The 72089-nt window shown below is 34.4% G+C and overlaps 3 protein-coding genes and 1 long non-coding RNA gene across 19 annotated transcripts in view; 1 reads left to right on the plus strand and 3 right to left on the minus strand.

Moving 5' to 3' along the window:
• Window positions 1–15020, plus strand: part of LOC110107392 — a 59138-nt gene extending 44118 nt beyond the window's left edge. For 13 of the 16 annotated variants that reach the window (XM_028696980.1, XM_028696981.1, XM_028696982.1 and 10 more), the window contains 8 exons: window positions 631–802; window positions 873–910; window positions 13236–13317; window positions 13391–13480; window positions 13587–13609; window positions 13687–14494; window positions 14602–14651; window positions 14821–15020. In XM_028696980.1, the coding sequence (XP_028552813.1) occupies window positions 631–802; window positions 873–910; window positions 13236–13317; window positions 13391–13480; window positions 13587–13609; window positions 13687–14494; window positions 14602–14651; window positions 14821–14984 (1427 nt within the window). In that variant the 3' untranslated portion in view covers window positions 14985–15020. The remainder of the gene's footprint in view (window positions 1–630; window positions 803–872; window positions 911–13235; window positions 13318–13390; window positions 13481–13586; window positions 13610–13686; window positions 14495–14601; window positions 14652–14820) is intronic. The other 3 variants (XM_020837641.2, XM_028696983.1, XM_028696984.1) reach the window with 3 other exon arrangements.
• A 16690-nt stretch (window positions 15021–31710) lies between these two features.
• LOC110107383 lies at window positions 31711–39468 on the minus strand. The gene is made up of 2 exons (XR_002304365.2): window positions 39156–39468; window positions 31711–31945 (listed from the first exon to the last, which is right to left on the minus strand). It is a non-coding gene; the product is annotated as an uncharacterized LOC110107383 (long non-coding RNA).
• A 2547-nt stretch (window positions 39469–42015) lies between these two features.
• LOC110107417 lies at window positions 42016–56725 on the minus strand. Its single transcript, XM_028696991.1, has 12 exons — window positions 56489–56725; window positions 49570–49733; window positions 49309–49432; window positions 48986–49115; window positions 48707–48768; window positions 48495–48607; window positions 47714–48403; window positions 47258–47449; window positions 42972–45877; window positions 42804–42890; window positions 42621–42728; window positions 42016–42532 (listed from the first exon to the last, which is right to left on the minus strand). Exons 1-12 carry the CDS (start codon window positions 56641–56643, stop codon window positions 42485–42487), a joined length of 4779 nt encoding a protein of 1592 aa, XP_028552824.1. The 5' UTR covers window positions 56644–56725; the 3' UTR covers window positions 42016–42484.
• A 7923-nt stretch (window positions 56726–64648) lies between these two features.
• The window catches only part of LOC110107411, a 7484-nt gene continuing 43 nt past the window's right edge, over window positions 64649–72089 (minus strand). The window contains exons 1-2 of the mRNA XM_020837674.2: window positions 72009–72089; window positions 64649–66474 (exon numbers count right to left, since the gene is read on the minus strand). The exon at window positions 72009–72089 is cut by the window's right edge and continues 43 nt beyond it. Of these exons, the coding sequence (XP_020693333.1) occupies window positions 64866–66440 (1575 nt within the window). The 5' untranslated portion in view covers window positions 66441–66474; window positions 72009–72089 and the 3' untranslated portion in view covers window positions 64649–64865. The remainder of the gene's footprint in view (window positions 66475–72008) is intronic.

The following is a 72089-nucleotide window of genomic DNA, read 5'->3' on the forward strand; positions in this document are numbered from 1 at the left end:
TTAGCTCTGGCAATGAGAAGTGTATAAGAAAATTAGTGGGTGAGAGAGTGTGAATAGGAGAACCACCATGAAATGACTAGCTTTTACATGCACAAAACTAATGAGCAATTCCTTGATGACTATGAGAAACAATAAGCAGAAGTGAACACTTTTGTCTTAGTTATTACAGCATGTGTTGAATTTAACCATGAAATATGGACTTTGGATTTTTCTTTAAGCTGGAGCCAAGTACGAAGTGCTACGATGCTATACTTGCATTTTATTGTACCTGCTACTTTTGTGTTTATGTATCACTTAACGCATATAGTAATCATCTAGTAAGCCTCTCTTCTAGTCGTGGATAAAGAAAATTGTTTCAGGATACACAAGTTGGCCAATTTCACGTGTTTTGTGCATCCGCCTTTTAAAGTTTGTTTGAGTGTAGGAGCTCAAACGCATGCTCACATTCTTGCCTACCCATTATTGTTATGAAGCAATACTTTCCGAAGACTGGCATCTTGTGACTTAAATTTAATAAAATCGGTTTAGTTTGTGATATTTATGTTTCTCTGACTGTTCTGCACACCTTATTTTGAGAGATTTAGAATCACAACCGTATAATTGCAGACTTATTTTTCTGATGTCTGATAGATAGCTTTGGATATTTGGAAAAGCAATTCATTGGGAAAAACTATGATGCTTCATCTCATAATCAAAGATTTTCTTTTGTGGGACATCCCTTCCAGAGCTCCACTACCAAGAAGTTCGAAAAATATGAAGCCTCTGACGTGGGTGTTAGAGATACCTTTCTAGGAAGCAGCAGGTTAGTTACATCAATACTTTTATCTGGCTAGATGAATATTATCGTAGTGATGAGCTTATCTGGAATCTAGGAATTTGTGGGAAGGGGGCGAAATATTTGAGGCTTCAGGTACTACTCTTTCCTTATTTGAAATAGTTAATGCAGTTTTCTGAAGAATTGAAGTATAAAGAATTTGTTCAGGATATCATCATTATCACCCTCCTTATCACAACTATTTGGAATTGGCTTTATGAATACTCATTTTTCATTCATTTATATTATGTGTTGCTTGAGGTTTTAAATTCTATTCTTTGTAAATCATTTTGAACTACTATTCATATTACCTAAGTTCTGTCCCTTCTCATTCTAATCCTTTGATACTAATTTCATATATTTATCTAGTTAGTCCTTTTTATTAAGATTCATTGCACATGTCTAAATCATAGGTTTATTCTCATTTACCTTTATCTTAAATAAATCTCATTTCAACTATTTTTTTAATATAATCAATTCTTAATTTATCCTTCATAATTTTCCATCGCACTCATGTTAATGTTATTAGTTCTGTGCTCAACTTAGCCATCAACGATTTTCTTACTTCTCAACATTAGGATATATACAACATTGCTGATGCAGTTTTATAAATTTTTTCATGATACCCTTTTATCGCATAGGGCACTTTATCATTTTAACAATTCAATTAACTCTAAAAATTATATACTCATTCATATATTTATTCTTTCGTATATTTGATCCAAGACATCTAGACATTACATTATCTTTGATTAATATTGATTGATAATTATTACTATCAATCCCATTGAAATAACGTTACATACCTAATCTTTGTTAATACTATTTATAAATACTCTATCTTCTACTCATTTTCTTTATTGATTTAATTTTTCACTTAGTTTGATGTATATCACACCAATTAGAATTATATTATTTGCAACAATCATACATTAATATGCTTCACTTTGAATATATATTTTTTTAAGAATCTTGTTTAAAACAAGAGGTTTGAGAAGAAGAGGCTTGCTTTATTACATGATTTCTTCCATGTTTATAGATCTATACAAGAAATCTTAACACAAAAATAAATAATTACATAATAAATCTAATAGAATCCTTCCTAAATCAACTACCCGAACATGGAAAGAGTTTTGACGTGAGTCATGCGTTCCACGGATCATGCACTGTAGCTGTTGGATCTTATTTGCACTGAATGGATGGATTCTAACACTCCCCCTCAAGCTGGGAAGTATGGATATGTCATTCTCAGCTTGGCTATCATTATGAGAAAGACAGCATTATCCACTCCTTTTTGGTAAGGATATTTGCAAGTTGATCTTTTGATGGTAGATGGTTGATACATACAAGTCCACTGTCTAATTTTTCTTTTATAAAATATCTGTCAACTTTTATGTGCTTGGTTCTGTCATGTTGATCTGGATTGTGAGCTATGCTAATTGTTGATTTGTTGTCACAATGTAGTTTTATGGGTTTGTCCCATTTGATCTTCATATCTTTTAGAATCTTTTTTATCCATAGTACCTCACATATTCCTAGGGCCATAGCTTTATATTATGCTTATGCATTGGATTTTGCCATCACGTTCTGCTTCTTGCTTCTCCATGTGACTAGGTTTCGTCCAAGGAATGTGTAGTACCAAGAAGAAGATCTTCTGTCCATCGGTGATCCTGCATAATCAACATCAGTGTATGCTTCTAGGGTTATTTCTTGGTCTCTTCTAAAGAGAATCCTTTTTCCTAGGTTTCCTCTAAGGTAGTGCAATATTCTTTCTGCTACTTGCATATGGACCTATTTTAGATTTTGCATAAACTGACTGACCATACTGACATCAAATGTTAAATCTGGTTTGGTGTGAGAAAGGTATATCAATTTTCCTAGAAGTCTTTGATAAATTCTTTTATCTACATCTGGATTTTCTTTAGCTTCTCCCAATTTGAGATTCTGTTCTATTGGTGTCAGTGCTAGCTTACAGGCTAGTTTTTCTGTTTCTTTCAGAAGATTTTTAATGTACTTTTGCTGTGAGATGAAGATTCCTTTGCTGAAGTGAGCTACTTTGATTCCAAGAAAGTATTTTAGTCTACCAAGTTCTTTGATGTCAAATTCCTTAGTAAGAATTTTTCTTATGTTATCTTTCTCCTTTTCATTATTTCCAGTCAAGATAATATCATCCACGTACACTAAAAATGTTGTGACTCCTGAGTTTGAGTGTTTAAAGAATAGTGTATGGGCCCCTTGACTCTGTTGATATCCATTAAGCATGAATTTAGAGAATCTTCCAAACTAGGCTCTAGGTGACTGTTTTAACCCATATAGGGCTGTTTTCAACTTGCATACCTTGTCACCTCCAGATCTTTCTTTAAATCTTGGTGGTATTTCCATAAATATCTCTTCCTCCAAGTACCCATGTAGGAATACAGTTTTTACATCTAATTGTTCCAGATGCCAATTGTACTTAGTTTCTAGTGAAAGTAAGATCATGACGGTGTTCATCTTGGCTAAAGGTGCAAAGGTTTTCTGGTAGTTAATGCCATATGTTTGCGTATAACATTTTGCCACTAATCTTGATTTGTACCTTTCCAGTGTCCCATCTGTCACGACCCGGCCCGATTAGCTCGCAAGTGCGAGGCGGGAACAGAGATTGGACATAAAGAAGATAAAAGAAACTTTACAAAACAATTAATATAACTCCAAAATGAAGCATCAACATAAAGAAAGAGCCACTACAATTTCGGAATTTCCAAACATAAACTTTTTCTTTTCTTTCTTTCAAAGATCACCAATCAATGGATTTAGTATTAAGATTACAAAAGATACAAAAGGGGATCCATAAGTATAACCTTTTCCTCTTACATTTTAATTCTAATCTTTCAATACAAAACACCAAAACACAAAAGAACCTGCCGCCCGTCGTTTAGCAAAAGAATCATCAATCATATAACAAGTTGTGCTCAAAGAAAAAAAACATACCTTTACTTCAACTTTCAAATGCTTAATCTTTCCATAACCTTTCCTTTCTTTCTTGTTAAAATATCATGCCTCAAGGGATAATCTCAATTGCATGTAACATGTGTATGAAACATTCATAATAGTTTAATATATGTATAACTATAACACCCGTCTCAGGAGTATCACTTGTACTGATCAGGTTCATATAAATTGGCCATTTCCTTTTCCATTGGTTCATAGGAACCACCCTTTTCCATGGCTCATAAGAGCCTCCTTTTCCATGGCTCATAAGAGCCTCCTTTTCCATGTGATACTTCCGCGTCAACATGCACATACATTTAGTATTTATATAACCATAAGAAATGCTTGATGTAAATCATTCTTAAACAATCCACTTGTATGTTTCCATAAAGAAAATGCATGCTTGATATGTTTATGTTTGCTTTTGCATGCAAGAGGAAAGACATGTATAGAATAAATAGAGAAATGAGCATGAGATCCATAAGTTGTACTTTTACATAAAGAGAACTTTTGCATTTGCATGAAGAAAACCTTTACCTTTGCTTTTAATGTCCATTACTTTTACAAAGAAGCAAGAATCATAAAAAGATATCATAATAAGCATGAAGGAGTTTATCATTTCTATGTAAATGCAATGAAAGAAAGGTTAGCTATTATTTGTAAAAACTTTCATTCCACCTACCTCAATCCGTGTCCTCCTTTCATTTGTCCGATCAACTCTTTCCCTCCACACGATTTATATCTAAAAGAAACATTTAAAGAAAAACATAAGTGACTAGTTCCTACACAATAAACTAAACCTTAATTCTAAAGTAAATAAAGAGATGCGTATAACATTTTGCCACTAATCTTGATTTGTACCTTTCCAGTGTCCCATCAGCTTTGTATTTTTATAGAGAATACCCAGTTGCAACCAACTGGTTTTTTTCCTTTTGGTAGGTTGATGATTTCCCATGTTTTGTTTATTTCTAGAGCCATTTCATCTTTCATGACATTTTTTCATTTTTCATCAGATAAGGCATCAGATAACTAACAGATAGCCTTAATTTCTAACATCTTTGCATAGCATATATATATAACATCCACGGATCATGCACTGTAGCTGTTGGATCTTATTTGCATTGAACGGTTGGATTCTAACAAATCTTTGGTGCCAATTCTATATAAGATAAACTCAATTTTGATTATTAATGTAATCCAATATATTATAAATTTTATGCCATTTTGAAACTGTTTCTAAAATTAGTGAGTACTTTATCATACATATTTGTGATGAGTTCATTATGCTTTTAAAACAGACCTTTTCTTGTCTGAATGTGCTCCAAATCAATTGTTGTGGCACTCGATCACATGTCTCTTCTCAAGATCAATAAAAATCATATGAAATTTCTTTGATCTCTCATATGGATATTATGCATGTTTATTTCTTTTTGGTTTCTACAAACTGTGCTCTATTTCTCATGTTATTCCTTTAGATTTTTTTTAGCAGTTTTTTATTTGAGCATATAGTTTTTAGATATGACTTTTTTTATTAGATTTAAATGAGAATTTGACTCTTAATAGGATACAATGGAGAAAAAAGATTAATGTAGCCGACCCCATGTAGTGGGATAAAGGGTTGACTTTTTGTTGCATATAGTTTTTAGATAAGAAAAATCTCAAAATAGTTTTCAGACTATTCATGTGTGGCCAATTTAGTTACTCTAAATCACTCTCTCAAAAATATAAAATTGATCCCAATTTAGTCCCAAATGGATCAATTTTATATAGTTGAAAGATTAAATTAGAGCAACGTGATACTCGGGGACTTTAATGGCCATATATGAATAGTTGTGGGACTATTTTGAAGTTTAGCTCGTTTGGGGATTATTTTGAAGTTTATCCCATTTTTGGACATTTTCCTAGTAGCTTGTCTCCAATAGTCAAGTTTTCATTTCTTTCTAGTTACCCTGCTTATCATCAAATTTATTTACCAGTTTTTAATTGAAATTTAAGCAATGACATGTTTCATTTATCTAACTTACTATGATGTAGCACATAAAAGTTCTTTTGTATGCCTTGTTAGTGATAATTTGCAAAAGGAAGGTGAATTAGATTAGCATATCCTGAAGAAGGCAAGAAGGAATTACCCACATTTTGTGAGGGCCTTATTATCTAGGGTTTGTTTACCCATAGGTACAAAACCCTATGGTTAATTATTCCACATGATAACGAGAAAATACTTTTTAATTAAGGTTGGTTTTTAAGACACCAAATACTTAGCATATAGTAGCGCAGTAGCTTCAAAGATTTAAAATTGGATTTTGGGATTTTCTAAGATTTGAAATTTATTACCGTATATTTAAAGCAGTCCCCGATCAATATCATATGGTTTCGTCATTCCAGATTATTATTGTTCTTTGTCTACTTAGTCAGAGGAGGTAGTCGACCTAACTTAACCAAAGGATTCTTGTCAATAGCCATGGGTTGCATCGTGCAAGAGTACCTTGTAGCCTTGGGGTGAATGTTTATCTATGGGGACGGATTTGAGTTCACTTTAGCTAATAAAAGGCTTTGTGCTCTATCATATTTACGATTCATTATTCAAGGGTTTAGAGCCATTGTGGAACATACGAGCTCTGGTTGTGACCATAATTTAGTGGTATTAATTGACTGTGAATTTTTTCTTATAAGAAGTCTTGAAGACCTAATGTTAACGTATAAAATCAAACACTCCGGTTAATTCGATGAGTGTTAGTCCGGAGAATTTGTGTTTTAGCGAGTGAATCTTTCTTATAAGAGGTCTTGAAGGCCTAATGTGAACTTAAAAAACCACATACTTTGATTAATTCAACAAGCGCGAGTCCTGAGAATTCATGTTTTATTGGGTGACTCTTTTTTATAAGAGGCATTGAAGGCCTAATGAGAATGCATAAAATTAAATGATCAGGTCGATGCTACGACAGTGTAGTTGTTTATTGGTTAAAATTATGTCAACTCCGACCCATTCAAGGAGGAGAATCGGACTTGAGCTTTGGTTCACTTTGACCCATGCAACATTCTCAGGCAAGAGTTTAGGGGTGTAATGCATTTGTTAGAGCACATGCGGGTATTTTAAGTTTTATTTTAAATTATATGTGCGCATGTTAGTCAATTTGCTCACTTTTCAAAACGATCGATTTAAAACCCTTTTATTATTTTTACTTCGCGCAACATCCTCATATGTCACACTAGCATATTTATTGCGCTCTTCAAGATACGTGGAAACAATTAAAAATTTCTTTTAAATGTCGTGCAAATTTTCAGTGTATTTGCATAATGCATTCGTAAGATGGCTAATATCTATTATATGATTTGCATAATGGATAATATGCTCATATATGATTTGCATGATGATGATGCATTTACACATTGCTTAGGATGCGTGTATAATTCTGATGTAAAACCAAGCTAGCCATGATTGGGCAATTTAAAATCTGAAATTTAATTTCATATTTTAATGTTTGGAGAGGAGGGAAAAGTTTGAATTTGAATATTCTCCAATTAAAGGAGGGAGGAAGGGTGGACCGACCCCTTGATGGGAATTTAATGAGGTGATTAAGAGCGGTTGCTAAGTTTGGAAATTTAAATTAGAAAATGAGATTTAGAGTATTTTCTTTTCAAAATTTAAATTAATTTGAATGGTGGAGCCTTTCCTAATTTAACCCATATATTTTTGGAAAATAATTTCAGATTTTAAAGAATTTAAAATCTGATTTTGAAAACTTTGATTTTGAATTGGGAGGGAAGCAAATTCAAAATTTATGGAATTAATTTTAGCGAAAAGGGAGGAGGTAATTGGGGAATTGATAGCTTAATTGGGGTTTTAGGGTTTGGGCCGGCGGCTAGGAAGAGGAGGGTTTGAACCGGTGGTGTGAGGAGGAGAGGAGTGGTTTTGGATTTCGGCCAAGGGGGGGGGGGGCTTTAATGGGCCTCTTAATTAAGAGAGAGAGGGGGTGGCCAAGAGGGGAAGGGGAGGGGCCCACATGCATTAAAGAAGATTGGAGGAGATTAGGGGATTTAATTGAGTTTCCAATCTAATTAATTTAATTTAGGAAAGAGAATTTAGTACAAATTATCTTTTCAATTTAAATTCAAATTTAAAAGGCCTTAGTTGGAGGGATTTTCTTAATATAACTTATACTATTTTAGGAAAGAAAATTTAAATTCCAATAGTTTGGAATCTGAATTTAAAAATTCTTCCTAATTTAAAATGCGTTATTTAATGGAAAACATCAATTTTGAGATTTGAAATTTGGAGGCAAATGACCGGGTATTGTGGCCGGCGGCTTGGAGGAGGGGAAGGGTTTTAGGGTTTGGGCCGGCGGCTAGGAAGAGGAGGGTTTTGAACCGGTGGTTGTGAGGAGGAGAGGAGTGGTTTTGGATTTCGGCCTAGGGAGGGGGGTGCGACTAGGAAGGAGGGGAAGTGGCAGAGAAGATAAACCACGAGCCCGGACACTTCCTGCGGCTGATATGTAATACTTTGCCTTCCATTAGGGACTTCAAATCATGAGCCTGGACGCTTCCTGCGACTGGTGGGTAGTACATTTCTCTCATCCAGGGACTTCAACTCTCATAAGAACTCTCAAAGCTCTTAAGAATAAGAGTGCAGAAATTTTTTTCTTAATAATCATCCCTCAAAAAAGAAGAGGGGGTTATAAATAGACAAAATACAATATTAAGATAAATGACAAAAGTGCCCCCTGGGGTCACATAGGCCTACTACCTCAAGTTAGGGTAAAAATGAATAAATAAATCAAAATATAAATAATAACTCAAAATAAAGTCGTACAATCATGGCCCGTCGATCTTCGGCTCATCTGATAAACTTTCATGGTCGGATGTCCTCATCAAATTCCTTTGCATGTTGTGTGGCGTGTATGCCTGCTGCATCTACATGTTGCGTAGTGTATGCATGTGATGTGTTTATATGTAGTGTAGTACCCGCACATGATATATTTTTATATTGAATAGTAAATATGCATGATGCATTTGCATGTTTATATAATATGCATGCATTGTACATTTATATCCTTCATGATACAAGCATATGATGTACATGCATGATACACTTGTATATTTCATTGTGTGCTTGTGTGATGTATTTGTGTGCTCCATTGTATGCTTGCATGGCATACTTGCACGAATCTTGATCCATTTGCATGTTTGCATGAATGTTGGTGCATTTGCATGCTCAACAATATGCATACTTGTTACTTCGTGCATTTGTATGGTGCACGTGTATGTTTTCGACACCTTTGCACTATACGATAGGGGGATGCATAAAAAACATTTTATTTTAATGATTTGATGTCTTATGCATTTTAAATGAGTAATGAGTGCAACTCGTGATGCACAACAATATACTATTTTTAATTTCTTTTCAAAACACATATATTCACGGGGTGTACGGCATGTTCACGAGGAAAATTTTTGAATAAAAAAAAATCTTTGTATCGACTCAGAAGTGTGCCCTCTCCCTAACCCCTACGGGGGGTATTTATAAGTTATTTAGGAAAAAAATTGAGAAAAAAAGTGTTTTAATGATTTTTCATAAATTTTTTGATTTTTTTTGAATTTTTTTGAGGCTGAAAATGACAATTTTCCTTTTTAAATTATTAAAAAAGGAAAATAAATTAAATAAAAAAAAATTCCTGTCCCCTCAGTTGAGACGATACTTTTGCTAACTTTTGCTAAAAGCGGTGATTGAAGAAAGAGAGGGGGATGGGGCATTGTTCATGGCCCCAGTGCACGCGTAGGCGTCGGCTGACCGACCTGCTTCCCAGTTTAGTCATTTACGCGTATTTGGGCCTGATTTTTAGCCCAAACAGTTTGATTTAGATGTTTTAGGGCCCCCAAAATCGTTTTTCAATATTCCACGCTCAAATTTTTGATATTTTTTTTGCTTCGATCAACAAGCTAATTTTGGGATATGCTAAAAATATGATCTAGGGTATTTTAGTTAGTTCATGACCCCAATGGTAGGTCCATATTGACGTCCAGGGAGAGGCTATGCCTTGTAATTATTTGAAAATTATAATTTTACATTGCAATAGTTTGAACGACTTAGGCACTTATTTTCAGACTCCACAAGTTTCGACATCCAAAAATATGAGGGCAATTGATATGTCATCGAAAAATGCCTTGATCAGACACGAATCTCAAAGCATATAGGAGTTGATAACCTCCAAAATTAAATTCGGGTCATCTGAACTCCAATTTTGACAAACTTATAATTACGTTGAATATCTCAAAGAGACGAACCCCATGACACCAAAATCGGTCCAATCCAAGCCCATATGGATCCAAATTGGGGGACTGAAGTACATTTGAAAAGTTTGAAGTATAAATTGGATGATTAAATGGTATCCAAATATAGTATGCTTATAGTCAAATCGAGCGAGTCAATGAGACGAATCTAACGAGACCAAGAACACTTAATTTTAACATCATTAAGGCAATGAAAGGTTGAATCATGAATGAATGCTCTATGATCAAGGAAATCAATATGAGCCATTTAATGGAGCACTCCAAAATTACCTTGAATCTTCTTCATATTTACAGAGCACACCACCACAAAAATCTATCAATAGACCCATGCTCTCTTCATGAAAGGACCCTTTAGCTAGAGATTGGAGAGAGTTCGAAGGCTTCAAGGATCCTAGAGTTTCACTCAAGCACCTCCACTAACGAACTTTCGTCGACTGTCGCTGGACCACTGCATGTCCTTCGACCATTGCCAGACCATCGCCAGACCACCGCTCGTTCGCCTACTACCGCAGGACCTCTTCTTTGTCGCCTACTGCCACCGGACCTACTCTTGGTCGCCCACCGCCGCCAGGCCTTTTCTCGGCTGCCTACAATCGTCCTCCGATCACCGCTGGACCTCCTTTTCTGCCGACTGTCGTCGAAACTTTGCCCGACTATTGAGCGTCGTTGGACCATTGCCTGTCCGTCGATCACCGCTGGATCTCTGCCTAGCCACCGAATGTTGCCGGATCTCCGTCCGGCTGCCATCGACACACCACTTAGATCACATTCGCCTGCCGACTGTGGTCCCACTGACCATCATCATCCACCGACTATGGTCCCTCCGACCTCCGTTGCTCGCCTACTATGGTCCCTTCGACCACCGTTGCCTGTCAACTGCGGTCTCTCTGACCACCATCTCCTGCTAACCTTGGTTCCTCCGACCTTCATTGCTTGCCGACTCTGGTCCCTTCAACATTCGTAGCCCGTCGACTATGGTCTCTCCGACCACCGTCGCACGTCGAATATGGTCTCGCCGACCTCCTTAGCCCGCCAACTACGATCCCTCCGACCACATTTGCACGCCGACTTTCGTTGCATGCCGACTCCCTCTAATCTTCATCGTCTGTCAACTATGGTCCCTCAGCATCCGTCTCCTGTCGACTACGGTCCCTCCGACCTCCATTGCCTGCCAACTACAGTCTCTCCGACTTCCGTAACCCGTTGACCATGGTCTTTCCTACAACCGTTGCCTGACTCCGATCATTCCGACCAAACGAACAAACCAATTCTCTCTTGAGACCAACTCTCATATCAATACATTCTTCCAACTCCCGCCATGTAATGTGCTCTATATGATGTATGTTTGATACATTGAGTCAAGGCCTTCCCCACGAAGAATAGCCTCATTTGTAATCAACAATAAATACTAGTAGAATCATTTTAACTAGGTCAGACCTCACGATTTTTCCCTTTTTCAAGGTTTTCTACATAAAAATCTTGGTGTTTTTTATGACTTTTGCATCCCTCTCTTTTATCTGTCAGTGTGCTGGATCTTCATACAAAGCTTCGATGCTAAATTTTATATCTCTACTGTCGTGAATATTCTCGGATGCAACAGTCTTTGTCCTTCAAATTTTGTATGAAGAGAAATTGTTAATGTACCCCTATTTTGAAGCTTAGTGAAAAATTTGATTTATGTGTTGGCATTGATGTTGGTGGATCCCATCGAACTATGCAAATTTGCGTGCTAAGTTGATTTCACATCTTCTCATGCTTTGCTTTTCACTCATAAATTATTGAGATTTCATTTCATTGGCTACATTGTTCTTAAATCTAAATAAAGCCTTAGTAACAAACAACTTTGCTTAATAATCAAGAGCAAGTTGTTTAGGAAAGTTCTTAATTAAGGAAAATTATTTAAGAAGGTTTCTTAAATCATGTTTAATTATTTAGGAAGGTTTTTTAAAATATGCTTAATTATTTAGGAATGTTTCTTAAATCATGTTTAATTATTTAAAAAGGTTTCCTAAATCATGTTTAATTATTTAGGAAGGTCTTCTAAATTATGTTTATGTTGATTATGAATGTTCTATTTATTTAGAAAGGTTTCCTAAATCATCTTTATGCTGATTAGGAAGGTTCTAATTGTGTTTTTGTGTTATAGGATTGTTTAATGGGGAGTTTGTCATGGCTTAGGGGAGGATTTTGTTGAGTTTATTTTCCTAGTCTTTGTTGTGAGTTCCTAGCAGCGCCTAGGGTTTGTGGGAGAGCTGATCTACCTCTTAAATAGTAGATTAACTATATCTTGTTTAATTATTGAAGGAGAAATCAGAAAATCAATCCTATCTTTGTGTTCCTATGTTGTTCTCTTTTATTTGTTGTTTTTACTTCCAAGACGTATCAAAAACTCAAAAGAGAGATGATCTTATCTTAAAGTGACCTTGTAGTACTTGAGCTCGCAGTTGCCTCGGTGGACTATATGATGGTTTGTCTATTTCTTGCTTTATTCATATATTTCTAGCTGTACAGTAAATCTTTATGATCTATTCAAGATTTGATTGTATTTTATGTTCACAAAAGAGTACTCATTTATCATATCATTATATTAAAGGGGGTGCTAAGAGGAATAATTAAGTTGCCTATAATATGGCCTTGAAGTCACGGATTCAAATCACATACCTCTCTACAAATAGGGGTAAGGAGCCGTACGTCAATTGCTTCAAATTGTATTGATGGAAAACCTTATGCGCTGGATAATCTATATTTGAGGTGCCTCATTATTCTGTGCCATGCTTGGAAATGAACTAAAAATTGTTTTATCAAAAGGGAGAAAAAAACTTTCTCAAAGTCAAACAAAGAAACTAAATGCTCAGCTAGGTTTTTGAAAAGGCAATTCAAAGCTATATTGGTTGGGTTTACGGGACTTCTAACAAAAGGGACTAATTTTTTTACGTATTTTAGAATAACAGAATTGCAAATCACACTATCATTTAGAGACTAACGCTTCATTTGGGACGACTTTCTTACTGCTTTATAAAGCAGCTTTTTAGTACAAAATTAAAATTTTTGTACTTGAAAGCTGCTTTAAGAAGCAAAAAAAAAAGTCAGTCCCAAACAAAGCCTAAATTGCATTTTACCATATTTTTAATATTTATCTTTTTTGGTGCTTACATGACAATATTTATTTGGAGGCCAGCAACTTCTGCACCTCACTTTAGGCATTCATCGTCAGAAAAAGAGAGCACATCGTTTATCTGGGAAAGGTATCTTCACATTTATATTGGAACCTGTTCATTAAGCATAATATTGTTGATGCTAGTGTTACGTTGCTTTTAGTGATGATACGAATGCTGATGGGATGTTCAAACTACCTACCTTGGGCTTTTTATCAACAAAACATTCTGAAGATTACGAAAGTATATTAAGGTTGACTTCCCGCAGTTACATTTTTTGTTAATCTCTATCTTTGTTTCATGAGAAATTCTTTATCAAGGATTTTGACGCATCCTGCTTTCTTCTGCTGACTTTGCAGCGAAGATTTAAACTCCAATGCAGGTTGGTCGTTACTCATTCTTGTTGTAGTTAAAGCTGAATGGTTGATATTGCCTCATTGTCGGTGAAAATCTTTGCAGCGAGGAAGAAAAGCAGTCTAAATTTTGGGATCCATTCCATGAAACTGGGGGAAAACAAAAGAAACTCCAGTGATGAGTTTTATACGTGTTCAGGGGAAGGGAAATTTATGGAAAACTTTTCTCAAATTAAAAACATATTCACTGGGTTTGATGATGAAATTTGGGGAAAAAAAGAAAAGGGCAACAATGCATTTGAAAAGTCAGACGTTGAGAACATATTTTTACCGGGACAAGTTTCTCCATCTGATGACCCCTTCAACAACTTCACAATGAGAAGCACGACATCCTCTGGTAACGAAGCCATGCTTCGAGATGACCATTTTGATATGTTCCCCCCGCCCCAGTCCAATTTTAAAGTTCCTTTTGAGTGCGAAGGCACGAATAATTTCATCAATCAGAATGAAATGTTCGGAAAGAAGATGGCTTTTGAGTTCAATTCGCAGATACCAATGAAGCCTTCAACAAAAGCTAAAAGCTTCGGTCAGTATTCTTCAAATCGTGGAGACTTCTTCAAAGAAACTCATTGTACTCATCTGCCTAAATATCAGGAGTATAATGAAGATAGAGGTAGTTCTGGAAAGCCACCGGTAAAGGACTATGAAAAGAGATCCACATCTTCAGGAAATGCTGAAAGTGCCGCTGGGGAAGAAACTTTGAGCAAAGTTAGTGAACATGAGGAATCAAAGAATGAAATTCCAGTACCTTTTGATAGTCAAAGGGTTGTAAATTCCCACGAGGAAACTGAAGTAATTCCAACTGTGATGGAGGAACTTCCTACTCAGATACAGAAGTATGTGCATAGTAAACTGTAAGTATTATATGCTTATAATGAATCATTGACATCATTTGGTATGTAATACACTCTTTGATAGCATTATAGCAATAAGGATCTATCGTGCTCCATTGTCTTTTCAGTAATCAATTTCAAGGACGTTCACCAGTAGCACCCCATCCATGCAACGAAGGTTCCTCAGTTCTTTCATTCTTATCTTCTTGTTGTTACTCTCATTTTATTTGAGTGACACTATTTAGATATGTCTAATCATTAAGATTTGGCTATAATGCTATCCAAGAATTATTTTTCGGTTTCTTCTTAAAAGAAGCTTATCTTTTGGCCTTGATTCTGTTTTGTAGAATCTAAAGCAACGTTAGAACCTGAAACCAAGGAAGTTCATAGTGAATGTGGTGGTAATGGTGACGCATCTTATCAAGTTATGCTTCAAAGCTATGTGCTTCAACTTCTATGTGTGCAAAAGGTACTCTTGGAAGCTTCTGAAAAGGATATAAAGAAGGTATAACGTAGCTTTTGTTTTGTTATTTCTTTTTTTTTTTTTTTTTTTTTGAAACTGACATAGTCAAAAGTTGAGTAATGAGCAACCATGAGCAGAATCATGGTTATAATGCAGTATCCATAGGTACCAATTTAATGTGGTATATAAATGCATCATATAGTTTGTCATATGAGTTACTCAACGAGGTATAAAATAAATCTTACAAAGAATCATACATTATTGATAGAATTATGTTAGAAATTTGTATGATTTTAGGCTTCGTTGGGTATGATTTTTTTTTTTTTTTGGCTTTATAAAATTACCATAAAGAAATTAACTTTTTAAAACGGTTGTATAAAGCAGTTTTTTGGTGTAAATTTTTTTTTGAAAGCCTAAAAAAATAGAGGTTAAATAAAAATTATGATTGTAGTATACAAAATAAAGCAGTAAGAAAATTATTTAAAACGAAGCCTTAGTATTTAAAATTGAAGACCTTAGTTATGACATTTTAAATTCTTTTTTTAAGACTTATTAATGTTATTTAATTGAAAAAGTAAGCCTTAAATTTTAAATAAAATGATCAACTGAAATATAAATATAATCTCATTAAAATGATAAAGCTTAGGGAAAAATAGTAGTGAGCTCTTCAAAGCAAGAAATATATATATATATGGCTTTTATTCTCTCTTGGAGAATTCCTATAAAAATCTCTCAAAAAGTTAAAAGTCAATTTCTCTTATAAACAAAAGTTACTATTTTAATCAACTGCTTCTTAAAATATTATTATTTTATGATGTAATTGATGATATGAAATTTTCTTCTGAGAAACTTATATCTCATTTATTGAGAGCTTTGATGGAGAAATATAGAGAGAATAAGGAGGATTTTCATATGATATTTATTGATTTAGAACATATGATAAAGTTCCAAGAAAAGTGATATGGAGAGTTCTTGAAAAGAAAGGAGTTAATAATGCTTATATTCAAATAATTAAAGATGTGTATGCAAGAGTTATTATTTGTGTTCAAACACAAGGTGGTTTGATCAAGTATTTTCTTATTTTAGTTGAATTAGATCAATGATCAGCCTTAAGCCCGTATCTTTTTTCTTTAGACATGAATGTTTTCACTAGGCATTTGCAAGAGGATGTATCTTGGTGTATGCTTTTTTGTTGATGATATTTTTATTATTGATAAGATTAGAGTTGAAGGTAAACTTAAATTATGGAGGTTAACCAGAGGGTCTAAACGTTTTTGTTTGAGTAGATCTAAAATTGAATATATGGGGTGTAATTTTAGTAGCAATAGATCTAATGAGGGGATTGTGATTTTGGGCGATCAAGTCATTAATAAGAGCACACATTTTAGATATCTTGGATCCATTGTTCAGAGTGATGGTGAAATAGATGGGGATATTATCAGCATAATTCAAGTTGGATGGTTGAAGTGGAGGAATGCATCGGGCTTGTTGTGTGATAAAAAGTCTCTGTCAAACTTAAAGAAAATTTTTATAAGACGGTGGTGAGACCTGCAATGCTTTATGGTGTCGAATGTTGGTCATTAAAAGAGAAGCATAATACTAAGTTAAGTGTTGCAGAGATGAGGATGCTTAGGTGGATGAGTGGCTTTACCCTTCGAGATAGAATACGAAATGAGCATATACGTGAAAATGTTGGAGTAGCTCCAGTGGAAGATAAAATTATATAGAGTCGTCTTAGATGTTTTGGTAACATTAAACGGAGGCCTTCCGATGACCCGGTTAGAAATGTTGAGGTATTAGATTTGACTTATGTTAAGAATGGTAGAGTTAGACCTAAAAAGACTTGGTGAAAAAATACTATAAATAAACTTTTTCTTCAATAAAAATTCATAGTGCTTGGTTGTGATTAGTAAAACTTAAATAATAGAATTATTATTTTTTAATCCAAATTTAATGATAAAATTTCATGGGTTACAAAAACATCTCAATTCATCATTAAGAATTGCACTAAGTTTTTATTTAGAATCTTGATGGCAAAGCTCCCCGCAGTAAATTATTAGAAGCTTACATGTTTTGAGGAGTCTACAAAGAAGAAGTCTTGCTAAAACTACATGAAAATGTAGGATAAAATCGTTAAAATTTGCAAAAGAAAAGGGGGAGGATTTTAGATCAATTCACCAATCTTATGGGATGAATCTAGGGGTGTAAACAAGTCGAGTCAAACTCGAATCACCCTTGACTTGAGCTTGATTAATTAACTAAGTTTAAGATCAAGTTAGCTCACGAGCCAGCACATTTATTATGAAAGAAAAAATAATTATGATTTCAGTAATTATTATAATAAAATGATAAAAAGATTGACAGGTTAAAAGAAAAATAATAAATAATCTTGAATTTAAGAAAAAAATAACAATTTTGTACTTATCTCGAGCAAATGAGACGAGTCAAGGTTAATTCATTAAGTTCAGTTCATGAGCTATTTATCGAGCCGAGCTCAAATTGGCTCATGAGTCAGCTTGACTCACACCCTTCTTCTGCATCTCTTTCTCTCTTCTTGAAGTTTGACTATGAGGAAATTTAAGGTAAGAAAACCTCATTCCATCAATTGAAATTAAAGTGTGGGAAGTGTCGTTCAGCCAGTGGTTGGTGGGCCAGGCCTGTTGCATTAGGTCGGGGTCGTATAGTAGGCCCATTAGTGTAGTAGGCTCATTAGTGGTCTTTACAGGACATTTCAAGATCTCAAACTAATTTTTGACATTCTAAATTCGATTTGGGTACTTTTAGACTCACAAAAAAATTCATATAATAATTAATGCGTAATAATTTTTAGATTTCAAAGTAATCAAGTGTTTGGATCACACACATCAATAAGTGATTATATGATCATTCAAACTCAATTTACAATAAATATGTAGTCAATATAGTCTTTTTTGAATGAGTCCAACAAAGAATAAATCTAGCACTCATAAAATAATTAAAATTATTTTTATATCCTTTGGAGGATTAAGAATTCACCAAATTTTGTTGTGTTGATAATTAAAATAAAGATTTTGATGAGATGGAACCAATGAACTCATGATTCATTCGATTTTGAGTTCATTTAGGCACTAGGATGTTCAAAAAATAATATTAAAGAATAAATGTGATCATTTTAAACTCCTTCATAAAGTATTTAGAATTATTGTAGAAATGATCTGAATATTCCTTCTAAAAATATATGAATATGTAATCTTATTCTCACACATTTAATGTCCAAACTTATGTTTTTTTCTTTGTTGTTGCTCCTTAATCCACCCTCAAGTTTAGGTGGCAATCACATCATCCAAATTCCAACACAACTTTTAACTTTGACATGTGTTGAAATTACCGACCTATGTCGAAGACCATCGTGACTTATCTGGCATTACTTGTTGACCAATAATCATGATTTTTATTGTCCTTCAACTATCACTGATGATCAATATTGCCCATTATTCGTTGTTGACTGACAAGACTAACAATTGTTGCATATATCCATATAACCACAATTTCCCATCCACTGTCAATTTATATAAACAGATATTTGTTACTCATCTTCTTATATTTATGTTGAGCTCACCTTCATCGTGTTCAAGCTCAGCCATTGCACACACACCTTAGTTAGCCTCAAGTCTTCCGATTCAATTATCATGGTGCTGATATACTAAATGATTTTAAATCGGACTTCGTGATTATGACCACTTCCTAGTTGTGTTCACTCGATTGAGCACATCTCACCATGGTCATGATCATCACTTGATCGTGTGTATCTTTCCTCGATCGTGATTGTCGCTTGATCGTGTGCGCCTCACCCCGATCGTGATCGTCACTTGGTCATTTGCATTTCACCTTGTTCACGGCTATTGTGGGCTCCAAAAATTTGCTCGCCTGCCTCCCAGCTTTCGGGGGGTTTTAATGGATTAAGTTCGGATGTAAATTTTTAGATGCTACCCAGAGATTTCACCCTCATTTTGTGAGGATTCTATGATATGAGTTCATGTTTCATATAGGCGCATGCTCTTATGATTATTTATCCCTCCCGATAACGAGAGAGAACTTTCAATTAATGCCAGTTATTAATCAGATACATAGAGAATAAATGGTATATAGTGTTTAGTAGCTGCATGAGCTTAGGTGTTGAAAATTAAATATTTGAAATTGAAAATTTCACGATGTTGCACTTAAAGCGGATGGTGGGGAAAGTGATGATGGACCCAATCAAGATCTCATAGTTCCGACATCCCGGGTCATCATAGTCCCTGTCTACTTAGTCAAAGGAGGTAGTCGACCCAACCTGACAGAAAGATCCTAGTTGGTAGCCACAGGTTGCTTGTCCAAGGGTACCTTGTAGACCTAGAGTGAATTTTTTTCCAAGGGGTCAAATTTAAATTCACGTTAGCTAATAGAGGTCCTTATGCCCTATCGATTATATTTTTATTGATTTATATATCAAGGATTTAGTTCCATTGAGAAGCTTACAGGCTCTGGCCATGACTGTAATTTAGTTGTGACATTTAGCGGCAAACCACCTGGTTCAAAGGTCCTCGATCATAACAGTTTACCAACGGTGCCATTTGATGGGAAAATTGGTTGTTATAGGACACGTGCCACGTCTTTACTGGTAAGAGATTGTTTGAGAATTAATCCTAATGATATTCTCCATCAGACATTAGCTCTTTGTGAGCTGAAGTAATATTAAAAAATTTTCACCTCGACAAACTATTGTGTATTATGGGTGGATTTTGTTTTAAGTGTTTAACCGTTGAACTTTGATTTTAAATATTTTGAACTTGAAAATTTTAAAATTTTGAGCTTTCATGGGTATTTGGGTGGCATTTGAAATTAGCCCCTCCGATTGAGAAGTATGTTTAATATAGCCATCATCAAGGTGTTTATGGATAAATGTATTTTATTGATTGAATCATGTCGACTATGTCTACTTGGTGATAGAGAATCGGGTTTATTGTGGACTTCAAGCCATTAATAGTAAATTTTCTTCATTGTAGGCCTTAAAGATAAATATGAAAGTATAAAATAAATATCCCGGTCGATACCATGACCATATGTTTGTTTGATGGTTCAAGCCATGTCAACTCCTATATGCTCACATGGAATGACCAGGCTTTAATTTAGATTTATCGTTTAACTCTTACAGTATTCTTAGATGTCACGTGTGTAAATAATATGCTCGCTTGGGCCCATGCGAGTGTGCATTCTTACATGCATACGGGTTAATGTGCTTGAATGTAAATTTATGTATTTGTGTTTATATATATTGTAGTGCACATGTGAGGCCATTTTTTAATGTTTGATGTTGATCAGCTGTGCGAATGATCAGTATTTGGACATGCGCAATACTATATTTAGAAGCATATAAATGTCTTTTGTCCGATTATATGCATGTTGCGGATTCGATGGCATGGAATCACACTATGGTCATTTTCCTGTTTTGTATAGGTAGACTGTATGCACTACTTATTTCTTTATGCAGGTAGATTATTATGCACTAATGAATTTCCTGTTATAGCTCGTAGTGGTTTGCATTTGTTGTATGTCACCTATCTTAGCCCGCAGGAATCAATGTATTTGCTTGACATTGAATAGTTGTTGACTTCAGGGATGCTGTAACATTTACTATCTATTACTAATCATCGCACACAGATACATTATTGTGCATATCGCAAATCTTATATCATTATTAGTAGATATTTGCTTTCGTTATGATCTTTTATGCTTGCTTGCAGATGACTTGCCTCCTATCCGTGTTCATAGAGGATCCATCATGATAGTAACATATCCTCTATACTATTGACTCCTGACAAATTCAGCTTCATGCTATATCTTTTAGCATTGTTTGTGGATGATGCTATTGTGTTTGTGCATTCAGTCTTCTGTTGTTTCTTATAGGTGGAGTGTCATGTGCATTACAAACCTTCAATTATTGTTTGTAGGCAAGCTGTGTTGAATGCAAATATTTGATTGTCGTCTATAGGTAGGCTACTGTAGCATGACGTGTCATTTGCCATTGCTTGCAAGTGTCACTACAGGTCACCTGCCACTTTCTACAGGCCTTCATGGATTATATCCCTTCTATATTTTCTTATAAAATATCATATAATGTATATGACGGGTCTCCTACAAATATTTATAGGTGGTGTATATATTTGTGTCCACAAGGTATTCGTCGTTCTTATGATATATCCTCTATTGTTATCCATAAAAAATCATACCATATATTATTTCTTGCATTCAAATCAACACACTCATTATATAATTTAATGTTGGATGCCTGTTGAATTACATTTATCAAAAACTTTCTCATGCATGTTAGCTAGTGAGTCACTAACTTTTATTTATTTGTCTGTCATTGAGCGTTTGTTGACTATAAGAGTGCTATGATATTTACCGCCTCTTTCTATAATGGCTTCGCATATGTTTTTATGCATTGCAAATATGTTTGCTTCACCTGCATATAATATGTTGTGTTCTTACAAATTCCCTGTTTCGGTTTGAAGAAATTTCGCCACGTTAGTTGCATGATGATAGCCATTATCCGTAGGTGGACCACTATGCATATTGCCAATCTCCAACCATTTATTTGTAAATTTCATTACTTCAATCTATAAGTACGTTGTTCTATGGATAATAATCTTGCTACCACCATTTGTTGACCTCTGTGTATATTGTATTTCTCGTATTTACTTTTCTTGACATTTTTACAGAGGTTTGGCATGTTTACTTACGAGTGTATTTCGACACTACATTCATTGCACGTCAAGTTCAGTTATGTGCAATGGACTTATGTGCTTACTTGCAAACTTAATTGATATTGATTGTAGAGATATTATTGTGTTTGTTGTACGATATTTATATATGTTAGAAGGTGCAATGTTTGGTTTGTCGATAAGTTGGTGCACATGACTGCATGGAAGTTATTGAAGGAGACTGTCACATTCACCATGTGTTGTCTCTCATCACTTGCAGATGTCTGATAAGTTTACTTGTAAGTCAATGATGACTATAGTGGGCTTCATTCATTATTAATCTTCCTTCTACAAATTGGTCAACGTCGACTATAGGCAAGGGCGGATGGAGGCACGTGCCCCCCCCCTCCCAAAAAAAAAAAAAAAAAATCGGGATTAGAGGCTGCTTAATGAATAAAATAAAAAGATATTTAGGTTAACCAGTTCATTTCTTTTTCTCAGTCGCCCGACACCCGGTTCATCTCTTATTCTCATTCGCTCTTTCACGCAGCCGCTGCTTTCGTTTCGCTTTTGCCCCGCTGCTCGGAAGGAATCCGTGAGGTATTATTTTTTTTTTAACAAACTCTTGTTTCACCTTTACTTTCAATATTTAGAAGGCATAAAGAAATTGATCCTCTTGCCGAGGTCTTCATCTTCATTGACCGGATCTGATGTTTGGCCGAACGGCCCGAACTTCAGCCCATCAGCCGGGAGTGATTTTTTTTTCTTTGTTTTTTTCATTTTGCTGCAATTGATTTAAGTTAATATAGTTTATTTTATGAAACGAGGCCCTTAACACTGGTTTCATTTTGCCACAATTGATTTAAGTTAATATAGTTGTAGTGCTTGAATGCAATGTAGGTATATTCATAATATGATCTTTAAAATCAGTAAAGAATGATAATTCATTTGGTGTTTCTGCTCGATCAAATGTTTATGCATTTAGTTTTTGGTGATAGGTGCAACCCTGTGATGGAGCGAATCTATTTTATTTTGTTAAATTTTATAAGTTTTATTGTTTGTTTCTTGGCATTTATATGATTGATTTTATAATCAGATTAATCTTAATGCATCTTTGAGTTGGAATATTATGGAGAGATATTTCAAACGATTATCAGCTCCAAAAATATCAAATGACAATAGCAATCAGGTTGAAGATCATAAAGAAAACCATATTCGAGTGGAAACTGATTTACCTAACAATATAGAAGTGCGCGTTAAAAATCTTCCATCTGATCCAGGACTTTGAATTCCCATTGTTGATTTTAATCCTAATATTCGGGATGAAGTTCGAAGAGTATATTTACAACGAGGGCTATTTCAACCTCTTATTCATGATTTTCCAAAAACTAAATTTGGGAAGAAAGACAGAAGACTTAATCCTGATTGGTTTGACAAGTATTCAGATTGGCTAGAGTATAGCATAAGCAAAGACAAATCATACTGTCTTTATTGTTATTTGTTCAGAAAACCAGGTAGGGGCAATGAAGATGAAGCATTTAATAAAAATGGATTTTCAAATTGGAAGAAAACAAACAAATTTGATCTTCATGTAGGAGGTCAGAACAGTGCTTTATAGAGAGGAGAACAAGATATTGTTAATGCTATGTCTTTGGTGCGTAAATGTAAAAGACGACTCGAGGATATGAGAGATAACAAGTAGTCTGACTTCATCAGTAATGTAATCTCATTTTGTGAGCAACAACATATCAATGTTCCACATATGGATGACAAATGGATTGCTCGTGGTCGGCCACGCCGTAGAGCTCAAGATATAACAAATTTATATTATTTCTGGGTTGAAATTTTTTACACGGTGCTTGATATGCAGCTTCAGGAGTTGAACAATCAATTTACAGAAGTAAATACCGACCTGCTTTTGTGCTTGGCATGTTTGAATCATAATAACGGATTTCATGCATTCAACAAAGATAAGTTGATTCGAATGACACAGTTTTCCAGTTGATTTTAGTCTTCTTGATCATGCTGTTCTTAAAAATCAATTGGATACTTATATTATGGATATGCGATCTGATGATCAGCTCACCTCATTAAAAGATATAGAAAGTCTGGCTGAAAAGATGATCCAATGCAGGAAGGATATAGTATATCATGTTGTTTTTAAACTACTGGAATTGGCATTGATATTACCCGCTGCTACAGCAGGCGTTGAAAGAGCATTTTCTGCCATGAATATTATAAAAAATCGACTGCGAAATAGGATTGGCGATCAATGGATGAATGATTTATTGCTTGCTTATGTTGAAAAAGAAATTTTGGATTCTATTGATAATGAAGTTATCATTCAACTCTTTCAGAATATGAAGAGTCGACGTTATAAATTGTAAGTTGTTATTCTTTTATATTTAATATTATATGTTTTTGGATAATTATTAATAAAATTTTTTTAAAACTGCCTATGTCAGTCCCAAGCCCGGATGAAAAAAGTTGAGGGAAAATTTTCGTAACATAATTTAGGCCCCCCCTTGATAAACTTTCTGGTTCCGTAACTGACTATAGGGGCATTGTTACATTTGTTTGTTACTTGAATAGTGTGTTGTGCACATTAGGGCTCCTTTGTTGTTTGATACACTCACATGGAGTTTTGTTCAATACAAGTTCCCTGCTTGTTTATTGATGTTCAGGGACAATTGATTGAACGTTGTAAATTAATTAAATTTTAATGTTTATTGTTTGTGAGCATCGAGTTTTTGCTTATCATGGATTCTCGTTCATTTAATTGTATTTATTTTATACAAATTATCATTTTGGTTTAGTCATTAAGGTCTGGTTCTCCATAGTTCAAATTGAGTTCAAATCAAGTCCCATGTCAGTGTAATTTTGACAACCTCTCAGCATCTCCCCCGTTTAAGGGAATTTTAATGAGTCTTAGCTTGCCCGTCACGTCAAGAAAGATGTGCATGATTTGTGTCGAGTGACACCATAGTCGTAATCTTCAATCCCACCATGCCAAGAAAGGTGTGCATGGGTCTTCAAGGGTACCTATTTGAAAATGAAAATTTCTTTTCCCGCCGACAGTAATGTATGTATGGTGTAATAACCCAAACTCTTAGTAGTGGATCTGCGCCACTTTGGCATTACCTCTTAAGTATGACAATAACCTTTTTTTGTATGTTAATTTGATGGTTTTCAAAGATGATAAAGCCTAGAGTTGTTTGGTCGCAAGTTCCTACAAGACTAAGCCAGCATGTGAGCTTCTTCAAGAAGGAACAAACGAGTTGGTATTGAGCTTTACTTTCTAATGACATGGCTGAAGTTGTATTTTGTTAAAACAATAGCTCAAAATTTGGTTTGATGGTGTTTAAGCTAAATCTAACTTAGATTCAATATAAAATTGGATGTTAAATAGCTCTTTAATGTTGCATGAGATATAAAATCTAATTTGTATAGATCTTTAGGCACAATCTCTATCCAGGTTAGTTTTGGTCTATCTTTTTTTTTCATTTCTAATCCATTATTACTGACTGGACTCATTTCTCATGTAACATAAGAATTTTGAATATTTATATAAATAACATCCATGTGCTTATATTTACAATCATATAACCTAAATTATTGAAAATTATAAAAAAATCATCAACTTTTATTCTAAATAATTTCTTGAAGTTCTAATAATTTTGTTTTATATCACACAAGTCCATTCATCTATTACTACATCAACTAACATTTTTGTGCTTTCCATTTCAAATTAAGAAATTACTACTTTCATTGTTTCTCCAACATAATCTTAATGTATGCATAAACTTGAAACTGAAGAGTATGAAACCCTTCTAACAATCATAAAATACAGTTAAAATCTTTTAAATTTGATTATTAAGAGGAATTTTAAGTACAACAAATTATTTTTGTACAAATATTCTACAATATTAAACAACACTCAAGCTTACTAATTGTCTTAGATAAAAGGATAAAATTAGACCTCTACTTTTGCATTCCTTATGCATTCTTTACACAAAGAGATCATAATGCAATTTTGTTCCTAGAAACCAAGTTTTATTAATTTTTTTGTATTAATTTTTAATTTCCTTAGGCACTTATAAAAAAATTATTTTGTGTTGGGAGTATGATTCAACCCAAATTTAAAGTAGGCCATGATTATACTTCTAGTTTATCAAAAAGATATATTAATTTCTTGTGAATCAGTAATCCCCATGACATAAAAAATTGAACATTTTAAGAATATAACATAAATTTATATATCACTGTTTTCACTATAGGCGGTCAAATAGAACAGCATACGCTAATATTTTTTTTATCCTAGTATTTTTACTAAATCAGAATCTATGAATAAAATAGGGGTTTGGTATTCACATGGATTGAGATTATTTTTCCTCTATTCCATGATTTCTCAAGATCTGGTAAACCCACAAGCCTCTATAAGCATCGCGTGCTTCCTTTTGCCACTAGAATAATAAATATGATAAAATTTGTTAATTTTATAATATGTAAAAGCTAAATTTAAGTTACAAAACTTTTCTATGGTAGGAAATTAAACTTAAGTTACTAAGCTACCTTTGCAAATTCTGGACGACGATCATAAGCCACATTGTGTCATACATAAACTCTTTTTACTTGTTATTCATATATAAAGATTTCATTACAGTAAACATATTCAATACTTCGACTATATATATCTTCATCGTAGACATCAATCTTGAGGCACTTCCCTTATATCATCTTCACTAGCACCTGTTTGGTTTCCTCTTCATATGCAGTTCCAAACTCAAGTGCATCAACTAATATGGGAGTTGATGCACTTGAGATTAGAATGACATATGGAGAGAAAGCTAAACAGGTGCTAGTGAAGATGATACAAGGGAAGTGCCTCAAGATTCATGTCTACAATGAATATATATATGGTTGGAGTGTTGGGAATATTTAATATAATGATATCTTTATACAAAAATAATTGTTGAAAAGAGGCTATATATGACACTAAATAACTTTTAATCGTGATCAAGAATTTTTAAAGGTACCTTAGTAACTTAAATTTCACTTCTTATCATAGAAAAACTTCGTAACTTAACTTTAACTTTTACATATTGAAATTTTAACAAGTTTTATCATGTTTATTTTTCTAGTAGCAAAAGGAAGCACGCAATACTCGTAAAGGCTTGTGGGCTTTACCAGATTCTGAGAAACTATGAGAATGGAGGAGAAATAATCCTAATCCACGCAAATACATAAGAGAAGCCCCTATTTTATTCACCGGTTCTGATTCAGTAGGGAATACCATGATAATAAAATACTAATGTATATTATTATATTTGATCGCTTATGATCACAATAATGACATGTAAATTTGTGTTTTACCCTTACAAAGTTTAGTTTTTGATGTCAAAGGGAATATCTATACACAAGAAAGTAATGTCTTTTTAATAAACTATGAGTATATTCATGACCTACTTAAACTTGGATTGAATCAGACTCCTAACACAAAAGGATTTTTCTAGAAGTGCCTCAAACAACTAAAAATTAAAATAAAAAACTAATAAAACTTAGTTTCTAGGAATAAAATTACATAAGTAATACATAACATATGATAAAAAATAATTATTTTATCAAAAGTACTGATCTAATTTAATCATTTTATCTATGACAACTAATAAGTTTGAGTGTTAATTAATATTGTATAAAATATCATATAATGTATATGACGGATCTCCTACAAATATTTATAGGTTGTGTATGTATTTGTGTCCACAGGGTATTCATCGTTCTTACGATATATCCTCTATTGTTATCCATAAAAAATCATACCATATATTATTTCTTGCATTCAAATCAACACACTCATTATATAATTGAATGTTCGATGCTTGTTGAATTACATTCATCACAAACTTTCTCATGCATGTTAGCTAGTGAGTCGCTACCTTTTATTTATTTGTCTGTCATTGAGTGTTTGTTGACTATAAGAGTGCTATAATATTTACTGCCTCTTTCTATAACGGCTTCGCAGATGTTTTTATGTATTGCAAATATGTTTCCTTCACCTGCATATAATATGTTGTGTTCTTACAAATTCCCTATTCCTGTTTGAAGAAATTTCGCCACGTTAGTTGCATGATGATAGCCATTACCCGTAGGTGGACCACTATGCATAATGCCAATCTCCAACCATTTATTGTAAATGTCATTACTTCAATCTATAAGTACGATGTTCTATGGATAATAATCTTGCTACCACCATTTGTTGACCTCTGCGTATATTGTATTTCCCGTATTTACTTTTCTTGAAATTATTACAGAGGTTTGGCATGTTTGCTTACGAGTGTATGTCGACACTACATTCATTGCACGTCAAGTTCAGTTATCTACAATGGACTTATGTGCTTACTTGCAAACTTAATTGATATTGATTGTAGAGATATTATTGTGTTTGTTGTATGATATTTGTATATGTTATAAGGCGCAATGTTTGGTTTGCCGATAAGTTGGTGCACATGACTGCATGGAAGTTATTGTAGGAGGATGTCACATTCACCATGTATTGTCTCTCATCACTTGCAGATGTCTGATAAGTTTACTTGTAAGTTAATGATGACTATAGTGAGCTTCATTCATTATTAATTTTCCTTCTACAAATTGGCCAACGTCGACTATAGGGTCATTGTTACATTTGTTTGTTACTTGAATAATGTGTTGTGCACATTAGGGCTCCTTTGTTGTTTGATACACTCACATGGAGTTTTGTTCAATATAAGTTCCCTGCTTGTTTATTGATGTTCAGGGACAATTGATTGAACGTTGTAAATTAATTAAATTTTAATGTTTATTGTTCGTGAGCATCGAGTTTCTATTTATCATTGATTCTCATTCCTTTATTTGTATTTATTTTATACAAATTATCATTTTAGTTTAGTCATTGAGGTTTGGTTCTCCATAGTTCAAATTGAGTTCAAATCAAGTCCTATGTCAGTGTAATTTTCGACAACCACCCAACATCTCCCCCATTTAAGGGAATTTCAATGAATCTTAGCTTGCCCGTCACGTCAAGAAAGACATGCATGGTTTGTGTCGAGTGACACCATGGTCTTAATCTTCAATCCCACCATGCCAAGAAAGGCGTGTATAGGTCTTCAAGGGTACTTATCTGAAAATGAAATTTTCTTTTCCCGCCGACACTGATGTATGTATGATGTAATAACCCAAACTCTTAGTAGTGGATCTGCGCCACTTTGGCATCACCTCTTAAGTATGACAATAACCTTTTTTTTTGCATGTTAATTTGATGGTTTTCAAAAATAATAAAGCCTAGAGTTGTTTGGTCGCAAGTTCCTACAAGACTAAGCCAGTATGTGAGCTTCTCCAAGAAGGAACAAACAAGTTTGTATTGAGCTTTACTTTCTCATGACATGGCTGAAGCTGTATTTTATTAAAACAATAGCTCATAATTTGGTTTGGTGGTGTTTAAGCTAAAGCTCACTTAGATTCAACATAAAATTGGATGTTAAATAGCTCTTTAGTGTTGCATGAGATATTAAATCTAATTTGTATAGATCTTTAGGCACAATCTCTATCCAAGTTAGTTTTGGTCTATTCTTTTTTTTCTTTCTAATCCATTATTAATGACTGGACTTATTTCTCATGTAACATAAGAATTTTGAATATTTATATAAATAACATCCATGTTCTTATATTTACAATCATATAACTTAAATTATTAAAAATTTTAATAAAATCATCAACTTTTATTCTAAATAATTTCTTAAAATTCTAATAATTTTGTTCTATATCACATAAGTCCATTCATCTATTACTGCATCAACTAACATTTTTGTGCTTTTCATTTCATATTAAGAAATTACTACTTTCATTGTTTATCCAACATAATCTCAATGTATGCATAAACTTGAAACTAAAGAGTATGAAACCCTTCTAACACTCATAAAATACATGTAAAATATTTTAAATTTGATTATTGAAAGGAATTTTAGGTACAACAAATTATTTATGTACAAATATTTTACAATATTAAACAACACTCAAGCTTACTAATTGACTTAGATAAAAGGATAAAATTAGACCCATACTTTTGCATTCCTTATGCATTCTTTACACCAAGAGATCCTAATGTAATTTTGTTCCTAAAAACCAAATTTTATTAATTTTTTTGTATTAATTTTTAGTTTCCTTAAGCACTTATAGAAGAATCATTTTGTGTTGGGAGTTTGATTCAATCAAAGTTTAAAGTAGGTCATAGGTATGCTCCTAATTTATCAAAAAGATATATTACTTTCTTGTGAATAGGTAATCCTCATGACATAAAAAATTGAACATTTTAAAATATAACACAATTTTATATATCACTATTTTGACCATAGGCAGTCAAATAAAACAACATACGCTGGTATTTTTTTATCATAGTATTTCTACTAAATCAGAATCTATGAATAAAAGAGGGGTTTCTCTTTGGTGTTCACATGGATTGAGATTATTTTTCCTATATTCACATGATTTCTCAAGATCTGGTAAAACCCACAAGCTTCTATAAGTATCGCATGCTTCCTTTTGCCACTAGAAAAATAAAAATGGTAAAATTTGTTAATTTTATAATATGTAAAAGCTAAATTTAAGTTACAAAACTTTTCTATAGTATGAAATGAAACTTAAGTTACTAAGCTACCTTTGCAAATTCTGGACGACAATCATAAGCTACGTAGTGTCAAACACAACATCTTTTCAATTGTTATTCATATATAAGGATTTCATTACAATAAACATCTCAAACACTTCGACTATATATATATCTTCATCGTAGACATCAATCTTGAGCACTTCCCTTATATCATCTTCACTAGCATCTATTTAGTTTCATCTTCATATGCATTTCCAACCAAGTGTATCAACTAATAGGGGAGTTGATGAACCTGAGGTTAGAATGACATATGGAGAGGAAGCTAAACAGGTGCTCGTGAAGATAGTACAAAGGAATAGCCTCAAGATTCATGACTACAATGAAGATATATATGGTCGGAATGTTTGGGATATTTACTGTAATGACATCTTTATACAAGAACAACTGTTGAAAAGAGGTTGTATATGACACTATGTAACTTTTAATCATGATCGAGAATTTTTAAAGGTAGCTTAGTAACTTAAATTTCACTTCCTGTCATAAAAAAACTTCGTAACTTAACTTTAACTTTAACATATTGAAATTTTAACAAGTTTTATCATGTTTGTTTTTTTAATGGTAAAAGGAAGCACGCAATACTCGTAAAGGCTTGTGGGCTTTACCAGATCCTGAGAAACTATGGGAATGAAGAAGAAATAATCTCAATCCACGCGAACATAAAAAAGAAGCCCCTATTTTGTTCACCGGTTCTAACTCAGTAGGGAATACCAAAATAATAAGTACTAGTGTATATTATTATATTTGACCGCTTATGGTCACAATATTGACATGTAAATTTGTGTTTTACCCTTACAAAGTTTGGTTTTTGATGTCAAGGGGAATATCTATCCACAAGAAAATAATGTCTTTTTAATAAACTAGGAGCATATTCATGACCTGCTTAAACTTGGGTTGAATCAGACTCCTAACACAAAAGAATTCTTCTAGAATTGCCTCAAAAAAATAAAAATTAAGACAAAAAACTAATAAAACTCAGTTTCTAGGAACAAAATTATATAAGTAATACATAACATATGATAAAAAAATAATCATTTTATCAAAAGTACTGATCTAATTTAATCACTTTAACTAAGACAAATAATAAGTTTGAGTGTTGATTAATATTGTAGACATTTGTACAAAATAATTTGTTTGTAAAGTTTATGCACATATGCCTTTATATTTTTAATAAAATTTATACCTATTTTGATCATAAATATTGCACTAATGACACAATTTTGTATTAGAAGGAGCATCTGATGCAATTTATTTCCTAATTTAAAAGCTGTTTTAAAGCTAGAGATGAATTTAAAGACAATATGTCAACAATTTGAATAAAAATAAGTCTAACAGAATAGCATGCAAATAGATGAATTTCTCAAAAGGTTGTAACGATATATGTGAATTAAATATCAAATTAACAAAGATGGACTAAAGTTATAAATTTGCAGGCTACTCAAAAAATATTCATCATTATAGATGCATTATTATCAAAGGTATCCACTTACCTAGTTGATCTTGATGAAAAGACAAATACAAAAAATAGAAAATCACTTACTAGAAAGCAACCAAAAGTCATTCACTCATGACTGAGGTTTTAATCAGGCCTACACAAATGTTAGAGAGAAATAAAAATTAAAAGAATTCAAGCTCATGAAGAAGAAAAAAAAGCATAAGAATATCATGGTAAAAATTTTTAGTTGAAAGATAAGTTATCAAATAAGAGATCCAGCACATGAGAAAATCTCACATAATTTTCTTAGAAGTATACAACATCCTCATTATCATAATAATCATTATATTATCACCAATCTTATCTAATTATTCAAAAAATGATGAGTTTGCCAAAAGAGTTGAAATCAAAACAGGTCGAATGATAAGGACGATGAGAAAGGACTAGTCCACATCATGCGGCCTTTTTTTTTTTTTTTTTTTTTAGAAACAAAGCATTTTTTTTTATTATTTAAAATAAGTTTTACGAATCCTCTAAATCCCTTCATTACTATCAAATGTTACCTAAGGTGCACATATTTGTGCGCTACATGAAAAGTACGTAGCAAACTTAAATATTTGCGATAAAATAATATCCTCTATCGGTCCTCATTTTGTCTTTTTATTATTTCTTATGTAAAAAAGTTTTATTTATGTAAACTGAGAAATAGGCTTTTCCTAATATGGGGTTTGATGAGAAATTGGAATACACAATATTTCTTCTATATTGCAGATAAATTGTTTCCATGAAAAATGTTTGTCTCACTCATAATTGAGGTAAACGTTGTATTATATACACTTAATCTGACCCTTCTTTACAGGGAATCTTACCGAATGTTAGCATATTGTTTAGAATCCATAGAAATATAAAAATGCTGCAGTGCATTATTTTACAAATTTACCCATGTTTGGTGTGGTTTATCGAAGACTATATTTATTGAAGCATTCTGTTAGATGAGTTTACATAATGTTGATATGAGATCCTTCATGTATTTCAAGATATTGATCAAGATAAAAGTTAAACCTTTTTCTTTGATCATACATTATGTGTTAATAATGCTTAAAAATTATAACAATCTTTATTTTGCACCTTTTATCATGCCAATGATCTTTTTTATCATGTGTAACCTTATACACCTAAATAGAATGATTTTGTTAAATATAAAAATCATCAGCCTCTTAATGGTGTTAGGACATCAATTTTTCACGTAATTATTCCTTATTAATCCAGCAGAATCTACTTTGATCGCTATTATCAAATCAATCAAATCCCTTTTCCATTACTAAACCACTCGTCAACCATCTCTATTCTTTATCCCAATTAAGTTATTCTTCCCCCTTACTTTATAGAACTTTGCCTATATATTCTTTGATTTTATATTTCGCTCACAAACTTTCTCCTCTTGCAATTCGCTATATCAATCTTGAGTAAGCTCATACTCAAAAAGCTTGATATTATGAACCATTAATATAGCCACAATATACTTCTATTCATATAACCTTTTATGAGACTATCCCTTTTTTTTTTTTTCCTCCTCCTCCTCCGCCCTCATCGCCACCAATGTCTATAAGATCATCATCAAAATTCAAATGCTATAGAAATTGCATGAAAGCACATAAACCTTAAATGGTCAGATAGAGATGAACCAAACATGTCAATTTAGCCCCATCTAGTTTAGCTTAAAGAGCCTTTTTTGTTAGGGTCTGCCATGCATGAAGGAAACATTCGATGTCTTCCTCTGCTGCATGTGATTAAAGAAGTCTGCAAAAAGGCTATTAGGGTCTTTCCACTAAAGGATGACAAGGGTGGGTATTAGAGGCGGAAAAGACAAGCAATTTAAGACAATGAAAGCTGCAAGGTAGTAGTAAAGTTTTGATATTACAATAACTTTTGATGGATTTCAATAGGTGATTGATGTCAACAAGTCATTCCAACAAAGGGTGGCGGCAACTACACCTAAAAAGGTGCATTAGTAAACTAAAAGTCGGTCCATCTTCCCCATTTCTTGGGCTAGGATGAGAGTGCCTTAAATTGAGGAAAATAATGCGATGACTTGGCATGGCTCTCCTAAATATTGTTTCGTCCTTTTGCTACTAGGTTGTTTTAGTATTTTATAATACTTTATTTCATCAATGTGTTGGTTTAAAAAGCCAAGTTTTTTATAGGATTTATAGGAACCTACTTATTATCTCAAGATTCATTTATAAACTTTTATCCTTTTTGAAGAATTTTTATGGATGTCTTCTTTATGGTAGTGCTTTAATCTTTGTCTCGAATGGGAAGCTATAACAAGTTGGAGCCTCATTAGTATTAGTCTTCAATGTATAGTGTAGTCCCATTGTTGAAGATGATATCTCTAACTATTATAAAGTTTTAGGTTGGATTCATGGCACCACCTATTTGTTATGGGAAGGTTTTTGATGTTGGTGGCCGTGTCACGAACTTTGCCTTTTGAAGCACCAATGAGAAGTTGATTTAATTTAAGCATCTTATATCTACAACTCCTTTAGAATTTCAAAGGGTGCAAACCTAACCTCTTCAATAATAGCCTTCTTAGCACTGAGGTGTTGGTAAAAGCTTTTCTAAGGATAAGTTTTTAAGGATTTGAGGTTGTAGGCAGAGGTCTTTACATCCATTGCTCCATTGGACAAGTTTTATTTTTAAGGTTGTTATTTGGCTCAAACACTTTTAAAGCACAATTACAATATATTGAACAAGTTGTTAAGCAAGAAGTTCAACAAACCAATTTGGATGGTCATATTGACTGCTAAATGAAGTGCAACAAGGGCTTCCCACTTGTTGTCCATTTGGAATATTATTTTGAGTTGTCCTCATAGGGCATGAGCTCAATTGGACCCTATTCAACAAAAGCCTAATTGAACTTAAGTGCTTCAAATAGTGGAGTAGGGTGAATTTCCTAGATCCATTATATATTAGTAAACTCTGTAAACTCAATAGGATTGGGTAGATTTTGCAGCATGTAGTTGGATTTGACATTGTCTGGACGTATTGGATTTATATAGCTCCCAAGACCCATTAAAATTTGATAGTTTAATAGTCTCATCAAGCTTGGTAGACTCAATAGGCATGCTATGGTAGATTACATAGACTAGCAAGAAGGCTACCCCTTGGTGTGGAAGCTCATGGCCATCATTTCTCATAAAGCCTCAAGTTGAACTCAAGTACTATGAAGTTGGTTTGATCAAATACGATGAAAATAAGAGACAAGGGGCATGAAATCTTAAAAATGTATAGACCTAAAGCTGAAGTAGCCCAATTTATGCTAGCACATTAATGACATTAGGAACAACAAAGATATACACATATTGACAATGTTAGTGCATAAGAAAAAAATCTAAAAATTCACTTATGTGCGCGGCAACGACATAAAATTGATATGCACAAACAACGAGAATGTGCAAGGAGTCACTCTTCACAACTTTATGAACTTCAATAAAGCCATAATAGTAGAATCACAATTTGGGTTAGACGCTCCTCCCACACATTTCAATTGGATTTAAAGACGGCACTCATATGAATTGTGGTCTAATATAAACTCTCCTTAAGCTCATCTTGTGGATGGGACTTCAATGCAGTTTTCATGAGGGTACTAGGATTGTGATTTGACCATCTTTAACACTATTATTTTTCGACATTAAGGCTTTGATTACAGGGTTGTGATTTTGTTCGGCCCTCCTTCAACTAAATCCAAATGAGGCTTTAATGAATTTGTATTTGTGGTATTATAATCAATGTCATACCAACTTTAATTATATCATAATGAAACTTTAATAAATTCATATTTATAAAACTATGATCTGGCTTCGTAAACTCATTGAAGTTGGCTAGCTCCATAGAACCAACAAAGCCAGTAGAGTCCATAAACTCATGGAGTTTGGTAAGCTTCATAGCCCAATTGAGTTTGACAGAATCCAACAGAAGATTACTTCTTAGTGATGTGGGATTAAACTCTCTAGTAAATCCTCGAAAAGGCTGAGGTTGTTATGTAAAGAAAAAGAATTCTATCTAGCATTCCATGTAAATGCCTTTATATCACTTCCATATATTAAAGGACGTTCTTAAAGTTTGTTTGCGAAGGAAATGAACTTTGTCCTGTCTCTTTTACTTTGGAGCCTTAGAGGTGTTAAAGCTCATGATGGGACTTCATTGGAAGTTTACCCATGATTGTGATATAAATTAAGTACTCGTTAACCATAAACTCAAATGGGATATGATCAAATCCTAATTTAGGTAGGATTAAAAACACATTTTGAGGATTCTTTTTAGAACAGTTGAGGTTGAAGCACAAATTTTACATAAGAGAAATTTGATTATAAAATCTTGACAATAATTTCTTTTACAAACTTGCACGTTAAAATCTAACATTTAGCATATGAAAATATTCAGAAATCTCTTCTTGCAGTTACTTGCTAACTCGAACTTTTTTTTATACAACTAAAATAATTAAGCCGAACATCTTCAAGACATGTGTTATGGAAATTTAAATCCCTAATTTTCATAATTATCGTCATTAACTTTTCTATGACAACTCACCTATAATCCCCAATGTATAAAGATATGCATAATATAGTCAGCACATGCACTCAAAAGCTTAGTATATGATTAATCATGATAAAAAGAATGCATAAGGAATACATAACATATGATAAGTACTGGTTTAATTTTATCCTTTTATCTAAGATAATTAGTAAGTTTGAGTGTTGTTTATTATTGCATAATATTTGAACAAAATAATTTACTTGTAGGTTTTATACATAGATGTCTTTGAATTTTTAATAAAATATATACCTATTTTGAACATAAACATTACACTAATGACACAATTTTGCATTAGGAGGAGCATCTGATGCAATTTATTTCCTAGCTTATAAGCTGTTTTGAAGCTGGAGATAAATTTAAAGACATTAGGTCAACAATTTGAATAAAAAAAAGTCTAGCAAAATAGCATGCAAACAGATGAACTTCTCAAAGGTTGTAATGATATATGTGAATTAAATATCAAATTAACAAAAGATGGGCAGTAGTAAATTTGTAGGCTATTAAATAAATATTCATCATTATAAATGCATTATTATCAAAGGTCTCCACTTACCTAGTGGATCTTAATGTTAAGACAAACATTATAGACAAATACAAAAAGTAGAAAACCACTTACTAAAAAGCATTCAAAAGCCATTCACTCATGACCGAGGGTTTTAATCATGCTTGCATAAATGCTAGAGAGATGAAGAAAAAAATTGTGAAAGAATTCAAGCTCATGCAGAAAAAAAAAGCATAAGAATATCATAGTAAAAAATTTTTAATTAAAAGTAACCTATCAAATAAGAGATCCAACACTTGAGAAAATCTCACATACTTTCCTTAGAAGTATACATCATCCTCATTATCATTATCACTAGTTTTATCTAATTATTCACAAATGATGAGTTTGCCAAAAGAATTGAAACCAAGACGGGGCTGAATGATACGGACGATGAGAAAGGATTAGTCCACATCATGTGGCTTCTTTTTTTTTTGGGGGGGAAACTAAACATTTTATTTGATTATTTGAAATTGGTTGTACAAATCCTCTAAATCCCTTCATTACTATCAAATGTTACTTTCCACAAAATCAAATACTTTATTTTTCCATGCTTACACATGTCATCTTCCAAAGAAACACACAAATCTCCTTTCAAAGCACACACATGCAACTTCTTAATTTGCACACAAAGAACACTTTTCAAACACAGTCCCAAAAAAAATCTTTATAAAAAAATAAAATAAAAAAATATATATTAAAAAAAAAACACTTTTCAAACACACAAACTTTTTTAAATACTCATTTTTTACTTTCCAAAATCTACACATCTCACCATTCAAAGTTCACACGCTTTATCTTTCAAAGCATTTCACCTTTCCAATATATACATTTTTCACTCCCTTCAATTTCCAAAACATATACAATTCACTCTCCAAAATTTACATGGCTCACTTTTAGCATACACACTTCCCAAAGTATTTTATAAGAGGTTTATGTGTGCTCACCATTGAAAATGAAAGCATATGAATGATTTTCACAATTTTTTTCCAAAACACTTCATGATAGAAGAAAGCACAAGCTTTCTCCAACATTTCTCCCAAAAAATGTTTTATAAAAAACTCTTGAATGCTCACCATTTCTTGAAAATTCTTTATAAGAGACTTATGAATGCTTATTTCCAAAACGACTTAGAGCACAAGTAGACATATGAAAAGCTTTTCCAAAACTCATTGAAAGAACAATCCTGAACATACATTTGTATGCATATTTCTCCAATTAACCATAAGCCATACATTGATAGAGTGTTACTCTAAATGTATGTTTAATATCAAGTTCAACTTACAACCACAAGCTACTACTCATGAAACAAAAGAAAGGATCATACAAGCTTCATGCAATCCATCATTCAAATGCTATTTATTCTTCATTAATATTAAGTTTTCATCCACAACAAAATGGAGAAGTGTCGATTACAACACAAATAATTCTTGATATGGCTTCACAAAATTAGCTTGATCGGGCACGAATCTCGAGGCAAAAGCTAGTTGGAAACTACAAAAATTAATTTTGGGCGCACCCGAACTCTGATTTCAGCGAGCTTACAGTACTCATGAAACAACCACATATACAATGATAGCCACCGCACCAATATAAGGAAAAGACAAGAATATTATAATTTACAAGGCTCGACAATCACATCATTCATCCAAATGAAATAAACATGCATTCTTGCTTGACAATTAACATAATTGATAACTTATATATGCATGTTATAATTCATCTAAGGCAATTCCATTAATTCATTTAACATAAAAACAAACAACGACTACCCTCACCCTGAAAGTTGATAGATTTAAGCAACGTACATATTGATCGACCATAATGAACACCACATTATCTCAAGATGAGCTCTTCAAGATATAATCATAATAGGTAAGGTAAAGATGAATAGTCAAATCAATTGAGCATTAGCTATCAATATGGAAAGCCTACTGCGACTGTACAGGAATAACACTGAATGCATGTCATACAAGAAGTAAAACAAAAAAACAAAAAAAGTTTCATATTATATTTAACGAGAAGTTATGAGCCTATCCATCCATACTCTATACGAATGAATTTTTAATAATTTTTAAAGCTGTATGATGTATCTCCAGGAGTTCCAATCCTTCATTCAGAGTTGTCTTAAAAAGATATAAGGTGTTGAAGTGGAAAGATTTATTTAGATTGTTTGTTAAGGAAGAGAAAAAGAAGAAGATAAAGAGGATGTAGAAGAAATTACCCAAGGTTGAGAAGGTTGTCGGCGTCGGCTAGGGCAGAGGAGGCAAGAGATGGGCGGACGGAGTAGGGCAGGCGGCGTTGGGTAGGCGCCGGCTAGGTCAGCCGTCCACGAAAGCATTTGAGATGAAAGAGGATGGGGATCCCGTCTGGAGCTTCTCACGCAAGAGAGCAAGGAATAAGAAGGGGGAGTTCTCTTGGGGGTTCCGGTTATTGATGTCCGAATGAGAGGGAGACGGAGAGCGAGTAGTACGAATGAGAGGGCTTTTTCCGCGCGAATAGATAGGAGGTAGTGGGGGCGGTTTCCGAATAAAAAGAGGGAGAGAAGATGGATCGTGGGGGTTTGGTTTAAACCGGTCCAACCGAACCTTAGGTTTAGCCCAAACACCTCTTTTAATTTGAATTTTGATTCAAATGAGGGACAATTAAGATTTGTTTTAATTTTAATTTAGGCAGGTTTGTATGCAAAAAAAATTTATTTTGCTATTTTATTATTATATATATATAGAACTAGTGATATGGCTTGTCTTATGGTTTTAATGCTGTGAGCGGGGGAGAAAGGATTTAATGCAGTAAGGAAAAAAAAACTGAAGAGCAGAGGATGGCTAGGGGTGTCAATTCGGGCCACGGGTGACCCGAATCTAAACGGGTCAACTCGAACCTGATCCGTTTTTGCAAATGGGTCGGACATTTCAACCCGGACCCGACCCACGCAGATTGCAGGGTTGACCCGACCCGACCCGAGTGGCAGAAGGTGGAGTCCCAAACCGGGTTAACACTGCACGAGTGCAGGCGGAGTCCGCGGACCGCGCGACGATGCGAGTGCGGACAGAGTCTAGGCCTCGGCGAGACCGCATGTGCGAAAGAAGTCTGCGGGAGGCGGGACGGCGCGACGGACCGACGACGCGACCTTGCGAGTTCGGGGCGCGAGCCGGCCGGCTGAGTCCTCATGCGAGTTCGGAGTTCGCACGCGACTGGCGGACCGCGGACTGACGGAGTTCGCACGCAAGTGTAGGACCGCGTCACCGCACGAGCGCGGCAGCTGGGGACGTCACGAGTGCGGGTTGAAACTGGGTTGCACTAGATTTTCGGGTCAGTATCGAGTTGATTTCAGGTTTTCGGGTCAACCCGAACCTGACCCGTTCTTGAAACGGGTCAAAAATATGAACCCGAATCCGACCCGTTTGCTAAACGGGTCAACCCGAACTAGGATTTTTTCGGGTCGAGTTCGGGTCGGGTCAAAAATTGACACCCATAAGGATCGCATCACCAGCAGTTGACACAACACCAACATGAACTAGTGATATGGATTGTCTTATGGTTGTTTTAAGGAAAAATTATTGCGTCCTCCCACCTGACGTAGAGCTACATCAAGTAGCCTATGATATATCGCCACGTGCACTTACTTTTTACCGCGCGGCCCGACGACCCGACTCGGACCGAATCCGGGATTGCTATGTTCGCGTATTGCTCGGAATTTTTCTCGATATTGCTAGGTATTACTCGGTATTTGCTCAGTATTGCTCTATGAAGACCAATACCGAGCAATACCGAGCAAATACCGAGTAATACTTAAAAGAACTCGGTATTTCTCGGTATTGGTCTTCACATAATAGTATTTTTTATTTTTGTCGAGCAAAATCGATCAATACCTAGTAATACCGAGCTACGCAAACTCCCGGGTCTGTTAAGGGTCAGGTTGTCGGGCCGCGCGGTCAAGAGTAAGTGCACATGACGACATATCATAGTTACCTGATGTAGCTCTACGTCAGGTGGGAGGACGCAATATTTTTTCTGTTTTAAGGCCCTAACTCCAGCACCATCATAATCACTCTATCTACACTTTGGATCTTCAACTTATAATCCACTACTATTTGATTTGGTCCAGATTTGAAATTCTAAATAATATATATGAGTTATTGTATAAAAAAAACAATTTGGCAAATAGTAATAATTTATTAGCAAATTTAAATTAAACGTTAACTAATTCAACTATTGCAGCTGCTCACAATAGCTTCTAAATATATATGCTCAAGTAAATTATTTATAAATACTCTTATTCTGTTCATTCAAGAATATTTATAACCAAAAGAGAACATTTTTTGAGGGTGCAAAAACCAAAAACCAAATCAAACGGTGCAAATTTCATATTTTAACAGTATAATTTTGATTTGTATTTGTAGAAGTCAGTTTGGTTCATTTTGGTTACAAATAATCGGTTTGGAACCAAATTGAACAGTGCCCACCTATAACTGGAAAAATTATTCCGTCAGGCTATCTGACGTAGAGCTACATCAGGTAGCTTATAACGACCCGAATCGGACCGAATCCGGGATTACTATGTTCGTGTATTGCTCGGTATTGCTTGGCAATAACGAGAAATACCGCTATGTGAAGACCAATGCCGAGCAATACCGAGTAATACCTAAAAGAACTCGGTATTGCTCTTCACATAATAGTATTTTTCATTTTTCATAATAGTATTTTTCATTTTTGTCGAGCAAAATCGACCAATACCTAGCAATACCGAGCTACGCAAACTCCCGGGTCCGTTCCGGGTCGGGTCGTCTGGCCGCGCGGTAAAGAGTAAGTGCACGTGGCGACATATTATAGTCTACCTGATGTAGCTCTACGTCAGGTAACCTGACGGAATAATTTTTCCTATAACTGGGGGATGTAAGAACCTTACATTCAACTAATTAACTGATTTTTTACAAGCCAGAAAAGAGTAACTTACAGAAATAGCCTGAAGTCTAAACTATCTTTAAGGGCATATTACAAGATAATCTTCATGGAACCAATAAATGACAAAAATTTGGTAACGTCTAATTATTAAAAAAACATATTATCTATTTACATTATGCTATCTCATTATGGTTGAATTGAAATCCTCCTGAACTTACCAGGCTACCAAATGACAAAGCAAGCTAATATCTGTTAAAGAAACCAAGCACAGCCATATCCTTCGAAAAATAATTTTAACACATACATTTACACCCTAAAAATGGCAACAATACAGTTATATGTTGAAAAGAACAAGATTCATTTCATTTATATCTAGGGCCAGCCTAACTCTAGGATATTACACATGTCAAAGGAAGAATAGAAGGTAAGAATATGCATGGCAAGCTACGTACAGTATGGGAACGAAATCCTCTTAATACACATTTGCTAGCTTCTTAGGTTTAAAGAGGACTTCAAAAGCTATTGCAGCTCCAGGGACTCCACTAATTACTAAATCAACTTGGACTGATGGATTAGCAAAGTTGATCAGATTTTCAAGACATGGTTTGCTATGGATTTGAAAATTTTGCAGAGGAAACAATGTGGCCTTCATGAGTCACTCCAATTATCATCATCTTCATCACTACCAACACATGCCTATACAGATAAACAAATGCATGTAATATACAAAAAAAAAAAAAAAAATCAAAGAGAAATACAAGATTAGCTTCCAAGAAGTCCTAACCTTTCGGATTGTATTCGCTTTTTCCAGAATGGCAACAACCTTTAAATTTGCCGGATGAGTTTTCAAAATGTTTGGCTTTGCTGAAGTTGCTGGTTTCAGGTAGAAAGACTGACAGAAATTTGATGATTAAGCCAGGGTGGTGATAAAGCAGGAAACAAATTTCTATAACCATTCGAACCAGACCTTATTTTTTATTTGTTCCAGTAAATAGTTCCTTTCATCTTCTGGTGGCTTTGTCAATGGCCAACCAAGTTCTGAAACCCTCCGCATCTATGACAAGAAATATTTTCACAGTGAAATTCTTCTGAGTTCTTAAAGTTAAATAAATGTATGAAGAGAAATCATCATTACCGTGCTTTTATCTTGAGCAACCACAGCCTCTATCAGATGATCCCTTGGACGGTTTCGAATGGAATATGGTTTTTCATTTGGTTTATCACCTTTCATTTCAAGCGGCAAGATATCATAGACATTATATGAATTACTGCCCTTTACAAACATATGATAATCGTAATGGGGAATGTCGTAAGCTGCTATTGGAGATAGTCCTGAGAAATTGTGATGCTGAACGCCTTCCCCTTCAAAACCACCATAATCTCCATACATATATTGACAGTTACCATCTCTTGTTGTTGACATGACCGGGAATGAATTCAAAGGTGTCAACGCATCTCTATCAATTATTGGGGGTTCTTGTAATCCTTCCAACTCAAAACCTGCTAGAAACTTGACAAGCTTTTGTCCTGTTTCTTCTAGGTTGCCTGCTTCCAAAAGATCAGGGTGTTGAGGCATTTGATCCTTGAGCAACGGAATGGTAAGTGTGCTCTCTCCAATTACTGCAACATTACCATCTGCATGTTTCCCATCTTCTTCAGATGGCATTATCAAAGATAGGTCTGAAGAATGAACCGTTTTGACTTCAGAAGATGTAATTTCTAGTTGTTCCCTCAAATCCATGGAAATTGGAGGCAACTCTGACAATTTTTCAGACTCTAGCATTCCATCTGTACTTGAAGAAACCTGCTGAAACCTCTCTTTTTGAGCAGATAAAGTAACAAAGGAGCTTTTTTTCTGCTGGCCTGTGTTTTGTCGTAATATGCATGGATTAGTCTTCTCTACTGGTTGAGCTATATGCTCACTTGCAACTAGAGATTCCAAACGAGGTTTAACTATTCTCCACTGCAAAGGGGGAAGTGGTGGTAGGGGCGGTGCTTCCTCATTGTCTTCTCGTATTTGAAATCTGGAGATCATTTCATCTGCCAATTTTTCAAAAGGTTCCCGGGCACTAGTCAAAGAATTGGGAATGATGAAATCTGCAACTAGTGGTGATTCTGAAGTCAATGCAACACGAGCAATGGAACTTCCAGGGTACTCGGTAATATCTTGGAATGGATCAAAGAGGTCAAACTTTGTCTGCTTCGTCTCATCTATCCTTGACGAAGGTATACTCATCATACTGTTGCATCCTTGGTCACACAATGTCACGAGCTCTTGCTCCAAATTATTCTGACTATCAATAGGTTGATCAGAGCAAACTTCATTAAAACGTATGTCATAAGGGTCAATATTATCGCCACCTGTCCTTAAAGGTACTGTAATTGGCTCTTCAACTGCTTGAGATATGGAAGCTTGCTGAGGTTGCACTTCTAACCTTCCAGCATCAACCTGAAAATGCTGCATGGAAGCTTTTGAATCGAAATCTTGCTCATCTTCTCTGCAGCATGCTAAATTCGCTTCATAAGTATGGTGATAAAATTTCATTTGATTATCATCAGCTAATTTAACATCAGTAAAGTTAGATAAATCTAGAGAAAATAATTGAGAGCTTGAACTTGCACCAACGAACTCATGTTGGTTCCTGTTCCTACTAAGAGGCACAAAAATCTTGCGTTCAAATTTCAAAAATGTCAAATCACTTGAAATAACAGGCTCTTCAGCCTCTTTCTTATGCTGATTCAAGGAAGAATCCTCAGAAAAATGATTTTCTTGAAGCTGTGCATCAAGGTTGGATATATCTAAAGATTGTAACAAGGAAAGATACTCACCATCGGTACCATCTTCAGTGATTTTGTTCTCAGATTTTGAATTAGAATCTGCAATCTCTGATTTATCACTCTCCAATTTATACTGATTCAAGGCAGCATCCTCAGAAATTGGATCTCTTAGAATATTTAAATCAAAGCTGCAGCCTTTTGAAGATTGTAACAGGGAAAGAACCTTGACAGTAGTACCTTCTTCAGAGATCACATTCTCATACTTAGAATCAGAATCTTGATTATTTTCTCTTGAACATATGTTATGCCCTTCAAGGCTGGGATGTAATTCCACGTGAATATCATCAACATTAGCATACACTAATTTATCATCAAATGAGTTGGATAAATCCTGAGCAGATGGCCACCCTCTTGATGCTGCATTATCAAAAATTTCTAGGTCCTCGTTCAGAGCAAACGGCACAAATGGTTTGTTCTGAGAGAGTGAGAATGCTGAGTCTCTAGTAATAGAAGGCTCTTCAATATCTGGGTTTGGCTGACATGAAGTATCAGTCTGTGAAATTAGATCTTTCAGCGAATGTACATCAAAACTGGATACTTTTGCAGATTGAAACATGTGGAGAACCTGGTCATGTAAACCATCGGCAGTGATAACCTTCCCGGCATTTGAATCATTGCTCATACTTTCCTCAAGTAAGAGCTCATCATACCAAACACTAAGCTTATTAGATACATCCACAAATTCCAATGAATCACGGACATGTGTTTTTCCATTTTTCTCAATCAACTCCAAATCTTTAGGCTGCAATTGAAGTGCATTTGGGTTTTCTCCACAACCTGATGGCAATGACTCCACCATATCGATGGCAGCAGACTCCTGTGCTTCATCAGCATTAGAGGAATGCTCTAACTCAAAAGCAATGGCTGGAGAGATTGCTGGTTCGCGCTCTTCAACATCAACATTTCTGGAGCTAGCTGGAGACTGTGGATGCACAAGTTCGTCTTCGCTCATAGAAATATTCCTCACTTCAGTAGTTAAGCTTTCAAACTGAAAAATGGATGAAACAATCTCCAGAGAAAAGGCTGAACTTTTGGGTGAAAACTGATCAACAGAATTGGTTTCATTGCCCTCCATTGAATCATGCAAGGAATCTTCAACAACTGTCAAAATATCTAAAATAGAGCTTTCTGCATGCTCTTGTGGAGGCTTAGGCATCTGACATGTGGTTAACGTCTCAAGAGAAATAATCTTTTCTGAAACCCCTGAAAAATAATCCTTCAATCGACTACCATGAAATAATTCACTCATCAACATTGAAATTATGAACATTTTTAATTAGGGATTTTACATACATAACACTTCAAACTTATATATTTACTTATCTAACACCTAAAGTATACTATTTACATACCTACCACCTAAATATACCATGTTTCATCTAAAATACCACTCCGTCAGAACTCCGGCCCGACTCTTCTTCGTCGCTATCTCGTTGGAGTGTCCAGACGGCTTAGGAATCGAGACCCACCCGCTTCTATCTTCATTGATGCCATGGTAAGGCTTCATTGGCTTTCGCTGTAGCCGTCGGTGGCTCGATCCAGTTCTCCGGCAGTGAAGAAGCGGAAGCTCGAAGGAGATATGTTGAGTTCTTTCACACATTGCCGGAGGATTCGCCCGCCGATCTCTTCGAAGAACTTGTCCTCGCCGCCCAGCATCCTTCAACCAACTTAATTCACGGGGAAGCTAATGCTCATGGATGAGAGGAGTTGGAAGAGGATGATGAACATGATAGTAATGGCGGGTGCTGAAGCTAGGTGATGAAAGAATGCTGCAGAAGTTGTGCAGCTGTAAGGCGGCGAGCAGGCTTTTTCTGAAGGCAACAAGAAATGAAGGCCCTGAACTCTCTCGATGCCGTCGGCGGAGCCTCCGGTGGATTCGAGTAACAGATAATTCAGCGGAGCCCCTGTCCCTGGTTAAGATAATTCAGCTAAGAAATAGTTACCATAAGTTATTTATTAAGGAATAGAAATATGATTCCGAATCCCAAGCTCAACTTGGTTCTTCAATCTTCTAAAGCATTTTTCACTTATTTCTTTGAATCTCATGAATCTCGCAGACAAAAGATCAAAATTTTATCCAGGACTTGCAGATGAGAAGAACAATGTGATTAAATAAAAAAGCGTCACACAAATTTTAGACAGAAAGAAAAGAGAAGGAATTGATTCTCCCACTTGCAAATTGTTGTTCCTCCTCACACAAATTTCACACATTTACCGCTGCTGTCGTCGATTGCCTTCTCCAGCAACCTCTTGTCGTGACTTCCTGCTCCGGTGGCGTCACAGATTTCAGGAATTTTGGGGCGGAAAAATGAAGATGTCTTCCTCTTCCCACGTCGCTGGATCGGGTAAACACTCCAACGACGAAAAAGAAGGGATTTCATGAGCGAAAGGTAGAGTCGGGACAGAGGTTTGACGGAGTGGTATTTTAGATAAACGGGATGTATTTAAGTGGTAGGTATGTAAATAGTATACTTTGAGTGTTAGATAAGTAAATATAATAGTTTGAAGTGTTATGTATGTAAAAACCCCTTTTAATTAATACATGAGATAAAATGCTATCACTTACTAGTAAAGCTAGCTCACCTCTATCAACAGGGCATTGCAAGCTAGATTCTACCTGTTTATTTTCTTCATCACTGTCCTCCAAGTAATTTGATGAAGTTTTATTGGCTAAATCTCCTGTCAGCCTTCCTTGTCCATCAACCTTCAAGTCCAATGTTGAATCATTAAAAAATAAAGAAGAAGCCTTCCCAGGCAAAGTACCATCTTCAATTTCTGAAGGATCACATGGCATATCAACTTTATCAGAAATCTTGCCTTCACTGTGTTCTGTTGGATTAATTTCTTCAAGTACATCAGAAGGAAAATCAAGAAAATCAATAAAAGTGGAATCCGTCATACAAGAACTAGAAGAAGCTCCTCCACTTATAGGAACGAAAATGGTTGTATTGGATTGTTTTGGATAACAATTTTCATAATATGTCAAATAAGATGATGATGGTACTAATTTCACATCTTCACCAGTCTTCTCTAACTTACCTGTTTTAAATTTGTTAATTTCAGAACCAGAAGTTGCTTCAAAAACAGTTCCCTTCCATAGTGGCTGATAACTTAAATCAACTGAAGATGTTGATTCTGATATATTATGAGTTTCATCTTTTATTTTTACCGATTTCAAGCTTCCAACATAACCTGATCCAGCGGATTGAGTTTGTAGCTCAAGATTTCCATCAATGGAAGGATCTGTCCCTCGAGATATACTATTAAAGAAACCTGGATCTAACTTAGTTCTCTCAGAATCCGTCTCCAGTTCCGATCCCATGGTGTTTAAGGCATCAACATAATTTTCCAGCTCACTCTCAATATCATCAGATCTGTAACCCTCATGATCATCAAATAGAATTAATCCACTAATAGCAAAAACGTTGTTCTGATCTCCTGGCTGTCCTGCTGGAGGACACGTATCAGTTTCACCAGACCTATGGTCAAAAGCGTGTCCTACTTTAATCCCAAGTTCCAACAACATCGTGCCTTGATTAGCAATTCCAGAGGTTGGATATACTTTTTGCGAAACACCAGACAGTACAGACATTGCTTCCAAAAATTCATCATCTTCTGCTTTCTGGCCCTCTATTTTAACAATGGCCTCAGCTCTAGGAGAAAGAGGAAGAACTTCCTTTGTTACTATTGAAGGAGCTGTCACTACACCATTTAGATCTTTCCAGCTGTCTGAAGCAAAATTTATACTTGTCATAATGAGTGAATCAGTTAAAAAATTTTCAAAGATCATTTTGCTCTAGTGATTTTTCTTCCAGAATACCTTCCATATAGCTTTGTTTACTTATATCTGAAACTATAAAGTTCTTGTGTTTCAACTTGATATGCCTTGTTGGATATTTCTCTATTACTTGTTCAGAAGCAGTAAGTTCAGAACTGTATGCAATGCAAAATATTAATCATGACTTTATCAGATTTACATAAAGATATGCAGACTGATCAATGGCTGTAACACCTCAAGAAAAATTAGCTTACTTGCCGATAATTGATGTAAAAAAACACTCACTCTTACTGCTTCTACAATGTGATCCCTTTTTCTGTAGGAAAATTAAAAATCAGAGTTAAGAATTACTGTTTAGTATCAAAGAATAATTTTGATCACTTGTATCATTTGATATCTTGAAATCTAAAGTGAAACATCCAACTAGTGGCAAACGTATGTTCACAGCACAAAATGCACAACAGACCTGTGAAAATATGTTAATTAAAAGATACAGACATTAAATGTGCATTTCTAAAACAAGGAACAATTACATTGAGTTTTGGAGCTCTCTTTTCTCCGTGAAGCTTTGGTTCCATCATCAGAAAGGTGGTTGAATGTGTCTTGAAATACGAAGGATCCGAGTACCTCTTCAAGCATGCCCCAGCACCAGCAATATCAAACCTGAAGAAATACTTTAAGTACTCGCTGGCCAAATTGACATGACAAAAAGAGAACACATGAAGAATATAAATACAACAACAACATCAAGCCTTTGTCCCACTACGTGGGGTCGGCTATGAAGCACATAAATTCAAAGAGAAAAGAAAAGAAAAAAGTATACGAAACAGATATATCCAATGGCTAGATAACTCACTTATCCATCATGAATAACCGTGGAGGATCACGGCATTCTTCATATAAGTCCAATATAAAACGAGGCATATCTCCTTGTGTGACTAAATTCTGATTCACTATAAGATTAGAATGCCAGTCGATACCTGGAATGTTATGTAAAATCGAATGAAAACATTTAAAGAAACGAGCATTTCTATATGTACAACTATACTATACAATTCATTTACTTCATCAAAATAGGAAAAAGAAACTATACTACAATTTGAAGCTAAGACTTGACCTGCATTATAAGCACAATGTGAATAATCAGTTCTACAGAATAATACTTTTTCTACTGATGGAAACTCTGCCTCTATTTGCTGAACACGCAACATCAGCTCATGCCCTCTAGCAGAAGTTGCCATCACTTCTTCATGCAAATCATGAAATATCTCTGCAGCAAATCTGTGTTAAAGGATTGATGAAGTCATCAGGAAAAAATCACCTTATGGCTGAAAATAAATCATAATCAAGAGGACTGAATGGATAAATCATTATGAAGTAAAGAAGATTCAGAAAATCTGTGGCAAAAGATTAATGCAGTCTGCTGACATATGATTAAAAGCAACAAAGAATTCGAATGAATCACATGATTTTTTTATCTTCAAAGGAAAACCATAAATTAATTTAAAATAAAATAAAATCTTGCAGTACAACCATGGGTTCTAAAATTGCTTCAGTTTCAAACCCTGAAGTGCTGACCACTGCTAAGAGAAAGAATTTACTACATACACTGAAAGTTCAACTATTCAGCAGAAGAACAGTAAATCAAAGACCATAACAAATAAAAGGAGGACAGAAAAATGCATCAATCTGCTAAAAATAGAGACAAAAACAAATGAGAAAAATTGTATTCACTTGATTAAAAAAAATAGGAGATATGCATACTTACAGGTGCTAAACAATGCCAATTACTAGTCCTAAAATTAAGGAATAATATGTAATCAATGGGAGACAAATAAGGAAGACAAGAAATGATAGATTGATGAGATGGATAATCATCCGATTGTTGATTTGATAAGAGCACATGGATTACTTGATAAGGATTCATTGATGGGCCACAGTAATGCTCTTATAGAATTTTCATACTCCCCCTCAAGCTAAGAAAATATGTTGATCATTCCTAACTTAGAAGTTAGGTTGTTGAATTGTGATTGATCAAAGATTTTGATCATGATATCTGAAGTCTTATTGGAGTGACCTGCATTTTAATAATCCTATAATCTTTTTTTTTCATTTATAAAATGTCTATCAATTTCTACATGCTTAATTTTATCACGGTGGACTAGATCTTTGGCAATGTTAATTGTAGCTTGATTGTCACATATGATAATCATTGTTTCTTTAATGTGAATATTTAGGTCTTTCAACAACCTTGTAGGCACATTCCTTCACAAATTCCATGTGCAATAGCCCTAAATTCTACTTCAGCGCTACTTCTAGCAACAACCGTCCATTTTTTACTTCTCCATGATTTTTTAGAAATTATGGACCCAACTCAATCAACATCAGTAAATAGATTTATACTCCTATCTATTTCTTTTTTAGGTACTTTAGTATCCTAAAGGTGTTTCTTAATGATAGTATTTATAAATCAGCTAAGCATACTGATAGAATAACAAATGTTAGGACAAGTATGATAGAGATAAATAAAATTTCTAACCAAACACCGGTACCTTTCTTTGTCACTTTGGGGAGTGTCTCCATTTGATCATATTTTGTTAATAGGTTCATCCCAGTTTCTTTTAGTTTCTTTTAACAAATCGAGTGTTAGTTGAGATACAAATGTAACTTTCTTAATTTTCTGATTTATATGCTCAAAAAATATTTATAGGTTTTCATATCATTAATTTCAATTTCATTGGCTAAGATCTCTTTTAGGCTCTTTTTATCTTCCTCATCATTAACAAATAGGATAATATCATTACCGTAGACAATAAGGATAGTTTTTGACCAACATTTGATTTCTTTATAAATAACGTGAGATTAACCCGACTTTAAAGCATCCATATTTTTAGTAGTAGTAAATTTCTCAAACTAAACATTTCAAAATTAATTTAAGTCATACAAGGATTTCTCAAGTTTAAAATTTTACCATCATTGTTGGTATCTCAAAATGTTGGCCATTAAAAGAGAAGCGTAATATTAAGTTAAGTGTTTCATAGATGAGGATGCTCAAGTGGATGAGTGGCTTTATTCTTCAAGATAAAATATGAAATAAGCATATACATGAATAGGTTGGAGTAGCTCCAATAGAAGATAAGATTATGGAGTCACCTTAAATGGTTTAATCACATAAAATGGCAGCCTTTTGATGACCCGGTTAGGAAAGTGTTGACATGTGTACTGTATGCAAACAAAAAGAAATTTTCACTCAAACCTTGTACCTGTCCGGTTGCACGTCAATTTCTCCACGGACGCCGCTCAAATCCTACGACACATTCTCTGCATGTCTTCGTATACCGACGCCAGTCCGCTGAGCGTCCTCTTCGTGCGTAAGTCCTGCATAAATCATGCACAAATCCTACTAAATCATGCTAAATCCTGCACAAATCTTATATCCCGACAGCCTTTTAGCTCAACCCTACCCAAATCTATATAAATCCTATATCCAAATGGCCTCGTTTAATTAATTGCAATTAATTAATATTAATTATAGTTGATTTTAATTTTGATTAATCATAATTAATTATTACTTATAATTATTTGTGATTAATCCCAATTAATTATTATTAATCATAATTAATTATTACTTTTAATTAATTACTATTAATATTAATTAATTATAATTAACGGTTGTTAATTAAAAGAAGAGAAAAGAAAGAAAAGGAATGTGCCTTGAGCCTCGTGCATTGCCTCAATATACGTGCCCTTGATGCCAACATTGCCTTCGTCGCCCCGACACAGCCGACATCACCTCTGGAAATCCCTGCGCAAAGGTATAAAGTTCCAAATCGTATCCTAAGTGCGTGTGACGTGCCGGGCAAACACCTATACACGTTTTTCTTAGTGTTGTAGGAGAAAACCTGATGTTATATCTGCGATGAGGCAGGTAGGCCCTGTGCACACTTTAGCGTGGCAGGGACAACTTTAAGTATATGTACGCAACTATGTGCCAGCGGGGAAACAACAATACATTTTCAAACAAGTACCTCTAAAAACCCATCAAAGCCTTTCTTAGTATGGTGGATTAAAAATCACTGTCATAGTGTCTTTGGACACCTACCATACACATTTTTCTTAGCGTGGTGGGAAGGTCCAGCTCCCCAAACTTCCCTCAAGCAGGGGATACGCTGGGGTGTTGCCGAAATTCAAAGTGAATATGCACATGATTGAATAATAAGGGACCTAATTCAAACTGAATTTGAACTAGACATCAGGGAACAAAACCCTAACTTCTAAAATGCACAATTAACTTAAAAATGCAAATCCTAAAATGCAATTCAAGTCATTCAAATAAATATGCATGAAGAAAAAATAGGGGACTTGCGATGAACAAGTCCTCGATGCGCACAAGCAATGAATGATAATTAATTTACAGCATCTAAGCAATTACAAGTGAACAAAAATCACCAACACTTGCAATTACATGGCACACAATGCATGATGTCGATTGATGCATGATAAATATAATGGACTCCTACAATAGGTCCCATGCAGTTAAGTGCATTGTACTTGCAAGCAACATCAACTGACTGCAGAATGCATGGATGTCTCCTACATACAACAACGAAAGCCTTAATACAAGAAATAATCAACATGCAGCTTGAAATAGTGATACACGCAAGCAATAACAGGAGGCCTATCATGTACGTAGAAGATTAAACAAAGACAATAACAGACATAAGGCACTGAATGTAGCGACGTCTTGAAGTCAACGTCAACAGCTTGCATGTAACTAATGCTACTACAAACAAGCACACAAATCCCACCTATGAATAATGAGGGTAGATATGATGCAAGTATGTATAACATGCAACAAATACTAGGGTGTCCATATAGTTGACAGTAATAGTACCATGCAAGCAACAACGAGCAACAAGCGGTGAATGTAATAATGCCCTACAGTCAACAACCATTCAATAGCAGGCAAATGCATTAATCCCTCGCAAGCAAAAATTAAGTGATCAATGTATAATAGTCACATCGGTAGTACCTTGTGAGAAGAAGGTACAGATGTGCATTGAATGACAACTTACCAGCCAACGTATATGGGGAATCAATGATGAATGCAGTTCACAATTGGTAGCCGACATCAACACGCAAGTGAATAAATAACCACCCATGAATGATAATTAATTGATGTACAACATCCATGCTTGTAGAAGATGTGTGATAGTTGCAATGCACGGGTGAAGTACGAAAAGCCTATAGTGAATGTTGTAATATCTCTACAATTGATATCAGTGTTAGTTCACTTGTAAATGAACACTACCATTCCCTGCAAGTATATTTGAGGATAACAACAATGAGTGTATCACAAGTAGAGCGGATCTCTTATGAAAACAAATACATACAACACCTACAAACAACTGTAGGAGAGTGGTTAAGTTATAAAAGCCCACCTATGGGTGATGACAAACAACATGCAACAGGTGCAAACACATAAGGGTTATTGTGAGAGATTCGTTGCACCTGATACATGTTGCCAACCAACAAGTGCAAGGTAATCGACAATAAATGCATGTCATTGGTGGTCAACAGCAACATGCAGATGAACAAACTGAACGGACACCTACAGCAACGATGATCGAGATGCTGCGAGTACGTTGGGTATAAAAACAACTCGATGTACGAAAGAAACCCGTTAATATATCGTCAAAGGAAAATTCCAACTACAACTCGAAATTTAATAATCTTATGAATGATTCTACAGAGTCAAAGGATGAGCAGTTGAAGAATAAGAAAGGGTGTCTTATTCTATCATCTCTTTGGAAATACTGAGTCTCCCGAACATATATTGCACTATTTGGGTGATGATCCGGAGTCAAGCCTCGCAACCCAATGTCCTACATGTGCAAGTCAAATACTAGAATTTCATTAAGACATTGTAGATGACCTTGCACTCTATCTTGTTTATGTTTCTACATGCACCTTTTCTTCTTCCTAAATAGGTTCATAGTAATTTGAAATGAGAAAATGTTTAAAATAATCTCTAGACTTTTTATGAGGTCAATTTTATCCTAAACACTTCAATATGCCCAATTTGGCCTCTTAGCTTTTCAAAATTGATCCAAATTAATCCTAAAGTTTGAATCCAAGGAGAAATTTTTTGATAGTTAAGGGACTAATTCAGATTAATTTTGATGAATTAAAGGACTAAATTGGTCTTCAATAATCAGGGACTAATATGGACACCACAAAAAGTTCAATGAACGTTTAGAGCGTTTTTCTAAACTTAAAATATTAAAATTTGAGAGGTTATAATACCAAAAATGTTGTAAGCGCACCAAAATGTACATGAATATGCATTTATAATTGTTGGTAAATTGCATCTTGATGGCCACATTAAGCACCAAATTAAAATTCGGACTACAATTTCCTAAAATTTGCATTTAAATCCCTCGATTTGTGCTGAGGTGCAGCACATGAAATTTATCAAGCACTGTTGTGAAGTTCACTGTTAATAAGACTTTGAAGGACTAAAATACTCTCTCATTCCAATTGCATCAAATCTTCTACATTCAGAGCCTACTTGCACCTAGGTTGTGTTTGAAAGGTCCCTTTACTATGTTGGGCTGCATGTACGTTTAGTTAGCAACGATAATTACTAGGGAATAATCAGTAGTTATTATTAAGAACCAATACATAATCCAACATAGAGTGGCCTATATACACTTTTTTTCAAATTTAAAAAAAAATCATGGTTGAGTTACAACAACAACAACAAGAAGCCTTTATCCTACAGTGGGGTTGGCTACATGAATCATTTTTCTCCTTTGTGTCCTATTAAGAGTCAAATTCTCAACTAAATCTAATAAAGAAATGTCATTTCTAATATTTTCTAGCCAAATCTTTTTAGGTCTACCTCTACCTTTCTTAATATAAGTCAAATCAAATACATCTACTTTCCTAACCGAGTCATCGAAAGGCTGTCGTTTTATGGTTGAGTTACAATTAGCCCCAAAATGTAGGGAGATAAATTCAATTTGCCCAAGTATTGTTTAGCATCTCATTCTTCTACATGTGTTTTTTTCTCATTCATGAATAGATTCCTAGTGATTTAAATACTTTGTTACTCATTTATGCATAATATAACCAGAAATATTTTGATTTACATAATCATGAGTTGAATGTTACCATCGCTCTGAAGCCAAATTTTCTTTCTAAATAATAAATATATTTGGAAGAGTTGATTTCCGCTAAATAAAAGAATCTAATCATTTATTACTCGATCTAAATCACCAATATAATCAATATTCTTGGCAGTATATAGACTAAGGGCTCACAAAATTTATTTCACCAGTAAGATTAATAACATTGTAGATCTTCACTTAATGGTTCTTTCAAAAGCTAAAAAAAATTTTACCTATATGATATACTATCAATTAACTTTTTCAAAGCATCAACATGTACTATGCTAATCTTCAAATCCAAAGACCACAAGCCAGACATAATGAAGTTGCACGTCATTGAAATAGGGTTAGCAAAGTTACCAAGATCCAACACGTTTCTTAATTTCCCAATAAGATTAATAATGGATGAACTGGGGAGTACAGAATATCTAAAGAGACAGATTAAACACAACCAAGTTAACAGTATTAATATCCCCAAGCATACTATTCTAATATATGTTAGACGAAATATTCTAAACATAGCTACAGTCAATAAGCGACCAGAATCAATCTCAATCAACAATGTTTGATCACTGCAACAGTTCTAACAGGCATTCCTCGTCATCATTTACAAAAAAGTTGAAGTCTGAGAAGACGAAATCCTCGAATTTAATTTTCTAAACGCAAAAGCTACAAATTAGCACTTGCTCAAAAGCAGCATAAGCAAAATAAAGAAGACATACTATCAAAACACTCCCAAATCTCATTTCGAAGTTCCCACGGCCCGAACCTCCGCGCACATACTAACTGCAAACTACTTAACAAAAAAATGCAACAAAATGGACTTTCGAAGAGAAAAATAAAATAAAGAAGAACTAGACTTACTCCGAGAGGTCTCCTAGCTGCCTCAAGACTCCAACAAGGCCAGCCATTGCCACTCCCTCGAGAAGTGCCTCTGGATCATCCTTGTTCGCCGCCTGATAGACCTCCGGATTCGCTGCAGCATACTCGTTCCTTATCCGATACCTCACCATCGGCATTTCAGCCACCTGCTAAAGAACCCCAAGAACGAAAAAACTAGGTTCACAAGGTCACGCCTCCGCCATTTCTGCTCTGCTACGATAAGACCTCTCTCTCTCTTTCCGCATAAATATTCGGAGCTGGGTAACGGCGAGAGCGGGGAAGGACCGATGAGGCCATTTAATTATCGGAAATAACTATTCCGGTCCCACCACTGAGGTGACCCACCAAACGGCGCGGCTTTTTTCATCAGGGAACCCATGATTTTTAGACGTCGCGCGAAAAATTATTAAACGGTAGCTCTTATAGATTTATTATTTTCAAAATTTAGAAAAAAATCAAAATAATTTTTTAATTTTCCATGAAGGAACAAAATAATTTTTAATTATATTAAAAAATATTTTAATTTTCCTATTTATAAAAATAAATCAAAAAAATTTCATGATGGGACTATATTTATTGTTCTTTAAAGAATTGAAAGATCAAAATAATTTTTTTAAAATGTTTTAATTTTCATATTTATAAAATAAATCAAAAAAATTTCAAGATGGGACTATATTTATTCTTTTTTAAAGAATTGAAAGATCAAAATAATTTTTAAATATAGTTAAGAATTATTTTGATCTTTCATAAAAAATTGAGGAGCAATTTTAACAATCTTAATTATTTTGATATTAATAAATTTCAATTGATTTAAAATTAAAATTATTGTGTCCTAGAATATTCCCGGCTGTAGAGAATATAAACGTCTTAGCTTTATAAGAAGATTCATAACACATATAGATAAAAGAGTATGATGTGTCGTTCATAAAAGACACCGGAGTTTTTGTATTGAAACCCCTAAAAGGGGAAGAAATCATGGGGCTTGACCCAGCTTGAAGGAATACAGTAGTGTTTGTAGTCGATTACAAATGAGGCACTTCCTTGGAGGGAAGGTCTTGGCTTGATGCAATAAATATGCATCATATAGAGTACATTATATGGTGGGAATTGGAAGAATCGGTATTAACAAGTTTGTTTGGTCGGCATAACCATAGTCGGTGGGAGACAAAGGTTGAAAAGACCGTAGTTGGGTGACTGTGGTAGGAAGGACCGTATTCAGCGGGCAACGGAGGTCAGAATGACCGTTGTATCGAGATGGAGGTCAAAAGGTCTATAATAGACATGCAACAATGATCAGAAAGACCATAGTCCGACGACAGAGGTCGGAAAGATCGTAGTTTATCTTTTGACTCCATGATGAGATTTATTAGCTTGATGGATTAGATAATGAAAGAAGTCAAGACTAATAATCAGAGTGAGGGGAGATGAAATTGATAGGGATCTACATCTACTTTTAAGGTTGAAGCCTATAAAAGTTCAAACTCAATTTTGTCATGTTGATATAAATTCCCAGTAGGTCTACACCAGCCAGAAGATGAGAACTAAGTGTCATGCAAGAAAAAAGTGCTACACCATGGGAGCCACCTCTTGAACCTTATATGGGACAAAGTGCTACATGACGGAAGCCACCACTTAAACTTGTAAGGGCCACCTCTAGAATCTTATCTGTTTGGTGGATAATTCTAGGATAAAGATACTGACAAGGATGTTAGTTACTTAAGTGGAGGAGATTGTGAAACCCCTTAAGTAAAAGAAGTTAAATTCTTAAACATCGAGGCACCTTTTGATGTAATGGCTAGAATTTTTTAAAGAAACTTCTCAGTTAAGTGTATTCATCCCAGGACAATTCAGAGATGGGTGACCTATTGGGAAGTTTAACCAACACGATAAAATCATGAACCTCTTAAGTTAAAGCAGACAATATTTTGATAGTTAAGAGTTTGAGCTGTTACAAAGCCTCCTTATTTTTAAGGTGCAGTGAAACCTCAAACAATTAAAGATTGGTTGATATTATTTGTTGTACTTGTAGGTTCAGCATCTGGAATGACATGTTTCACCCGATTGGAAAAAGCCGCAATAAGAGAGTTTGGGGAGACAAGAAGTCCTTTGATAGCATGTAATGTCCTAAAATAAAAAAGTGTTGTTAGTTGTGTTCTTGTCCGTTGAAGAAGTCGAGAGCTGGTGGTAAGGCCAATAGTGGAAGAAGTTTCATAACTGGGCAAATGCAACAATCTCATTGGAAGATTTCATTGAGATATTTAGGAGTTGTTTGTGTCGCCATCTACTAGGCAGTAGATGCATGAGTCATTTTTAAGGTTAGTCCAAGGGCACAAGATAGCATGAGTCTAAGTTCATAATTTTTACCGTGTATACTTTCGAATTAATTAGTACTTAAGTCTCTTTCCAATAACTCTTTCATTCAAATTTATTTTCTCTCTTTGATATTAAATGAGATAGTTCGTAGCCCAACTTCAACCTATAGAATTGAGCTCAAGCTCAAGTTGGAAGCGACTAATGAGGTCATTTGTCCATTAATTATGCTTAATCAAAGACAATATTCACATATAACATGAGATTACTATTTTTGGAGATTTGAATTCAACCCTAATCATTATCTTAAACTTTTATGTTAATAGATATCCATTAACTAATAGATTGGACTCAATTTTGCCCACCCTCACAAATGACATTAAATATATTACATTTCTCGAACATTTTGGAAATTTATTGCTTAATTATGGCTGATATATATACCTCAGCACCGGCCTATGATCAACCCACCTGAATTTCCTAATCTCTAATCAAATATGAAGCATTGCAAGATGCATTATACTCGTAACATTCTAAACAATTCAATTGATTGCTTATAATTTTTTTAAGAGTTTTAAAAATATTGCTATTTTTTTATTTATTTTGAGTATTTAAAATGCATTAGGGTATGTTTCAAAGCCCAGATTTATCCTGGGATTAACATTATATATAATTAATATCCTAAATTGCACAATGTAAGTATAAATTCAAAATTTTTGAAGTCCACCATAACGTATTTTATATCATAATATTATATCATATGTAGGGGTATCAATTTCGGGTCACGGGTCGGGTTCGAGTCAAACCCGGAGCTGACCCGGTAGTACTCGGGTCAACCCGAACCCGACCCGGTTTTGCAAACGGATGATTTTTCGGACCCGAAATCGACCCGCTTCGGGTTCAGGTCAACCCGACACGACCCGATTTCAATCGAGTAGATGTAAAAAAATTCTTCCGTTCACGCTCTTACTCAACCAAATCTCGTAAATCCATCTTCTGTTCGTGCGCTTACTGAGCCAAATCCTGAATATCAACCGTATGTTCGTGGTTACTAAGCCAAATCCTTTAAATCCACCATCCATTTCAATTCCGCATTCCGGACACTGGACAGTTCGTGCGCCAGACACTGCAGCGGTGCGACGCGAGTCATTCGAAGCAACAGCGGGGAAGTGCGTCAGCGGGGGCAGGCGGGTCACAAGGCAGCTTGGTGGGCAGACTGAAGCGGACGCGGGCAGCTACGGTCAGGGTCGGGTCAAAAACTCTAACCCTAAACCGACCCGGTTCGGGTTCGGGTCAACTCGAACCCGAAATTTTCGTGTCGGTTTTTCAGGTCATGTCCAATATTGACACCCCTAATCATATGTTCTATCCTCTTGATTTAAGAATTTTTAAAATTTGTTATTGATGAAAGCAAAAATTTCTATCTTCATAAGAAAAAAATTAATACTGGTTTTAAAATGGCATTTCTTCCAAGAAAATGAAATAACATGTAATACCAAATTTGCTTGTTTTAGAAGGCCAATAATTAACTCTCAAGATCCCACTATAGATTACTTTCAACAAGAGGCATGAGTTCTCTTTTTGTTCATATTAAGAGTCTAAGTTAATAAACTCCCATTGGACCACATAATTGACTTGCTAACAACTACATTCATGCTGGTCACCAACTTCTCCACTTACCCATCCTAGGTTTCTAGTACCATCATGAGTGAAATCACTAAGACAAAAGTGTCACAAACAATTAATCTTTTATAAAAAAATTTAGGAAATTATTAGAGAATATTTTGCTCTTTTATTATTTCTCAATAATCTAAATTATCTCCATATGTAAAAAAATAATAATAAATAATTTTTTCATCAAGTTAATTAATATTTTATTAAACAAATATTTATAATATGAAGGGAGATTTGCATGCATACAACAAATTTTTTATATATTTATATATTTACTTATATAGCATTCAACTGTCAAAATCATATCATAACATAAATCATAAAAATGTATAAGTTATTTTAAATAAATTAATATTAATGATATTATTTATTTTATTTAACATTTATCATGCATCTCCCAACTATAAATTGTATGCTACTTTAATAATGACAAATAAACTTTTTTTTTTTTTTTTTTACTCTTCTTGATTGCAATGGAGAGATTATATTTTTTATTCAGCCTTTGTCGTTAAGCCTCTGCATCTTTGGCTACACTCAAGATGGATAAAGCGAGAGAGAGACTAATGAAATAGGAGGTTACATAGCTTAGCCATGAGGAAGAAGTGCTCAAAGCATTGCATTGCTAAGGAAGTCTTCATCAAGCAGACAAAACTCAGAAAATAAGAGTTTATTTATATGGTAATTGAATAGAGTGGGGGTAGAATTTGAGAACTTTAATTATATATGTAAAGGAAATGAAAAAATTATCAAGAAATTAATATGAATTTAGTTCAGTAGCTTCATCTCCACTATCAAATGTGTGGAGCAATCGAAGGTTTTGTTTGGGATAATTTTTTGCTTCTTTATAGAACTATTTTTTAGTATAAAAATTTCTAATTCAAAAAAATTTTGTATTAAAAAATTAGTTTAGAAAGCATCAAAAAAGCTATCCCAAACGAAGCCTAAGTCTTTATTTGGAATAAGTTTTTCTTACTTTTTTTCTTTTCAGACCGCAACTAGAATTTAATAATTTATGTTTGGTCTCTGTTTATTCGTTGCTTTCAAAAAAATTAGATAATAGGAAGCTACTTTCTACAATAGTTTTTAAAAATTACTAAGGCCTAGTTTGTTTGGGCGTTTTTTTGTGCTTATTTCTTTTTTAAAACGGTAAAGTTATTTCTTCTTTACTGTTTGATTCCTCAAACCATGTTCTCAATAACACCATTTTTTTTTCATTTTTCTGCTGTTTTGAGAAAGCTTTTTGTATGTGCTTTCTCAGTTAGAAAATTCCTTTTTCTGAACCAAAGTTTCTTAAAACTGTCTTTTACAAAAATATGGAATAACCAAACCAAGCCTTAATCTATAATAGCTTTACAAAGCAATAAAAATATCATCTCAAACGAAGCCTAAATGGGCTTTCTAATGATGATAGTGTAATGATGAAAATATTCCAACAATAGAGTTTCTATTAGTAGTCTAATGAGAAACATTTTTGTTAGGTAAGATATGAGTGTAAATCATGCGGAGTCGTGGTCACTCAACTTTCGATTTGAGCTTTAGGCTTCGTTTGGGACGACTTTTTTATTGCTTCTTAAAGCGGTTTTTTAGTACAAATATTTTAATTTTTATACTAAAAGCTACTTTAAGAAGCAAGAAAAAAATCGTTCCAAATGAAACCTTAATCTCACTAATCCTGTCCATCAGGATTCTCGAATTTGTTTTCAACTAGTGCTTTATGAGTTAGAGTACAATCATCTGAAAATAACACTAGGTGTCTAGGATTTTTTTTGTCTCATTAACTGTGGATAAAATATTTACTAAAAATTTTTGTTAATATAAATACTGATTGGTTGGTTTTTTAACATATTTTTAGTTAGAGCTATGATTAATAAAAAAATTTAAGGAATTACTGTCATTTATCTCAAAAATTTGGACATTCCATACTATAGTCTTAAGACAATTAAATGATGATGAATGAATTCTTTATGATCAAACACTCCGTCGCCCGACTATAGTACTCTGATACCTCTGACTATTGATCTTTGACCAAACAGGTAGGCCAATGATCCCTTAAAAACATCTCTTATGCCATTCGGTTCTTCCTACCAATCATATAATGTGTTCTACACAATGTATATTTATTATGTTGTGTCGATGTCTTCCTCTGAGGAAGGAAATCATTTGCAATAAGTGACGTATACAAGTAGAATCATTTCAATTGGGTTAGTTCCCGTGATTTTACCTCGAGTTTTTAAAGTAAAAAAATATATTATCTCTTATGTTTCTTGCACCCATTCTTTCTCTTTATTTGTGTGCATGTTGGTCTTCGTATAAAACTAGGACATTAAACTATTTATTTCTCACCGCCACGAATGTCGTAGCACACAACAATATTTAATTGCTATATTAATTTCTTCTTTAAGTGTTTCAATTATGAGTATTTGAATTAATTAATGGATTTTTAAATAAATTTAAAGTGTTCAATTGCACACCCATTTGAATCCTCGTTTCATAATTGAATCAGTCTTTCACTCTTTATTTGTTCCAACTTCCTAAAGATCCAAATAATATTCTTATTATTTTGTTAATTTTGTGATAGTCCTCCATTATTTGAACATTTTAATATGAAAAAAATATAAAAATTTGAGATTCTTAAAAGGTGTTAACTCTTAATTATGATATATTATATTAACTGTTGATTTATCTTCTTTGAATTATTTATAATTAAAAGGTTAATTTCTTTCGATATTTTTTATTTTCAACCAACTCTTTTACCCAGTGATCTTTCACTTATTTAAAATTTCAAAACTATTAAAATATACTAGAAGTCCCACCTCGGTATGATGTTCATAATGTCAAAGTTTTAAATATCAGAAAGCCATAATTCCAATAATGAAAAGACAAAAAGGAGGAAGAAGAAAAAAAAAATAGGCTTAAAGCAAATGTAAGAACATAAAATAATCAACAAAAATTATTCTAGGGGTGTCAATAAATGATATGATCCGCTAACCAGGTCCGAAAAATTCAGGTTGATTGATCATTTTAATAAATGAGTCAAGTTCGAGTTCAATTTTCAACCCGTTTATTAAATGGGTGATGTTTGAGTTGACCAATGAATCAATTTTTAATCCAAAAAAGACCCGTAGTGCTATGAGTCATGCTAGACAGTTATTTCTTATTTTTCATGCTTAACTTGAAGGGTTGCATCTTTTCGTGATATATAAGTATCTTTTTGTTAGTTTTAAGTAAAGAATGAAGTGTAAAGTGAGGAGTTTTATATGTGGAATATGATTGTGATGATTAATCGGGTGGTTTTTTGCCTCAAACCGCAAGTTTGTTGTTCTTACTGGGAAGTGCTCGGGGTTTACCCCTTGCTTAGGTTATGGTGCTTTGCACACTACAGGAAAATCACTCATTTCCGGCGGCAATTTCCTGCGGTTTTGTAATTTAGCGGCAGTTTTCCGGCGGTTAAAATGCCGCCGGAAAAAACCGCGTAGGAAAGTAAATTCCGGCGGTTTTTTCCGGCGGCAAATTATTCCGGCGGTTAGCCGGCGGTCTTAAACCGCCGGTCAAATTAAAAAAAAAACAAACTTGAGGGCCACAGCACCCCAAACTATTCGCGTAGCGCTGCGAGATGGACTGGACGATTTTCTCTCTCGTTTTTCTGAAGGGTTGCATCCCTTGGGGTTATTTACTTGGCTTTCTCTTGTATTGCTATAGCATTAGATATAAAGAATAGTTCATGTGAGAAGAGAAGTAAGGAGTGAGTGAGAGAGAAGAGAGATATGTATTTATTTCTCTCTATTTTCATAGTGAATTTCTTGGTGTTATGTGGTTCCGTGACTTTTTCCCTATTTTGCCTTTTCCATGTAAATTCTGGTATACTTTATTTTTTCATTGCTTTTACTTTCTTGTATGTTTCATCATTGTGTGTTTACTCCTCGTCATCCCCAGCAAGAGAGACGCGAAAGAGTGTGGGAGAAGAGATATGTACAATTTTCCCTTCTCCCAAACTCTATAGTGAATTTCTTGGTGTGGTGTTGCTCCATGATTTATTTTCGGTTTCAGATTTTTTCACGTTAAATCATGGTGTTCTTCTTCTTTGCAATTTTTTTTTTTTTTTGTGTTCATTGCATGATTTTATCCCAACAACAACTATCTAACTCTTGTGCTTCCATTTATCTTCTAATCAGATGATAAAAATCCATAAAATGCAAGGTTAAGAAAGAGAATGAAGGTAATTGAAGACCAAAATAGTTGTTCATTACATCATTCATTCCTTCATACTCTCCAAAAATATATTAAACATTTAATACTTATTTATTTATAAACTACAAAGGCACTTTAAAAGTTACTAACACAATCTAATTACAAATTGCACTTATAGACCCTTGCATCAGATTACTGGCAGAAGTGGAGGCCTCGTAGTCTCATCAATCTCAGCTTCATGAATCTCTCCTCTTCTGCATTTCCGAATCTCCAGGTCATCATCTAGGTCTACTGCGGGGTGGATATTTGCTGAACCAAAACTTGGCATGGCCATCACTTGCTGATTTTCCCCCTCCTCACTTTCCTTCCTATAAAATCTACCATCCTCAACATCATAAAAGTTCCCAGTCCTCACTTCCTGAGCCAGCGAGCATGACCAACAGAATAGCCATTGCATGAAATCAGTGAAATCTGGATACCCACAGCAGAAATGGTTTTCAGGAAGTTTGAATTTCTTTCTCATTTGAATCCTCCAAAATCCTCCATATAGAAGCCCAAACATGCAAAGAACAATGCCTGTAATCCCCACCATGTATCTAATTACAACATCATTGATATTGAGAGCTGTTACGGAGAACACTATAACTGTTGCACCGCAGAGAAATACGAATGTGAAGATGTGAACATACATGTTACCAAATCCAAGCCTCTCCATGTTCCATCCGAAAACGCAGAATGTGCAGAAGAAGGAGAGAGAAGCAACAGCTTGATAATCCCAGCAATCAAAGAGTCCTCCAATCCACTCTGGTGAAGTATCCACCACCCTATTGCTGTATTGCCTTATCTCATTCGAATTCTCATCTCTGCTATTTATTGTCATGGCTACCTGACTCACCGCTTCTTCATCGTTCTCAGCTTCAGTCTTCCTTCCAAGAGGGCCAAAGAATGCATAAATACCAGCAATGACTGGTGCTACAGTTCCTGTAGCAATGCAGATAATCTGTGGCCAGGCAGGCCTCGTGTCGCTTGAATATGCCCAAAAGAGAGTACAAAGGCCATATTGAGAGAAACAAGTTATGTGCAGGAGGACAACAACAAACATCATATGAGCTCTCTCATGTGGCTTTCTTGTTCCATTCTTGCAGTATATCTTTCTCAGCTCCAGAATGTCCTTTGATCTCCACTTACATAAGAGAACCAAATGGTGGAAGATCCTCGGGTGCTGATACAAGCACATGATGGTGAAGAGAGCATTGAGGATTTGGTTGAAGATCTCTGTCCATTTCTTTCGAACCGAGCTTTTCGGGATGGCATTGTTGAGGAGCCCAACCATGAACAGGAAGAGCACAACAAGGCAGGCAGCAACAAAGAAGAACCAAACAAGAAGAGCTTTATTCATTGGGTGCTTGATCCAGTTCTTGCAGTATCTAACAATGGCTTCCCAGTTGATCTTTCTGATAAAAGGGATATGGAAGCGGTGGCTCCCATTTATGGTGCCGGTTATGAGATCAGGATGTGAAGAGCTGCTCCTTGTGTTCTGGCTCCGACTTCTGTTGAAGAAGTAGAAAGGATGGATTCTGGTTACAAAATTGAATTTGTGAAACCAATCTTTCGATGGATTAGCTTTCAAAAAATGCAGGAATCCTTTCTTGCGGTGATTCTCATTGAGGAGAACCTTTGTAACTGTTGGGATGTCTTCGAGATTTACATTTGTGCTAACTGTTGTTGCTTCTTTTGTCTCACCAATGGCACTAGACTCCATTCTTTTGTGCAACAAGTAATTGATAGTAGATATCCTGCATGAGTTTGTATGTTAGAATGCCAAATTTTGTTTAGAAATCTCTGTTATATTGATGAGAAAAATGAAATCATCAATTTTCAAGTTCTAAAATATTTATAGAGATTAGAAACAGCAGCCAAGCAAGCTCTTTGCATGTATCTTGAAAAAAAAAAACAAGGTTCATCTTGTGATAACCAAAAACTGACCTTAAAAGTTATCTAAGGTTGATAGAAGCTGTGCTTAAGGCAAAATTATTACGTGCGGTCACCGGACGCCATCCGAAGGTCAATCCAGACACACCACATCATCAATTCACTGTGTATCATTGTGCATCGGGTGACAAGACGCATCATAATTGGCCTCCGAATGGATCGTTGACCGCACATAATAATTTTCCGTGCTTAAAGCTCTTAAAGTAGAAATTTGGGCATTTAAATTTAGCCAACAAAACAATAGAGTTCAGGGGGGTAAATTAACAGCATAGTTGAGTCACATATAAGTTGTTGAATATCATCATAGACGTCAGAAAATTCAAGAATCTGTGAGGATGAGTAACCAAACATAATGTGCCATATATTCCAGGCATAATCCAAAACAGAAAATGCTGCGGAAGGGTAGAGCTAGGCAGACAAAATATAAATTTTGACAAAAAAACTGTCAACAATTGCACAGTAGCAAGAGAAGGGAACCAGGCAAGCAATCCAAAACAAAAATTTTCCAAGCAAAATCGATACAATTCCCCAATCCAAAAAAGTTAAAACAAATAAGTCAACACAGTGGCAAGAATGCCAAAGAGTAGAAAAAATCCAGTTATATGAAGAAAAAAAAATCAACAATAAGAGCAAGTATTTCACTTGTTAGCTTAAATTTTTTGCATTTTTGACGAATTTCAATCTGATTTTTTGCAATCAGAGTTGTAACATTGTTGTCTTCTACATTAAATATACATCAATTTCTTTCAACCCATATATAGTGTAGAGAGTGTTGGTGATGGAAGTAAAATACAATAATGAAATCAACATGAAAAATATAATATAGGGGAAAGTAAAGGACGTCAGGATTTAATGTGGAAAAAACTGAAATCGAGAAAAAAAAATCACGAAGCCACACCATACCAATAAATCTAATATGAAAATTGGGAGAAATAACTTGAGATCTCTCTTCTCTCTCACTCTGTCCTTGTTTTTCATCTATCTTACACCATTCTTACACAAAATAAAAGAAACAGGCAAGTAAATAATATCAAGGGACGCCACCCTAAAAAAAAAGAGAAGGAAAACTATCTGGTCTGCCTCGCAGTGTTGTGGCGCTCAAATTCTAATCTAGAGAGTTGCAACGCTCTGCTCTCTGTCATTTTTCCTAGCAAACTTTGTAACACTAGGGCACTTGGGAATACAATGCCGGGACGCTTGGGTACACAACGCCAAGACGTTGTACAAAAAATAAATTCCGAACACAATCATATTTTAGATAGACTAACACAGAGATGTGTGTGGAAGTAGAGAAAAATCTCTTAGTGAACTTATAAGTGATATTGTCAGCATGGATTAGAATTTGAGAGAAATTGCCTCGCATGTGAAAGAATTTTCCATCATGAATGTAGGCTTTCAGAATATTGAAAGAGAATGGGCATTCAAAGAAAAGATAAAAATGGGCGCCTTCTTTCAAAAAAGAGTATATGTCATCACTTGAAATGACTCTAGATGGGAGAGCATCTTTTGGTTTTAAGACCACCAAAATAAATTTTTGAAGCCATGATACCAATTTTTGTAACCATAAACTTTGTACCAAACATATTTTATCCTATTAATTTTGTCATATTGATGGCCAGCTAAGCCGGTTCAGTCTATCAACCTAGCACCAACAAGGGGGCCCAATCTAGCTGGCAAGCAGAATATCCTTGTGAGCCCCACTAGTGTGGACAGCGGGAAAGGAGTTTCACAACCTGACCCGATATGACCTGATAGCACACAGATCATACCGTGTTCAATTGTGGCAAGGTTGACCCAATGATCTGGTCGGAGAAGTATTGAAATAAAACTTTTAATTTATACACTACACAGAATTACTGTTTAATTGCAATATAAAAAAGAAGACCAGTGAATCTTAATATTATTTTTTATACATCATTCAAAACATATAAAATTTGAAATCTATCTACAATAGCACTTGACAACAGAGAGCACAACAAAAAATAAAAGTCAAGCTTGCAAAAAAATCAAAACTAACTAAAGCAACCTACAACACAAATTGAAGTATGCTATCCAAACTACTTAGCTCGATCCTTACCCTTCCCCAAACTTGAAAACAAAAGCAAAAGAAGGGATGAGCTAACACGGCTCAGTAGGTTATTGTAGCCTAAAACATAAATCAATAACCAAAATAAAAAGAATTGATCTGAATTATGTAATGAAATTGAATACAATTAAATAAATACAAAATTATCTGAATTATAAACAAACACTTCATAACGATTATCAGAATAGCTCTTAAGACCAAATTTTCATGTATCTTCGTGACCAAAATCCCACTTCGGGCGTCAGGGCACAGACATCATAACACTTTGATAATAAAATCCCACCTCAGTCGCCTATTGGCGGCGACATAATGGAATCCCACATCGGTCACCCACTAGCGCCAGCATTACAGAATCTCACATCTATTGCCTACTAACGCTGACATCGCATCACAACACTTTACAACATATTTTTAAATGCATTTCATTAATTAAAACATAGTGTGACTCAATTCAGATATTACCAAAATGTTGTAATGGTAGACAACAAAAATAATACTGAGGAAAAATTTACAATTTCCAAACATAATCAAATTACTAGAGATCGTGTAAAACATCATTATGAAACTTTAATTAAATTGAAGCATTATGTTTAGATTTCAAAATAAATTTTTGAGTAGGATAAAATGGCTGTTTTTTCAAAATCATCAGACACAAAATTTTCAAAATATACTCAAAATATTTTTAATCAGAACATCTATAACATATAAAAAATTACGCGATAAAAATTTTTCCAAAACAAAGTTAACAACAATTTCGGTAACCGAAATACAAATTTGATAAAAAAAATATCAACAAATACAAAATTATTGAAATATGAAATAGGCACCTACCTTGAGACAAGCAAATTTTCCAACTGGGCCAACGGACAAAAATCGTTCTACAACCAAACCTAAGCTTTTCTCCCTTCTCTCTCCTCTATTTTCTCTAAATTCCCCAAAAAAACTTCTTTGTTAATGGGAATGAAAAGAAAACAAAGGGATTTAATAAATAATAATAGTGGAATTATATTTTTATATAAAATAATAATATAATAATATATTCTAATGATTTTTTAGTATAAAATTCATAAAAATTCTTTTGGGGATTTCAAAAATTATAAAAAATATACATAAAAAGCCCATTTTATTTAGAAAATTCTAGTGAAATCAGTTTGAAAAACAGACACCTGGCGATCCCAAAACCCCCACTTGTACCGACAAGTGCCAATTTCTTAAGAAATTTTACTAGTGCCCAAAAATTATGAAAAAAATTAGAAAAACTAAAACACAATAATAGAGATATTATGGAGAAGAAGGCTTATGATTTGAGCTTATAATGAATGCTAAAAAAATTCTTGACTGTTATAGTTAAAATGTAAATTTCAAAATTTTAAGTTATAACAAGGAGAGAGGGGGGCTCAAAGGAGATTAATTCTACCTTTAATTACTTACCATAGAAAATCAAAATTAGGAGGAAATTAGGAAAGTTTATTTAGGGAAAGCTAGATGGCTTATTTGAACTCAGTTTTGAAAGAGAATTAGGAAAATTTATTTAGGTAAAACTAGAGGGCTTAACGAAGCCTAAGTTTATTCATCCTGCTCAATCAGCTTACATCCAAGTGAGAGATATTTCTGAAAATATTATTCTTGTTAGGGTGGAACATCAGGTGATGAAATCAAGAATTCAAATGAGGGAATAGGCGAAAGAGTTTACGAAAACTTTTGCAAGCTAGAACATCTTTTATATAGATGATAGCAAGAGAATCTAAGAACAAAAAAAAAATTCAAATTATATATAACTACGCAGCATTTTCACAAGCCAAGCCACCTAATTATTTTCCCACGCACAACAAATGGCTCCACCATGTTAAACCAGGCCTGCATATATTGTGCAGAACTTAACAAATAAGAAACAAATTAACAATTATTGGCATGATCAATTCCATGATTTTTTTAAACTTTCTCTCTGTTTCAATTCCTAATTTAATTTTCTTTCTGGAGTTTTCATCTCTCTTTCACCTTGTTTTCTTCGTTCCTTGTTCGATTTAACAATTGGCAGCTCTTAATCCAAAAGCTTAAGATGCTTCCTTCGCTGGAATCTTTTTTTCCTCTTATTTTCATATTTTATTTTACTATTTCATTGTATACTGTTAGAACTGTAACCCTTTGCTCTTCTCCAAGTAATTTGGTGATCACCATCCTTGTTGTCAACCCTCCTCGTGTGTTTATGAGTTTAGATCAAAAATATCAAATTAGGCCTAACATAAAGCCAAATTCACTTACAAATTGGGCTTCATTTGGGACAGCTTTTTTATTGATTTCTAAAACAAATTTTTAGTACAAAAATTTCTTATTCAAAAATGTTTTGTACTAAAAAACTTTTTTAAAAAGTAACAAGAAAGCTATCTCAAACGAAGCCTTAATTACTCTTTATATCAATGCAATTTTAATCATCTAATATGGATTAAGCTCAATACTCTCATGCTGGATTGACAATTTTACATAAACTTAAAAACTACTTGAAATCTGTGCCGGTTTCGAGTCCATTTGAAATTGATTTGTTTTTTCCGAGTCAATTTCAGGTTGTAATCCATGTTCTACATATTCATGCATTCAACAGTTGACTTTGTGCTCACATAATTCTAATCTTTTGTGATTTCGAATCGATTGGAATCAAGCCAAGTCAAGTCGAACTCATTTCAAGTTGACTAACAAATCGACTCTTTATGGGTCAAGTCAACTTGACTCAAAATACATTTGGATTCAAAGAGAGATCAAGTTCGGACTGATACATTTGATAGCCCACAATCAGTATTTACATATTTTGGCAGTGTTATAATATATACTGCTCCATGAATTAACACTTAAGTACTTAAACAACCCAAAAGAGAAAGCACGAAAGATCACAACAAACAATAAAATAAAATAAACTAAACAACAATTTAAACAGCAAGAGAATCAGACAAGATACATGTTAATTTTTCTTTCCTTTCAACAGTTCTAATAAACAGTTCTGATCAAATAAGCTCAATGAAATATTCAAATAAAATTCATTTTCAATATTTCTTTCTCAAACTTTATATATATTTTCCCATCCCAAAATCCTTGATTCAACGCTGTAATTCTTTCAGAAATCAATCCAGTAAACTGTTATTACCAAATGAACATGTCTAAAATAAAACCTTCTGTTCTGGTAATAAGCCATCAACACACGAAAGAGAGAGAGAGAGAGAGAGAGAGAGAGAGAGAGAGAGAGAGAGATGCATCACGTACCTTTGAAGAGCACAGGCTAATTAAGGAGAGAAATCTCGACTGCTCTCCCTTGCTCCTCTTCTCTAGCTTGTCAGAAAGTCA

The sequence above is a fragment of the Dendrobium catenatum genome, unplaced genomic scaffold, assembly GCF_001605985.2.
Source record: "Dendrobium catenatum unplaced genomic scaffold, ASM160598v2 fragScaff_scaffold_853, whole genome shotgun sequence".
Classification (NCBI taxonomy): Eukaryota; Viridiplantae; Streptophyta; class Magnoliopsida; order Asparagales; family Orchidaceae; genus Dendrobium; species Dendrobium catenatum.

Excerpts from the sequence above, each read along its gene's own strand:
- LOC110107417 (XM_028696991.1), bottom strand. The coding sequence starts at position 56,643 with ATGCCGATGGTGAGGTATCGGATAAGGAACGAGTATGCTGCAGCGAAT. Across the intron at positions 47,450-47,713 it reads AATTAACAAATTTAAAACAG|AAATTGAAGATGGTACTTTG; the intron begins GTAAGTTAGAGA and ends GTGATCCTTCAG. Across the intron at positions 42,533-42,620 it reads AAGCGAATACAATCCGAAAG|GCATGTGTTGGTAGTGATGA; the intron begins GTTAGGACTTCT and ends TTATCTGTATAG.